This window comes from Patagioenas fasciata, chromosome 29 (genome assembly GCF_037038585.1).
Source record: "Patagioenas fasciata isolate bPatFas1 chromosome 29, bPatFas1.hap1, whole genome shotgun sequence".
Lineage (NCBI taxonomy): Eukaryota > Metazoa > Chordata > Aves > Columbiformes > Columbidae > Patagioenas > Patagioenas fasciata.
Window position 1 is genome coordinate 2,837,418 of NC_092548.1, and position 70,506 is coordinate 2,907,923.

A 70,506-nucleotide genomic window follows, 5' to 3' on the forward strand; every position below is an offset into this window, starting at 1 on the left:
GCACCTCTCTGTCCCTTCCCGCACCAAAAGTTTTCTCCATATTTCAACCTTCCATGCGAGTTTCTGGGACACAGCAAATTCTGTCCTCTGAGCCTGTTCAGAATAGAGCAGGAGGCCAACATGTTGATGGGCTCTCTGTGCACCTCAAAGCTTTCCTGACCATTTTTCTCAATGCCTCACTTGTACCCAACCTTTCTGGTCCTTAAGCTGTGGATAAGGGGATTGAGCAGGGATGTGGGGATGGTGTAGAAAAAAACCTGTGTCAAACTGTCTCAAGAGGGCTGTTCTGGGCATCCCACAGTCAAGGATGAGGGTGCTATAGAAAACAGTGGCACTGGTGAGGTGAGTGGAACTGGTGGAGAAGGCCTTCTGTCTGTCTACACTGGGATAGAGAGCAGTGATGCATTCATGCGATGCCCATGTGAACAGGGAGGGGACAAATGGCTCTAAAATACAAACGGTACATGCGAGAGTTGCAGGAAATAGTCCTAGCACGTCTGTGAGCAGAGATGGTGCCATTGTCAGTCACAAAACTGGGCAATAGCTGGGTCCGGGTGGTGGAGCTGTATCGGGTCTCCAGGGAGGTCACACTGACCTCGGTTCAAGGAAGCACATCCCAGTGCTGCATTCAGGTGGTTTCTTGGGGAAGTCACTTTCAACATGAAGTGACCTTGATACACCACCCCACAGGCCTCCATGGCCCCCACACGAATAGCTGATGGCATTTGTGCTCATTTGGGTTCATTTCTCTCCACACAGGATGTGGATGCTCACATGTCCCCTCAGTGCATACCTGGACTTCTGACCTAGTCATCTGGTGTCCTTCCATGGGGGGAAGACCAACCTCTCTGAGCTGTGTTGAGAGGACAACGATCAAAATGGTGGCTGCAAGAGGCAACAGCCCCAGGCTGGCACCTGGCAGCATGACAGACTGTTTCCAGGTCTCTCTTGCACACACACTGCATCCTGCTCTTCACCTGGGACATCCCATCTCCCACAGAACCTTTGCCCAAGGAGAGCACACCTGCACTGGCCTGGCTGCCATTCCTGCCCCCTGTCCCCACGCTCCCCACAGCCCCGAGCTGGGGGTTTTGCTCTGTAGATCAAGTGGGCGGTGGTGCCCGGGCTGTGGTGACTCTGCAGGGCCATACTGGTCAGGCTGGGAGGCAGCCCCCGCTGATGGTGGTCACTGCCACTAACAACCTCCCACACAAACTGTTGGGTGGCCATGGAGGGTGCTCAGAGGGACCCTGCCTTATTCACCATCTGTGTGGGTGCTGGCCACCAACAAGCAACACCTGAACAACCAACCTGAAGTCCCTCAAAAGCCACACTGGGACCCTGATCCCATCACACTGAGTCCACAGAGAAACAAGCAAAGCAACGAGCATCTTCAGAGTCTATTCCTTAGGCATGTTCTTTGAAACAGCTCTCAAAGATCTAAACCTTCAGGCACTGTGCTAAGGAGATCCCCTTGCTGATGGAGATGTTGTTCTGAGGCCAGCTCTGTCACAGCAGTGCCCATTGCCTGTCCTGGTCACAGCACTGACACACAGCAGGATGGTGACCAAGCCTTGGGAGCGCTCAGGCCTTGCACCAACACAAGGGCTGAGAAGGAGAGTGTGGAAGCGGAGCAAGAAGGATTCTGGAAAGAGCAAGGCTGGTGCTTCCTGGCAGAGCTGCTTTGCTGGGACTGTTTGCTCCATCTTTCGACACAGAGGAAAGATCTCAGACAAACATTTCAATGCAGGGTCATTTATTTTGATTAAATACACAGAGAGTAAGACTTCTCATTTACAAGGTCTATGACTTGAACTATAAATGTGGACAGAGAATTAGAAGTGGGATGATTAATGACATCTCTTTGTGGGCAATATTATCATAATTTAAAAAGCAAACCAATCAATCCTTGCTCCAACTCCAAACAATCATCTACAACTACAAACTATAAAAAAGACAGGTTGGATCTGTCATGAGTTTTGTCATAAGTGATATGCAGAAGATGGAATGTTTAATGTCTTTGAAAAGAATCCAGTGATCAGTTTCTTCAGGGTATCCTTGAACTCCTGGTTCCTCATGCTGTAGATGAGGGGGTTCACTGCTGGAGGCACCACCGAGTACAGAACAGACACCACCAGATCCAGGGATGGGGAGAAGATTGAGGGGGGCTTCAGGTAGGCAAATATGCCAGTGCTGACAAACAGGGAGACCACGGCCAGGTGAGGGAGGCAGGTGGAAAAGGCTTTGTGCCGTCCCTGCTCAGAGGGGATCCTCAGCACGGCCCTGAAGATCTGCACATAGGACACCACAATGAACACAAAACACATAAAAACTAAGCAGACACTGACTACAAGAAGCCCAAGTTCTCTGAGGTAGGTGCCCGAGCAGGAGAGCTTGAGGATCTGGGGGATTTCACAGAAGAACTGGCCCAGGGCATTGCCCTTGCACAGGGGCAGTGAAAATGTATTGGCCGTGTGCAGCAGAGAATAGAGAAACCCAGTGGCCCAGGCAGCTGCTGCCATGTGGACACAAGCTCTGCTGCCCAGGAGGGTCCCGTAATGCAGGGGTTTGCAGATGGCAACGTAGCGGTCGTAGGACATGATGGTGAGAAGAAAACACTCTGCTGCAATAAAAAGGAGAAATGTAAAGACTTGTGCAGCACATCCCAAAACCGAGATGGCTCTGGTATTCCAGAGGGAGTTGGCCAAGAACTTGGGGAGAATAGTAGAGATGGAGCCCAGGTCAAGGAGGGCGAGGTTGAGCAGGAAGAAGTACATGGGGGTGTGGAGGTGCTGGTCCCAGGCTATGGTGGTGATGATGAGGCCGTTGCCCAGGAGGGCAGCCAGGTAGATGCCCAGGAAGAGCCAGAAGTGCAAGAGCTGCAGCACCCGTGTGTCTGTGAACAGCAGGAGGAGGAACTGGGTGATGGAGCTGCTGTTGGACATTAGGTACCTGTGGGCATGAGGACCTGTGCAAGGAGGAAAAGACAGTGATGGTTTTGATGAGACTTCTCTGGGAAAAAGCCAAAGCCATTTCTCACAGACCCTCCCACAAAGGACCCATTTTTTTCTTTTTCCAGGAAAATGTCCTGGCTGGAGGCCTCGTGTGTGCTTGATGAGTGTGCAATGAAGAGCAGGGTCTCTGCCCAGGGGCTCTTGAGCAGTCAGCCTGACCCTGTGTGATTGGGTGGGCAGGGGCCAGTCCTGGCGTACAGCTTTGTCAGCTGGAACCGCTCCTGGTGCAGAAGGGACTGTCAGCATCTGTAGCCCCAGGCCTGAGAAACGGAGTTTGAGAGGTCTGGTGTTTCTACAGCTCCTTCTGCCCTCCCACCCTGGGGAGTGTTTTTGGGTGTCAGAAGCCCTCAGCATTTCTCCTGCACTCAGGGAGAACAGAGCGAGTCCTGCGAGACCAGAGGATGCCTGTGGGTCAGTGCAGAGTGAGGGCAGCTGGTCTGTCCCTCTGTCCTGCTCCAGCTGCCCTGGGCTGGCACTTTTCTGAGACAGAGGCTGATCACACTCCCATGTTACCCTGAAAAGCCACCAGGCACTGCTGAGAGCAGGGGCATCCACCGCAGAGAACAACATGTCCAACCTTTCCCAAGGTCTCAGCACCCCACGTTTAGCCCAAGACACACATGGCTCAGTCCCCAGCCCCACAGACTGCATTGCCCACACCCCACAGGTCAGAGCAAAGCTGGGACACGTGTTCCCATGGACACACCTGCAGGAAAGGACCCACAAGATCAGGCTGTGACTCTGCAGCTGAAACTGCCATCCCCAGAGAGCCTGACAGCAAGAACAAGATCACAACAGCAGTGACCCAGAGCAGGGGAGCAAGAAGGACGATGCGGTGAGGGTGGGTGTGAGAGAGGCCAGGGCAGAGGCAGCCGGGCACTCAGACAGCGTCACCCTTCCCCAGCGGTGCAGCCACCTCCCAGACACCAACATTGCCGGGCAGCTGCTCTCAGCCCCTGCGCTCTGCAGAGGAACTGGAGCTCTGGCTGCACAGGAGCTGCTCCATGCCTTGGAGCCCCCGGCCCTGAGGGCAGAGGCTTTGCTGGGTGGGAGAGGAGGCCAGGGGGCTGCTCACAGGAGGGATCTGCACTGCAGGGGATCACAGGGACTTTTCTCTGTGCTCCCTCCCATAGAATTCCAGGCCTAATTTCCTCTCATTTCTGATCATTCTCCCCCTGGGAGGTGTTTCCCTGTCCATGTCTCTTCCCTGTCAGTGCTCACAGACCCCATCCCACCCTCTGTGCCCTCCCCCGGCCCTACAGATCCTGCCTGTTCCCAGGGCACTGCCTGGGGGCATCTTCCTGTTTGCAGGCTGGAAAACAGGACAGGTCAGACTAGGCTGACGGGTCCAGCAAAGGTGATGCAGGTGCTGTGCAGAGACAGAGGGGTGGTGAAGGGATGTTATGAGCCTTCTGGCAGATGTGCTGATCACTCACAGTTGCAGTTCAGGAGTCTCAGTGACTTGTTTAAGCATGAGAGCTCATTTTTACTTTATCCTTTCCTGCACCCCCACCCCTTGGGATAGGAAACTGAAAAGAGAGGCTCAGGAAAGCTCCATTTCTGTCTGGTAATCCTTGCACTGATCTTGTCCTTGAGGCATCCCCTTGGAAAAATCTTGGGGTGATCTCGAGCTGTGAGCAGCCCTGACCCACAGAGCACCCTCTCCACAGCAGAAACACATTTCCTGCCCTATAGCGTTTGCTCCTTCATGTGACATCTTCTCCCCTCACTGTTGTTGGGGTCTCCCTGGGCAGGCTGAGCGCTGACCCTGGCAGGTGGCAGAGTCCCTGCCCCAGCACAGCCCTGGGGTGCAGGGACCCTGCTCTGTAGCACAGCCCTGGGCACCCCTGGGAGCTCCCCCTGCAGTCACCCTCAGCAGAAGGTGCCATGATGCCCTTTCCCATTGATGATGCCGCAGGGAAGCCCTGCTCTGGAGTGTGTTCTTCTCTACAGCAGAGATACTGTGAGAGAGACCTGACAGATCCTGTAAATTGTGGGATGTATCATCTTTAGGGTCTCTCTCCAGGAAATGCAGCAGTATTGTCCAACAGCTAGAGACTTACCATGTAAGGACTGTGAAGATTTGTCTCTCAATGAGCCCTCAGCAAGCAGCCACCTACATTGCCTTTCCCCTCTCTGTGCCTGCCTCCTGTGCCCTCGGTGCTGCAGGCAGAGCCCTCAGCCCTGCTGCGTGTGCAGAGGAGCTGCTCCTGGGCAGAGCTGTCTCTCTGCAGCGCTGCCGCTTGCCAGGAGCTCCCTCTGTCCCAGGAGCCCAGCCCAGCTCAGCAGCACAGGAGCAGCCCCTCATGTCCCTTTCTCTGTCCCCTCTGGGCTCCCTCCACATGCCTCTGGGGCTCCAGGGGCACAACTTCAAAGTTGAAGTAATCAGTGATGTTGATTCTCTCTCCTCTTCAGAGACACTGCTTTCCAGTACTGTATATTTAGTTTTAAAAAAATAAATCACTATGAGAATCATATTTTCTTGTCCCATCCTTACATAGGACACGAGGAATGCTACAGCAAATTATCTAATTTCTGCAAACTGGGGGAGAAATATCTTCAGTTGAATGAACTTAGGCATTTTGTTCTGCTTTTATACTCTTAGGTGCAAAGGGACATTCATCAATCTTTGGCCATGTCATGTCTGAGCTCTGAAGCAAAGCCTTTGCACACATGGGCTCTTGGACACTCGGTACCAGGTTTCCTGTGGCAGGTCAGAGCTGGGCTGGTGCCACAGCTGGGGTGGTCCAGCCCAGATGTGAGGCAATGGCCTCAGCCAGGGACCTGCCTGGGGGAGCTGGAGCTGCCAGTGCTGCAGACAGAGCTGTGACACGGGTGGAATGAACTGCCAGGCAGGGTGGCAGAAGTGAGTTCATCTGGTCTGCAAGGACAGCAGCCTCCAAGCACAGAACAGCCCAGATCAGAACTCAGTCTGGACCTCTAAGGCACTTCAAGGGCCCATAATGAGCTGTTACTACTGCAGGAACAGTTAAAAGAGAAACAAAGACCCTGTGTGGCCATTGATTAATTAAAGAAGGGAGAGAAGTGATATTCTCAGTGTCTCTTGTCCTCCATCTTCACCAACAAGGTCTCCCAGTTCTCTGTGACTGGAGGCAGAACAACGAGCAGTGGATGGGGATCAAGTCAAGGGTCACTGGAACTAACACAACCCTTTCCAGCCTATGGGACAGCAGGGGCAGCATCCCAGGAGCTGAGACAGCAGGACGGTGTCACAGGGAGGCCACTCTCCACCATCCTGGAAAGCTCATGGAGACTGGGGGGACTCCCTGACCACTGGCAGCTCTCACACAGTGTGTGCACTTTTCAAAATGGAAATGGGTGAGCAGGGGAACTAAGGGCTGTGCCCCAGAACATGTCCACTGGGACCCCATTTCTGGAAGAGAAGGTGATGGGGTTTACCCAGGGCGGGTTGTGCCTGTCCATCCTCTTTGCTTTCTGTGAGGAAAGGACAGGGTTGTGGGCGTGGGCAGAGCAGTGATGGTCTGTTACCTGGAAGTCAGCAAGGCATTCAGCATCATCCCCCACAATATTCTTGTGTCCAAGGTGGGATATTCTGGTCTGTGTCAGTGTGTAAATAGATGGGTAAAAAAAAATCTGGATTGTTGGGCTTGGAAAGGTGCTGTAGAAAGGGAGAAACTTTCCAGTCATGAGGACAGTCAAGCACTGGAAGCTGTTTCCCACGAGCGCACACTCAGTCTGTCTCAGAACGTGACCAGGATGTGTTTGGATAAAGCCCCGAGTAATCTGGTCTGACCCTGCTGTGAGCAGAAGATTGGTCAAGACACCTGCTGAGGTCCCTTTGAGCCTGAATGACGCTGTGCTTCGTTCCCCTTCATGTTTTCAGTTTAGAAAAAGCTCTCAGGTTCTCCCTGACCACATAAATATTTCACATAAGGTGCCAGGATGTTTTACAAGTGTCCCCGAACAGTCTTCACCACAACTTTTGCATCCCTTTTCATTTGCCCAGGGTCTTCTTGTTTGCTGTCCTAATGCCCTTCCAGGAAGAACAGCCCATGTTGTTAACCCATTCAGAGCAGGTTGTTCAAGGGGTGTCAGCATCCGTGTACAGAGTCTGCACATCAGCCAGGCAGCAAAGCCATCATTACAGAAATGGAGACGAGGCTCTTGGCCAGCTCCTTGAACCCAGATATCAAAGTGACGTGTCTGCTCAGGTTCCAGTGAACACCTAAACTGTAAGTGCAGAGCATGTGAGTCCTCGTTGGGTATCCTGGTTCATCTCCTGACCCATGTGATGCTTCAGGCTGTGAAGAGAATCAAAACCAGCCATTTGACTGGGGTAGTTCCATTTTACACGTGTCACACAGGGCAGATGAAGGGAGCTCAGAACTCCAGACTCTACTGCACAGCTGGGACTGCAGAGACTGGAAATGCAGGTGACAGTGTGTGTCAGTGCACACCACATAAAGATTCTGGTGTCCTTTGTGCCTTTGCACTGACCTGGGATCTGTTCCTTGGCCTTCTTGGTCTCAAAAAGGGACTGTTCCACTATGCCACCTCTACCTCACAGCAGGAAAAGAAAAAAAAAAGTTATGAAAGAAGGATGATTTTGGAGTAATTTCATCCAAGAGGTGTATTCTTTATATAATAAAAAAATGTTTAAAAAAGTGCATTGTTCTAAGAACTTCTTTCAAGACGCAACTACCGAGGTGTAGTAGATGCTTGGAAAAGCACGAATGACTGTTAGGACTGAAATTAAAGAGATTTAGATCATCGTGATCATCAGTGAGAATAAGGAGGTCCCTGTTACTGTTACTAGTGACAGTACCACTGTTCAAAAACATCCTTCAGAGCATCTCCTTTTTTCCTGGGCTCCAAAGCTCAGCCTGCTCAGATTTTGAAAGGATTGCTCCAAACCCCTGTGACCCAAATCCTACAACTGTCTCTCCTCAACAGCCTTTTACCCCAGGAAGGGGAAAACTGCCAATGCAGGTGCCAAACCAGTGCTCGACCTGCCTGGAGAGCCAGGACAGTTGTGCCACGGAACAGCAGCCTCTGAGGGAAGCTGGAGGTGATGGAATTGAAATGATTTTAACCCAAATCATAGAATCATGGAATCATGTAGTCTGGAAAAGACCCTTAAGAACATGGAGTCCAACCATAAATCAAACAGTGCCAGGACCACCACTAAACCATGTCCCAAAGCGCCACATCTCCGTGTCTTTAAATACCTCCAGCAATGGAAGCTCCAGCCCTGAGCTGGCAGGACACCATTGGCTGCAGTTGGACATAAGATACTGGCCATGACTGTGAGTTCAGCCCTCGCTGGCAGAATGTCTCACACCCTCACTGAGGAGGGCAGGGGGCTGGGAGATGGGAGCACGTTTCAGTTTCCAGATCCCAGGACAGAGCCCAAACCATCCTGCCCTTGAACTCTGGCATCCCAGTTCCTGAGACGCAAAGCTGGTGGCCTCCTGTGGATAATCACATTAAAAAACATCAATAATCCTTCAAGTGTTTGTGTAATTTGTCTAGGAATGTCAGTTTTTAAAGAAAAAAAAAACAAACAAACAACACATTTAACATACTTACACTTAAATATCTGTAAAATAGTACCCTGCATCTGTGGTAGCCCCTCTGGCAATGACAATTAAATAGGTATTTTCTCTATAAGGCTTCATACCTCATCCACAAGCACACACCTAAGGGGTTCAGATGAAGGGTGGTCTGGCAAACGTCACCCTTTGTGTCCCCAGGTGCAGGGACACTGCTCATGTGCCTCTGCAGAGTGGCAGGAGCTGGATCCCCTTCTGGGACAGACTCCTTCCAGGAGAGACACAGACACAGACACAGGGGGAACTCATCAGGTCTTTACGGCATTTCACTCGACATCAGTTTTGACATATTGGGTGTTTTCCTGCGACTATTTTTTCTGAACAAATGACCATAAAAAGACAACCATTTAGTAAGACATGGTCATAAAGAGGCTGTTATGGACGAGAAATGTCACCATGAACTCTGGAGAGAGCGAGGAAGTTTATAATAAGCACCATGAAGAACCAAGAAGCTCAAGGCCTCTCTTGAGCTAATCATATATGGCAGTGCCCTTTGCATGCTGTGGGCATGGCTGTGCCTGGGAGATGGGGAATGGCTGCTGCTGGGGTGGCTGTGCTCAGTCATGGCCCATGAGCTGATCCTGCTCTGCTCCTCTCTCACAATGCCCACACTTGGATGGACCTCAGGAATCATCCATGAGCCTGGTGGATGCATGAACCTCCTGGTGTGATGGGGTATGGATCCGAATAGAGGATTCAAGCAAGTTTGGGAGTGGGACATTGAGGTGATTGGTGACCATTGCCAGGTGTATGAAAGAACCTGGATGAGTTGTGAGGAACTCACAGGCATTTCCAACTCCACAGAAAACCAGAGCCTTGCAGTTAAAGCAACAGCACTTGACATAAAACCCACCTGAAAACACAAAACACTCACACTGACCACAGGAAAAGCCTTGAAAAACATTTGAGAAAAAATTACCAGGGAAGGGTTCAACCATTCTGGTGACAAACAAGCATCAAGGGCTCACATGGCATCAGAGCCACCTCCACATTTCCTTCACCACCTGTAACCAGTGTCTCCAATTCTTTCCTTCACCAGCCTCCAGGGACAGGGACCTGCACTGGTTGTTTCCTTCACAGCTGTGTCAGCGATGGCCCTTCATGGGCTCCCAAACACCCTCAGAAACTTGGGGTTTGCTTCTGCCTTTCACTTAATTAGAGGTTTGTTCATTGTTTCAGTAGCTGCAGTTCAGGATCATGGCAGCAGAGGGCTCAGTAACACCGAAAATGCTCTTACAAGACAAGGATCTGTGCACCATTTTCCTAAAGGCTTCAAGTCTGCTGTGAATGACTAGAGAGATTTCAGGAACAGCCAAACAGAGAGCATTTCCATTATAAACAGCAATAAAGGCAAATTTATTTTATGTCCTTCCCTGCTCACCCTTCTCTCCCTTTCCAGAACAGGTGGCATCAGCAGCCTTCAGTTCATATTGATGTGGAGTGTCTCCTGGTAAAGACTGAACATGTCAGAAAAGTGGGTGCCTGAATCACCATGTGAGTGAGGACATAGTCCAGGACACCTCAAGAGGAATCACACTCCTCTGGACCAAGAGGTGGTTGTATCTGAGAATTTCAGGTGCCAGAGCACAGCGATACTTGTGTTCAGGGAGCTGGTCAAATGCTCCATCTCCTGTTCTGTAATGGTGTCTGAGTTTGCTCACGTCACCCCTGACTTGAGCCCCATCCACTGCTGGGTGTTCTCCAGACTCCTGCCTTCAGGAACAAAGTCCCAGGAGACCTTGCTGGTGAAGCAAGAAGCAAAGAAGCCATGAGGAACCTCAGTCCTGTCTGATTCTACTCTTATTGTTCAGCAGCAGCCTCATGTTCCCACTGTTTTTGGCAAACGAAGCAGTGTCAGCTCATCTTGCTTCTCTCAGCCTCCCCTGCAGGTATCATCTCCAGGGGAATTTTGTCATCATCTCTATATTCCTGGACAAGGATTCTAAATTCTTCCTTTGCAGCTCCCCCTGCTTCTACCTCCTGTGTGCTACCTTTTTGCTCTGGAGCTCCAACAGTTCAAATGGGCAGCCTCACAAGATAAATGCTTCTTTTCATGGGAACTCAGAGAGATCATTCTTGTGCTTGGAGCAGGCTGTCCTGTAAGGTTGATCTTATTTCCTGAGCTCCTTCACACTTCAAACCTACTTCTATGTCACCACCTCTATTGGCAGTTGTCCCCTATTATGTGGAATTCTGGAGCCCACCAGCCTGTGCTCTGCTGCTGGCCTTCCTCTCTCCCCTCTAGTGCCTGACACCCCACTGTTTCCTGGTCACAAAAGCCAAGGTGGACATGGATTTTCACATCCCTCACCAGCTCTTCCTTGTTTGCCACTTCCAGATCCAGGTGAGAATCACCCCTGCTGCCCACCAAAAAGCCATGTTAAGAAGTTGTCTCAAGATCCTCTGGACTGTTGGCACCTGCCACTTTCCCTGGTCAGTGAATACCAGGGCAATTACAGGTCCCCATAGGAACCTGCTCATTGACTGGAGAGTTCTCCAGCTTACTGACAGAAGATATTTTCCATTTCTTCTCTATGATCAAGTAGTTTGTAACACCCAACACGTTATCACCCGATATTGGATTTACATGACACATTCTTAGAACCGGGGCTGAGTTGGCTGTGCTACAGTTGCTGCCGCTCAGGGAAGACAACAGGAGTTTGACCAATATCAGGGTTCCATTAAGCATCCGGATCTGACCTGGCCTTGAGAACTCCTTATGCACCCAGGGATGTTCAGAGACGGAGTCTGTCCCTTTTTCACACAGAGGCAGGAGCCACAGTGTCCCTCTGGCCTCCTGGTACGACACTCAAAGGATGGGAAGTATCTCATCCCTTTCGTGTGTCACCTGCTCTGTACTCATCTCAGATTCCCCACATCATGAGGAATGGACACATGGACCTTGGTTCAAGGAAGAAGATCCCAGTTCAAGGAAGCAGACCTTCATGGTACCCCCACAGAACAGCTGATGGCATTTGTGCTCACTTGGGTTCATCTCACCTCACATACATGATGTGCATGTTTACAACTCACCTGTACAGTGCAACATGGACTTCAGACCTATTCATTCAATGTATCTTCATGGAAAGAAGAACAACCTCTCTGAGCTAAGGTGGGAGCCAGGGTTAGAAACGGTAGTCCTGAGGGAGAATGCATGGTGATTGACCTGAGGCTCCTTCCAAAGGGGTGTCCAGTGCACACAGGCACCAGTCGTACCCTGCTCTGCTGGTCCTGCAGGTCTGACAGGAGGCCTGGCTGTGAGAGGACACTGCTGTGTGCCTGCCCTGCACACACACACTGATCAGCTGTACAATGGGGTTTGCATCTGTGGGCAACTTTCTTGGGCTTGTTCTTGAGAGGAACTCTGTAAAAACACATAAACATACAGGCACTGCCCTGAGGAGATCACCCTTCATTATGCACGCCAGCTCTGTCACAGCAGTGCCCATTGCCTGTCCTTGCCTGCAGTTACAGGTCTCATACACAGCAGGATGGTGACCAAGCTGCCAGAGCACTCAAGCCGTGAACCAACACAAGGGGTGGGAAGGAAACTGTGGAAGTGGAAAAAAACCAGCCCCCAAAGATCCAGAGATGGTGCTCCCCAGTGACACTGCCGTACCTGCACTTTATTTCCTTCCATACAAACACACAAACTGTCCCTGCAGCTCCAAAAATACCTTGGAGTAAGGGTTTCAGGAAATATTCCCAAATATTTGTGGTGGCCTTTGTTATGGTTAAACACATAAAAACAACTCTTTATTTAAAAATCCACTCAGACAGAAAGGCACATAAGAGAGTGAATTACAAAGGGGATGACAATATTCTAGTGACGAAAAATAAACTACAAAAAAAAAAAAAAAAGAGAGATGTAATGTAATGAATTGTTTTATAACTGCTATGCAGAAGCTGATGAGAAGACTACTGCTTCAGGAAAATATCAGTCATCAGTTTGTACAGGGCATCCTTGAGCTCCCGGTTCCTCATGCTGTAGATGAGGGGGTTCACTGCTGGAGGCACCACCGAGTACAGAACAGACACCACCAGATCCAGGGATGGGGAGGAGATGGAGGGGGGTTTCAGGTAGGTGAATATGCCAGTGCTGACATAGAGAGAGACCACGGCCAGGTGAGGGAGGCAGGTGGAAAAGGCTTTGTGCCGTCCCTGCTCAGAAGGGATCCTCAGCACGGCCCTGAAGATCTGCACATAGGAGAAAAGAATGAAAACAAAACACGAGAATGCTAAACAGGCACTGACCACAACAAGCCCAGCTTCCCTGAGGTAGGAGTGTGAGCAGGAGAGCTTGAGGATCTGGGGGATTTCACAGAAGAACTGGTCCAGGGCATTGCCCTTGCACAGTGGCAGTGAAAATGTATTGGCCGTGTGCAGCAGAGCATGGAGAAACCCAGTGGCCCAGGCAGCTGCTGCCATGTGGACACAAGCTCTGCTGCCCAGGAGGGTCCCGTAGTGCAGGGGTTTGCAGATGGCAACGTAGCGGTCATAGGACATGACAGTGAGGAGAGAATATTCTGCTGAAATGAAAAAGAAAAACAAAAAGAGTTGGGCAGCACATCCTCTGTAGGAAATGACCCTTGTGTTCCAGAGGGAACTGGCCATGGATTTGGGGACAATGGTGGAGAGGGAGCCCAGGTCGAGGAGGGCGAGGTTGAGCAGGAAGAAGTACATCGGGATGTGGAGGTGCTGGTCCCAGGCTATGGTGGTGATGATGAGGCCGTTGCCCAGGAGGGCAGCCAGGTAGATGCCCAGGAAGAGCCAGAAGTGCAAGAGCTGCAGGTCCCGTGTGTCTGTGAACGCCAGGAGGAGGAACTGGGTGATGGAGCTGCTGTTGGACATTAGGTACCTGTGGGCATGAGGACCTGTGCAAGGAGGAAAAGACAGTGACGGTTTTGATGAGACTTCTCTGGGAAAAAGCCAAAGCCATTTCTCACAGACCCTCCCACAAAGAGACCCATTTTTTTCTTTTTCCAGGAGAACGTCCTGGTTGGAGCCCTCGTGTGTGCTTGATGAGTGTGCAATGAAGAGCAGGGTCTCTGCCCAGGGGCTCTTGAGCAGTCAGCCTGACCCTGTGTGATTGGGTGGGCAGGGGCCAGTCCTGGGGTTCGGCTTTGTCAGCTGGAACCGCTCCTGGTGCAGAAGGGACTGTCAGCATCTGTACCCCCAGGCCTGAGAAACTGAGTTGGAGAGGTCTGGTGTTTCTACATCTGCTTCTGCCCTCCCACCCTGGGGAGTGTTTTTGGGTGTCAGAAGCCCTCAGCATTTCTCCTGCACTCAGGGAGAACAGAGTGAGTCCTGCGAGACCAGAGGATGCCTGTGGGTCAGTGCAGAGTGAGGGCAGCTGCTCTGTCCCTCTGTCCTGCTCCAGCTGCCCTGGGCTGGCACTTTTCTGAGACAGAGGCTGATCACACTCCCATGTTACCCTGAAAAGCCACCAGGCACTGCTGAGAGCAGGGGCATCCACCGCAGAGAACAACATGTCCAACCTTTCCCAAGGTCTCAGCACCCCACGTTTAGCCCAAGACACACATGGATCAGTCCCCAGACCCACAGACTGCATTGCCCACACCCCACAGGTCAGAGCAAAGCTGGGACACGTGTTCCCATGGACACACCTGCAGGAAAGGACCCACAAGATCAGGCTGTGACTCTGCAGCTGAAACTGCCATCCCCAGAGAGCCTGACAGCAAGAACAAGATCCCAACAGCAGTGACCCAGAGCAGGGGAGCAAGAAGGACAATGCGGTGAGGGTGGGTGTGAGAGAGGCCAGGGCAGAGGCAGCCGGGCACTCAGACAGCGTCACCCTTCCCCAGCTGTGCAGCCACCTCCCAGACACCAGCATTGCCGGGCAGCTGCTCTCAGCCCCTGTGCTCTGCAGAGGAACTGGAGCTCTGGCTGCACAGGAGCTGCTCCATGCCTTGGAGCCCCCGGCCCTGAGGGCAGAGGCTTTGCTGGGTGGGAGAGGAGGCCAGGGGGCTGCTCACAGGAGGGATCTGCACTGCAGGGGATCACAGGGACTTTTCTCTGTTCTCCCTCCCATAACAATTCCAGGTTTAGTTTCCTCTCATTTCTGATCATTTCGCTGCTGCCTGGAGATTCTCCCCCCGGGAAGTGTTTCCCTGTCCATGTCTCTTCCCTGTCAGTGCTCACAGACCCCATCCCACCCTCTGTGCCCTCCCCCTGGCCCTACAGATCCTGCCTGTTCCCAGGGCACTGCCTGGGGGCATCTTCCTGTTTGCAGGTTGGAAAACGGGACAGGTCAGACTAAGGTGGATGAGTCCAGGCTATCTGATGCTGGTGCTCATTTTCATTTTATTGTTTCCTGCACCCCCCGCCCCTTGGGATGGGAAACTGAAAAGACAGGTTCAGGAAAGCTCCTTATCTGTCTGCTAATCCTTGGATTGATCTTGTCCTTGGGCATCCCTTGATGATCAGGAGCTGTGAGCACCCTCTCCATAGCAGAAGGACCTTTATTGCCCTTATAGCGTTTGCTACTTCCCCCGCACAGCTTCTCCGCTCAGCACCGTGGGGATCTCCCTGGGCAGGCTGAGCGCTGACCCTGGCAGGCGGCAGAGTCCCTGCCCTGGCACAGCCCTGGGGTGCAGGGACCCTGCTCTGCAGGACAGCCCTGGGCACCCCTGCCTGAACATTTGCGTTTACACCCCTGCAGCCATCCGTGATCAAAGGCAGCCATCATGCCCTGTCCCTCTGAAGGTTCAGAAGACAATCCCTGCTCTGCAGCACGTCCTGCTCCTCTACATCAGAGGGTGTCTGAGAGTTGTACTCACATCTCTTGTGTTATCTGCAATGTGACAGCTTTAGAAGATCCGAACATGATTTGAAGATTCAATGCCCTGCAATCAGTTAAGATTTCATTTCCAGTGAGTTCTCAGCATCCTCCCACCCCAGACTTCATTTCCCTCTCTCTGCCTGCCTCCTCTTCCCTCGGTGCTGCAGGCAGAGCCCTCAGCCCTGCTGTGCCGTGCAGAGGAGCTGCTCCTGGGCAGAGCTGTCTCTCTGCAGCGCTGCCGCTTGCCAGGAGCTCCCTGTGTCCCAGGAGCCCAGCCCAGCTCAGCAGCACAGGAGCAGCCCATGGTGTCCCTTCCTCTGTCCCCTCTGGGCTCCCTCCAGGTGCCCCTGGGGCTCCAGGGGCACATCCTTTGAAACAACCTGAAGTGATCAGTGATGCTGATTCTCTCTCCTCGGTAGAGACACTTGTTGCCAGCATTGTATTTTTCCTATTAGAAAATGAATTGGTATGAAAATCATATTTTCTTGCCCCATCATTAGACAGGACACCGGGCATGTTACAGCAAAGGATCTACTTCCTGGAAACTGAGGGAGGAATATCTTCAGTTGAATGAATTTAGGGTTTTACACTTTTTAGTCTGGAGAGACATTCATCAATCTTTGGCCATGTCATGTCTGTGCTCTGAGGCAAAGCCTTTGCACACATGGGCTCTTGGACACTTGGTACCAGGTTTCCTGTGGCAGGTCAGAGCTGGGCTGGTGCCACAGCTGGGGTGGTCCAGCCCAGATGTGAGGCAATGGCCTCAGCCAGGGACCTGACTGGGGGAGCTGGAGCTGTCAGTGCTGCAGACAGAGCTGTGACACGGGTGGAATGAACTGCCAGGCAGGGTGGCAGAAGTGAGTTCATCTGGTCTGCAAGGACAGCAGCCTCCAAGCACAGCAACTGACCAGATCAGAGCTGAGTCCAGACCTGTAAGGCAATTCAAGGACCCATAATGAGCTGTTACTACTGCAGGAACAGTTAAAGGAGAAAGAAACACACTTTGTAGCCACTGATTAATGCAGTAAGGGAAAGTGTATTATTTGTGTCTCTTATCCTCCATCTTCATCAGCAAGATCTCTCAGGCCTCTGTGACTGGAGACAGAACAACCAGCAGTGGATGGGATCAAGTCACGGGCCACTGGATCTAACACAATCCTTTCCAGTCTATGGGACAGCAGGGGCAGCATCCCAGGAGCTGAGACAGCAGGACGGTGTCACATTGAGGCCACTCTCCACCGTCTTGGAAAGCTCATGGAGACTGGGGGGACTCCGTGACCACTGGCAGCTCTCACACAGTGTGTGCACTTTTCAGAATGGCCAATGGGTGAGCAGGGGAACTAAGGACTGTGCCCCAGAACATGTCCGCTGGGACCCCATTTCTGGGTGTCTGGAAGAGAAGGTGGTGGGGTTTACCCAGGGCAGGTTCTGCCTGTCCATCCTCTTTGTTTTCTGTGAGGAAAGGACAGGGTTGTGGACGTGGGCAGAGCAGTGGTGGTCTGTTACCTGGAAGTCAGCAAGGCATTCAGTGTCATCTCCCACAATATGTTTGTTTCTAAATTAGGATATTATGGTCTGTGTCGGTGTGCAAGTAGACGGGTAAAAGGCAATCTGGATGGTTGGGCTTAGAAGGACAGTAGATAAAGGGAAAAACTTTCCAATCCTGAGGACAGTCAAGCACTGGAAGCTGTTTTCCAGGAGTGCGCATCCACTCTACATCAGAAAGTTACCACGATGTGTTTGTATAGACCCCTGACTAATCTGGTCTGACTCTGCTTTGAGGAGGAGGTTGGTCAAGACACATCTTGAGGTGCCTTTGAGCCTGAATGATGCTGTTCTTCCTTCCTTCCTTCCTTCCTTCCTTCCTTCCTTCCTTCCTTCCTTCCTTCCTTCCTTCCTTCCTTCCTTCCTTCCTTCCTTCCTTCCTTCCTTCCTTCCTTCCTTCCTTCCTTCCTTCCTTCCTTCCTTCCTTCCTTCCTTCCTTCCTTCCTTCCTTCCTTCCTTCCTTCCTTCCTTCCTTCCTTCCTTCCTTCCTTCCTTCCTTCCTTCCTTCCTTCCTTCCTTCCTTCCTTCCTTCCTTCCCCTTCATGTTTCTGATTTGGAGAAAGCTCTCAGGTTCTCTCTGATCACAGAAATAATTCACATGAGGAGCAGGGCTGCTTTACAAATAATGGTAAACAGCCCTGATCACAACTTTTCTATCATCCTTTTTCATTTGCCCCAACCCAGCTGTTTCTTGTTTGCTGTCCATATATCCCTCCAGAAGGAACACACCACCTTGTCCATCCTTTCAGAGCAGGTTGTTCAAGAGGTGTCAGCATCCATGTACAGAGTCTGTGCATCAGCCAGGCAGCAAAGCCATCGTTACAGAAATGCAGGCGAGGCTCTTGACCAGCTCCTTGAACCCAGATATCAACGTGACACGTCTGCTGAGATTCCCAGGAACACCTGAACTTTAAGTGCAGAGCATGTGAGTGCTGGTTGGGTATCCTGGATTGTCTCCTGAGCCACGTGGTGCTTCTAGGCTGTGAAGAGAATCAAAACCAACTTTTTCACTGGGTTCATTAATTTTACAGACTGTCACACGGGGAGTTGAAGGGAGCTCAGAACTCCAGTCTCTGCTGTACTATAAGGCTTGATACCCCATCCACAGGTACATTTCTAAATGGTCCAGATAGAGGGTGATCTTGCAAAAGTCACCCTTTGTGTCCCCAGGTGCATGGACGCTGCTCATGTGCCTCTGCAGAGAGTGGCGGAGGTTGGATCCCTTTCTCAGGAGAAACTCCTTGCTGGAAAGACACAGCCGCGGGGCTGGCTCAACAAGGTTTTATTGCATTTCGCTCGGCATCAGATTTGACATATTTGGTGCTTTTCTGTGATCACTTCTTCTGCACAGATGATCACAGAAGGACAACCATTTCATAAGAGTTGGTTACAAAGGCCCTGTCATGAACAAGAAATCTCACCGTGAGATCTGGATGGAGTGAGGAAGATTATAACAAACACCAGGAAGAGCCAAGAAGCTCAAGGCCTCTTCTGTAGAGCGCGAGGCCCTAAGCAGCACTGACCGGCCATGTGTGGTGTGGGAGAGGGTCAGGGGATGTGGGGTAGAAAAGGGTGATGGCTGTTGACTTCAGCAAATCCTTACAACCATGTCTGAGCCACAAATGGAATGCAGCTGGTATCTGGGGGTTGAAGGGGAATGGTAGAATGATTGTTGTTGATTTTGGAAAGAAGGCAGGCTTTTTTGGACTAATGATATATGGCAGTGCCATTTGCATGCTCTGGGCTTGGCTGTGCCTGGGAGATGGGGAATGGCTGCTGCTGGGGTGTTTGTGCTCAGTCATGGCCCATGAGCTGATCCTGTTCTGCTCCTCTCTTACACTGCCCACACTTGGATGGACCTAAGGAATCATCCATGAACCTGGTGGATGCATGGACCTCCTGGAGTGATGGGTATGGATCCAAATAGAGGATTCAAGCAAGTTTGGGACTGGGACAGCTCAGGTAAATGGTGACCATTGCCAGGTGTATGAAAGAAGTTGAATGGGTTTGGGGGACCTCACAGGCATTGCCAAGTCCTCATAAAACCAGAGCCTTGTGGTTAAAGCAACAGCACTTGGCACCAAACCCACCCTCAAAACACAAAACACTCATAGTGACCACAGGCAGAGCCTGAGAAACATTTGACTGAAAGGGTCTCCTTTGTCTGGTCCTGGGGTCAGGGTTTGGCCATTCTGATAACAAACCAACATCAAGAGCTGACGTGGCACCAGAGCCACCTCCACATCGCCTTTACCACCTCGGACCATTGTGTCCAGGCTTTTCCTTGAGCAGCCTCCAGGGACAGGGACTGCTTGTGTCAGCAATGGCCCCTCCTGGGGTCCCAAACACCCTCAGAAACTTGGGGTTTGTTTCCGCCCTTCAGTTCATGGCAGGTTTGTTCATTCTTTCAGTACCTGCAGTTCAGGATCATGGCAGCAGAGGGCTCAGTTACATTCAAAATGCCTTTACAAGACAATGCTCTCTGCAGCACGTTCCTAAAGGTTTGAAGTCTGGTGTGGATGATTTCAGAGATTTCAGATTTGTAGCCAAACAATGAGCATTTCCATAATAAACAGTAATAAAGCCAAATATCTAATATTTCCGTCCCCCTCCCAAAACCCTCATTTCCAGAACAGCTGGTATCAACAATCTCCAATAAATATTGATCTAGAGAATCTCCTGATAACGACTGAATGTATCAGAGAAGTGGGTGCCTAAAGCATCACTTGACAGAGGAGACAGGGCAGGACACCTCAAGACGAGTCACACAACTCGGGACCAAGAGGTGGGTGTTCCTGGGAATCTCAGGTGCTGTGCACAGTGACACTTGTGTTCAGGGAGCTGGCCAAATGACCCATTTCCTGTTCTGTAACGGTGTCTGAGTTTGCTCAGGTCATCCCTGACTTGAGCCCCATCCACTGCTGGGTGTTCTCCAGACTCCTGCCTCAGGAACAAAGTCCCAGGAGACCTTGGTGGTAAAGATGGAGGCAAAGAAGCCATGAAGAACAGGCAAAGAAGCCATGAAGAACCTCAGTCCTGTCTGATTCTACTCTTACGAAGTTCAGCAGCAGTTCCACATTCACCCAGTCTGTTCTTTTACTGGAAATGAAGCAGTGTCAGCTCATCTTGCTGCCCTCAGACTCCCCTCCAGGTATCAAGTCCAGGGCAGCTTTGGCATCATCCCCACATCCATGGACAAGGTTTCTAAATTCCTCCATTACAGCTTCCTCTGCTTCCACCTCCTGTGTGCTGCCTTTGTGCCCTTGAGCTCCATCAGTTCAGAGGAGCAGCCTCACGAGATAAATGGTTCTTCTCATGGGTATGTGGAGAGATCATTCTTGTGCTTGGAGCAGGCTGTCCTGTAACCCTGATCAGATTTTCTGAGCTCCTTCACCCTTATGAACTGCTGCCCATAGCACCACCTGTATCAGACACCCAGTTATGTCAAAGTCTTCTCATCTGGAGCCCACCAGCCTGTGCTCTGCTGCTGGCCTTCCTCCCTCCCCTCTGGTGCCTGGGACCCCACTGTTTCCTGGTCACAACACCCAAGGTGGACACTGATGTTCACATCCCTGACCAGCTTTTCCTTGTATCCCAGTTCCAGATCCAGGTGAGCATCATCCTTGTTGGCCCATCAGGCAGCCGTGTTAAGCAGTTGGCCCAAGATCCTTTGGATTGTTGGCACCTGCAGCTTTGCCTGGCCACTCAATGTCAGGGCAATTACAGTTCCCCATAGGAACCTGCTCATTGACTGGAGACTTCAAAAGGTTGCTGACAGAAGATCTTTTCCATGATCCAGTAGTTTGCAAAACCCAAAGCGCTGTCACCCTGTACTGGGTTTACATGGCAAAGTCCTGGAACTGGGGGTGGCGGTGGGTGTGCTACAGTTGTCACCTCTCTGAGAAGACAACAGGAATCTAAGCAATGTCAGACAGAGCCGATTTCAGCTGGCTCCAAGATGGACCCATTCCTTGCCAAATCTGAGCCACTCGGTGATGCTGGCAGCACCTCTGGGATATTGTATTTGAGAAAGGGTAAAAAACGCTGCACAACAGCAGGTGGGAGAGAGGAGGGAGGAAATGTGAGAGAAAAGCACTGCAGACACCAGGGTCATATCCCATAGGACCCAAGCAGGTCCCTCAGCAGGCCAAAGCTTGCTCTCCCGAAATCCTGCTCTTTGCCTTGTGATCATCTCCCAGGAGCCTCAGCTCCACTTTCCCATCCCTGACTGTTCCATCCTGACCAACTCTTTGTGGTTTTAAGTGTGAAGTCCCACAGGGCACCTCACCCCACTGACTCCTCAGTCACCCGTGTCAGGAAGATGTTGTCAATGAGCTCCAACCCATCCTGGATGGCTGGTACCTTGCAGATATTGGGATATCTCAGGTCTGTCACGAGGACACCACCCTGACAACATGAGGCTTCTTTCACTTGTCTGAAAGAGGCCTCATCTCATTCCTCTTCCTCATCAATGAGTCAGTAGTGATGTCCAGTGACCACAACATTGCCCACGTTGTTCTGCCCTCTCATGCTGACTCCTCAGTGTTCAGCTGACATTGTTTCTCCCCCGGCAGAGATCCACACATTCCTGCTGCTCTCCCACATGAAGGGAAACTATCCCTTTGACTCCAGACCTCTGGCATTATGAGTATCAGACCCACAAGACCCCACTGTTTCCCCAGGAGATGATATTTATAGTGCCCTGTAATGCCTCATGTTGGGAGAGACACCTTCATCAGGATAAGCCAATTGCATGCAACATTTAGTAGCTGAGCAAATGGAACTACAGTCCAGGGAGAGTCCAGGCCTTGTGAATACCTGGTATTCACCCATCAGAAATCTCTGATTTTTGACGAAATGAAATGATGAGTTCTCAGTGACCCTGAGGAGAAGGGCCTGGGCACTCCAAGGTCCCCACACCAGCCCGTGGTGCACGCTCACCATGAACAAGGCAGCTGCACACGGGGCTGCATGAGGAGGAGCGTGGGGACCCAGACACCTGGAGTTCTCATCCCATTCGGTTCAGCACTGGTGTGACCCCACACACACGGGGGTGTGCCAGTGTGTGGCTTCCCAGTTTGGAGAAGCAGGGAGGAACTGGAGGGTGCAGGGCTCTGCCAAGGCAGGTTCAGCACCTTGTGCACATGGTGTGGGATGCTGAGGGACCTGGGCTGCTTTGGCTCAGCAGTGCTGGGGAGGCTGCAGCAGTGCAGGAGTCGCCTGAGAGTGCTTGAAGGGTGGTTTCAGAGGTGGTGGGGGTTTTCTAAATAGTGAGAAATGGTATGAGAAAGAAATAATGGCCCAAAGTGCAGCTGGGGAGGTCCAGGCTGGACATGAGCAACAAGGAATGTGACTGGAAGGGCAGTGCTGTGGTGGAGCAGGTCAGCAGAGGGAGTCTGCATCAGCCCAAGGCTTTGTGCTCCAAGGAACAGCTGGGGAGGATGCAGAGATCTCAGCAAAGGGAGGAAGATGCTCAGACAAGAGCAAGGTGGGGCAGCAGGGGGGATGTCTGCAGCCTGCAGGGAGAGAGGTGCAGGGGATGCCACAGCACAGGACAGGCTGTGGTGGAGATGATCAAGGGATGTAAAGAGGCTGAAAGCCCCCAACAGACATGAGCTCCTTCTCCCCTTGGCTATGGCTGTTGTCTGCACCTCTGATGCCTGTGAGGAGACACCTTGTCCTTCCAGCACAGGGGCCTCATGGCCTCCTTGTCCCCAGCCAGGAGCCTGGGAGCTGTGGGACCTTAGTCCTGCCCTGGGCCTTGCACAGTCCCACATCACACTGTCCCAGGAAGCGTCATGGGCAATGTGGGAGGGACAGGATCTGCCTTCCCAGGGCTGGGGGTCAGGGCTTGTCCCTTTGATTAATGAAACACATACAGGTTTACTCAGCATCTAAGAGAACTTCACCTTGCTTTTCCTGACCTGTTGTCACTGCATCCAGTTTTCTTCTCCAATCAGACCCTGGGGTCAGTTCCTCAGTAGTGTCCCTCAGTGGGACTCATTAACTTTACAAGAAACTTTGAAGTTTGCATCTGACTTACTGAGAGGTTTCATCAGCTTCCTCCAGGGCCTGAGGTTCATGGACTCAGCACCAAACCCACCAGAGGGGTCATTAAAGCGCCTTGGGCTGCTCCTGTGCTGCTGAGCTGGGCTGGGCTCCTGGGACACAGGGAGCTCCTGGCAAGCGGCAGCGCTGCAGAGAGACAGCTCTGCCCAGGAGCAGCTCCTCTGCACACGCAGCAGGGCTGAGGGCTCTGCCTGGGGATCTCAGGGAGACGAGCAAGGCCGAGAGAGATTAAAGGTGGTCAGGATTGGGAGGACGACTGAGAGCTCACTGGAGGAGAAACCTTTGCAGCCCTTGCCATGGTAAGTCTCTGGGTGAAGGGCAATGCAGCTGTAGCTCCTGGAGGCATCTCCTAAAACTGGCACAGGCACAGCTGGTGGGATCTGTAAGGACGAGGCTCTTGTCAGGCAATGTTGAACAGCTGTGAAGTCGGGTGAGCACCCAGGGGTGCCCAGGGGTGTCCTGCAGAGCAGGGTCCCTGCACCCCAGGGCTGTGCTGGGACAGGGACTCTGCCGCCTGCCAGGGTCAGCGCTCAGCCTGCCCGGGGAGATCCCATGGCAGAAACTGCTGGGGAAATGAGCGTTTGCCCATAAGGGCAGGAAAGGTGCTTCTGCTCTGGAGAGGATGCTGTGTGGGTCAGGGCTGCTCAGAGCTCCAGATCACCCCACAGACATGGCAGACGGTCCTTCTGAACCACAACATCAAGACAGGAACAGCTGCAAGGGAAGGAGTCTGTGCTTTCAGTTTTCCACTCTTGGTTGTCTGGGTGTGCAGTTGGAGATGGGGATTTATTTCTCTGCTTTGGAGAAGACACTGAGACCCCAGTTCTCGTTAGGACTTGTCTGAGCTGCTCCTGAGCCCCTGCACACGCAGAGCTGCCCCTGGGCAGTGCCAGGAGGTGTGAGCAGGACAGCGCTGAGCACACAGCGGGTGGGACGGGGTCTGTGACACGGACAGGGAGCAGACCCAGGGACAGAGACACAGCTGCAGGCAGCACAGCCATGGGCAGGAAGAGTTAACTGCTACCAGAAATGCTGGAGATGGGATTTAGGAACCTCTCTCACATCCTCTCGAGTGCAGACACATTTCCCAGTGCAACCCCCTGGTCTCCTCTCCTCCCCAGCAGAGCCTCTGCCCCAAAGCCATGGGGTCCAGGTCACGAGTCTCCACCTCAGCAGCTGGACCTCCAGGGGAAGGGTTCCTGGAACGTCTTACACAAAAAAGGTGCTAAAAGTACTTGCTCTACAGTGTCATTAAGTGAGTGGCAGCAGCACAGCCGGGTAAGGAGAAGGTTCCACAGCATGCCCGTCTGCCTTTCCGTCCCTGCTGTATTTTCTGGCAGCACTGCAGTGTCCTTCCCTGTTTCTCCACCTGTCCCTGGTGCTCTTGCTCTCTGGAGATGGGGTGGGAGTGTGGGTCAGTTTTTGTTCTGACACCAACTCAAGGGGTCTTGCCCCCAAGGTGTGTTCATGGGAAAGAGATGCCCAAGCTGCATTTTAAACTGTAATGAACAGTTTTTCTCACTTGGTAGAAAGAGAGAATGAGCAGAAACATCCCTCCATTGTGGATGGGGGTTTTCCATGAGAAACAACCTGTTTTCTTCAGAGAAGTCTCCCCTAACTTGTCACTGTCCTTTCTTCCTTGCACAGGTCCTCATGCCCACAGGCAGCAAATGGCCAACAGCAGCTCCATCACCCAGTTCCTCCTCCTGGCGTTCACAGACACACGGGAGCTGCAGCTCTTGCACTTCTGGCTCTTCCTGGGCATCTACCTGGCTGCCCTCCTGGGCAACGGCCTCATCATCACCACCATAGCCTGGGACCAGCACCTCCACACCCCCATGTACTTCTTCCTGCTCAACCTCGCCCTCCTGGACCTGGACTGCGTCACCACCACTGTCCCCAAGTCCATGGCCAATTCCCTTTGGGACACCAGGGCCATTTCTTATATGGGATGTGCTGCCCAAATGTTTTGCTTTGTCTTTTTCATTTCAGCAGAGTATTCTCTTCTCACCATCATGTCCTACGACCGCTACGTTGCCATCTGCAAACCCCTGCACTACGGGACCCTCCTGGGCAGCAGAGCTTGTGTCCACATGGCAGCAGCTGCCTGGGCCACTGGGTTTCTCTATTCTCTGCTGCACACGGCCAATACATTTTCACTGCCACTGTGCAAGGGCAATGTTGTGGACCAGTTCTTCTGTGAAATCCCCCACATCCTCAAGCTCTCCTGCTCACACTCCTACCTCAGGGAAGCTGGGTTTATTATGATTAGTGCCTGCTTAGTGTTTGGATGTTTTGTGTTCATCGTGGTGTCCTATGTGCAGATCTTCAGGGCCGTGCTGAGGATCCCCTCTGAGCAGGGACGGCACAAAGCCTTTTCCACCTGCCTCCCTCACCTGGCCGTGGTCTCCCTGTTTGTCAGCACTGGCGTGTTTGCCCACCTGAAGCCCCACTCCATCTCCTCCCCATCCCTGGACCTGGTGGTGTCTGTTCTGTACTCAGTGGTGCCTTCAGTTGTGAATCCCCTCATCTACAGCATGAGGAACCAGGAGCTCAAGGATGCCCTGTGGAAACTCATAGTTTCCTGAAGCAATAAACTGCCCATTTGCTTCTACATAGGAGCTTTAATGTAGCTAATTACAAGTCCAGCCTGTCAGCTGGATTTTCTGTTCTTATTTTTGGGTTTTTTTATTGCGTTAATGTCATCAGCCCCTTTTTAATTCACTGTCTGCTTTTGTTTTACAACCGCTGGCTGTGTGAGGAGCCATGTTCTCCTTGTCTCTAAACAAAATAAATGGTCCTGTAGTGACTTGTTTTTCACTTTATCCTTCCTGCAAGGCCTTTTTAGTGCTGCAGGGACAGTTCCTGTGCATGGGTGGAGGGGAAAAGAGTCCAGCCTGGCAGCCCTGCCAGGGAGCACCAGCGCTTGGTCTTCCAGAGGTGTTCTCAGTCCACTCCCACACTGTCCTTCTCATCCCTTGTGTTGGTGCAAGGCCTGAGTGCTCTGGCAGCGTGGTCCCCGTCCTGCTGTGTGTCAGTGCTGTGAGTGCAGGCAGGGACAGAACTGGCCCCAAAACAGCCTTTCCAGATAGAAGGGTGATCTTCTCAGGGCAGGGTGTGAAGCTTTAGGTCTTCTTCCAAAGATTCTCTAAAGAATACGCCCATGAATGTGGCCACAGATGCAAAGCCCAGGGTACAGCTGAACCGTGTGTGTGTGCAGGGCTGGCACACAGCAGTGTCCTCTCACAGCCAGGCCTCCTGCCAGAGACCTGCAGGACCAGCAGAGCAGGGGCTGGGCTGTGCCCCTGCGCACTGGACACCCCTCAAAAGCTGTCCAAGGGCATCGTCATGGAGTAGACCCTCACAACCACCATTCCCAGCCCTGACCTCTCACCCCAGCTCACAGAGGTTGTTCTTCCCTCCATGGAGAGACACTGAATGAGTTGGTCAGCAATCCATGTTTGCATTGTACAGGTGAGATGTGAGTACGCACATCATGTATGTGAGGTGAGATGAACCCAAGTGAGCACAAACAACATCAACTATTCCTGCGGGTTCCATGAAGGCCTTTGGGTCAGACAGTGTCTCAAGGTCACTTCACATTGGGTGTAACAGCCCATGGGAAACCGCCCACTGTTAAATGCTTCCTTTAACCAATGTCTCTATGTCCATTCCTCATGACGTGGGACATCTCAGATGAGCGCAGAGCAGGGTGACACACCACAGGGCTGAAGTGCCTCCTATCACTTTGGAGTAACAATAGGAAGCCAAAGAGAAACTGAGACCATGGCCTCTATGTGCAAATTGGAAAGATTCTGTCTCTTAACATCCCCGGGTGCAGAAGAAGTTCACAAGTCCCGTTCAGACATGGATGCTTGATGGAATGATGACATTTCTGTGTGTGACTTCAGGAACAAAGCTCAGTGGCCCTGTGAGATTCATCTCAGCTGCTGGGACAGGCTCATTGCAAGTGGTTACCTGTGATTCTGGATTGTGCTCTCAAATGTGACAGCAGAATCAGAGAAGTTCTGAGTTCCGCTGGAAATGAAGATGTCAAACCCATCTTCAAGAAGGGCCGGAAGGAGAATTTGAAGAGTTATGGGCTGCTCAGCCTACCTCCGTCCCTGGGAAGGAGATAGTCCATGTCTCCAGGCACCTGAAGGGCAAGGAAGGGATGGCTGAACAGAAATTAGCAGAAAACCCAATGAGTCCCAAGAAATGCTCTGAACCCATTCTAGAGCTTTAGACCCCCAGGAAAGAGCTCAGTGACAGTGCAGCACATCCAGTTGCATCTGTGTCCCTCACTGAGCAGCACAACCAGTCTGCAGTCACCCCATGGTTCTGCAGCCAACCTGTTCTGCAGAGCATCACTGCCAGTTTGAGGCCCTGTGGGGAGCACAGGGAAGGGGCCAGGAGCACCAGAGCAGATCAGAGGAGGGATGGGGGAGGTCAGACAGGAGCTGACCTGGGCTGGAAATGGCCTTGGAGAGAAAAATGCTGGTGTTCAACTGCCCCAAGATTATACCCAGAGTTCAGGGTGCAGGGCCAGAAGTCCTTGCTGTCCTGGTGCTTCACCAGGCCTGGGAAGTAGTTGGAGAAGGATTGGTGTCCCCCACTTGCCATCTCTTAGTGCATCATCCCTCATGAAAGGTGGCACGGAAAGCAAGTCTGGGACTCTGTGTCAGGACTTGCACTGAAGAAAGTATTCACCCAGAAGCCACATCATTTTGCTCTGGTACTTCAGTCCTGGTGCTCATCACATGTCCTTAAGACAAACTTATGCACCCCTCTCGTCAAACTTACCCCAAAAGTCACCCCTAGACACGGATCCTGAGCTGGGGCTGAGCAGGAGAACTGGGGTCCAGCTGTGACCAGAGGAAGGACAAGGCCTGTCCTGGGTCCTCTAAAGGGCTGTCAGCCTCTGCGATCTCCACCAGAAAAGGCAGCATGCAGGAAACTGCAGACCATCCCCATGCCTTTTGGAGGCCCCTAGGAAGTGTTCCTCTCTCTAAATATCCAGCCCAGCTTGTCACTGCGTGAACAACCATGAGAAACTGCCCCTGGACCCTCATTCCAGACCCCATTTCCTTCACCCCATACAGGCAGTGCTGTCCCCCTTGTCACTGAGGTGGTTCCAGGGACCCAAGAGACACCTGTATGAGGAGAGGTTGGGTAGGGATATGGTGTCCTTTAGTGCTCCTCATGGTACCTCCTGCTACGCTTTGTGCTACTTCTCACAACCCTCTGAGCCTGGATGTTCAGCCAGTTCTCAGTGCTGCTAAACAGGAATATGCCCATGAGCACATTGGGCTGCACTGGGAGGGTCGTGGCCACCCAGACAAGGGCAGTTATTGCCCATCTTGACTCAGCACTGGTGTGGTCACATCTGGAGCGGTGTGTCCCAGTGTGAGGTTCCCCATTCTGGAGGAACGGGGAGGAGCTGCCATGTGGCCAGAGAAAGTCTGGGTCACATGTGGAGATGTTGAGAGACCCAAATTTCTTCAGCCTGGTGAAGAGGAGGCTGAGGAAATGTGCTGTTTTTACTGAAACTGAGTTAATATTATTAATGCATTTTCCTTCACATCCAGTACAGTCTTTTGTTTAGATTTACTATGAGAATAGTGAGATAATGCTGTTTCTTCCCTGGGATAGAGTTCATTTTTCATTTTAGCAGCTTCACAGTGTTTGCCATTTGCTATGAAAGGAATGTCAGAACTCACTGATATCTTGGCTGTTGTCAGGGAAACCAAGGACTTCTTTGGCCATCCAGCTGCAGATGCAGATTGGCAGGAGGGGACACAGACAGGACAGCACCTGGACTGACATGCAGGCTTAACGATTAAATATTACCTATGATTAGCGTCATGCTCAGTCTAAAGCTGGAGCCGGCTTTTAGGGCTTGTTACATCTGTTACTCTGGGTTTTCCAGCTGGTTTGGTTGTTCCATTCTGAAGTTTCATTCTGTCAGGAGTTTGATGTCAGTTCGGCCTTTTGCGGTTCTACCATTCTGCAGTTGGCCTTTGGGCCTTTCTGTCTGTTGCCCTTTTGCTCTCTCTTGCTGGGATGGGCTGCTCAGGACCAAGGTGCTCCCTTCTGCAGGACTGGCTGTTCTGTGTGACCGAAGTTACACGGGGGATAGCACTGAGTATATTTTCTTAATTTAATTTATCTATTTCTATTTAATTTACCTGGACTATTGTCAGTGAAACCAAGGGCTTCTCTGGACTCCAGCTGCAGGTGCAAATTGGCAGGAGGGGGCACAGACAGGACAGCACCTTGACTGACATCCAGGTCAATAACGAGCTATTCTTTACCATTGGTGTCATGCTCACTATAAAGCTGGAGATGCCTTTTCCAGCCAGTTAGTTTTGGTTTGCCGGCTACTTTGGTTGGCTCTGTTTGGAAGTTCCATTCTATTGGGAGTTCAGTGTTAGTTCCGCTTTATGATGTTTTCCTGCTTTTCAGTTGGCCCTTGGGCCTCTCTGCCTTTTGCACTTGTACTTTCTCTTGCTGGGATCAGCTGTTCAGGACCAGGGTGCTCTCTTCTTTTGGGTTGTCTGTTCAGCACAACTGGAGTTACGTGGGGGATTGCACTGAGAATCATGTATTTTATTTTATGTATATTTTAGTATATTATTATTTGTAGTGTATAATTTTCACTGTTTTCTTTCTTTTTTTCTTTTTTTTTTTTTTTCTAAACCCACAAGTTTCTCCCTTCCCTTTCAGTTCTCTCCCTTATCCCACCTGGGGACTGGGAGCAGGATGTGAGCAGCTCTCATGGTCTTGCTTGGTGGTTGTGGTAAAACCATGACAAGAAAGGGTAGTAGTAGCTTCAGGAATCTTGAAAATCTCTTTACAAGACGGTAGAGGAAAACAGCATGAGAAAGGAAAACCATCAGAAACTGCAGCTCTGGAGGTCCAGAGTGGAGCTCAGGATAAAGAAATGTCATTCCGAGCACAGTGCTGTGGTCATTCAGAAGAACTCTGGATCAGCCATGACTTTGTGTTTCCAGGAACAGCTGGTGAGGATGGACAGACAGCAGCACAGGTGGGGACACACTGGGGTGAGAACAAGGTGGGGAAGCACATGGGGTGTCTGCAGCCTGTGGGGAAACAGCCACAGGCCTGGGACAGTGTAGGATGGACTGTGGTGGAGATGGCCAAGGGCATTGACAAGGCTGGATGTCCCTGAAAGAGCCAAGGTCTTTGTCCCCTTGGCTGTGGCTGATGTCCCTGCAAGAGCCAAGGTCTTTGTCCCCTTGGCTGTGACTGATGTCCCTGACAGAGAGGCCTAAGAGGAGACACATGGTTGTCATGGCCATGGCACCCCATTGCCTCCTTGCACCCCCAGGGAGTGCCACACCATTGTCCTGCACTGGGCATCGCACTCCCCACATCCCCACCAAGAGCCCTGAGCCACACGTGAGGGACAGGATCTCCCTTCCTACGGGCAGGGGCTCAAGGCTTGGCCATTGTCCTTCATCAAACAAACCAAGGGTTTTCTCAGCATCAGAGCTGCTGCACTGTGCCTTTGCCTGATGCAATCACAGCCTCCAATTATCTGCTCTAACGAGTCCCCGGGGAGGCTTTGTCAGTAACAGCCCTCAGTGGGGCCCATTAATGCTTCAAGGTACTTTGGAGTTTGCTTCTGACTTGGACTTCTTGAGCAGATTCTTCAGTCTGTGCTTCGTATCTGAGGTTCATGGACTCACCACCAAATACACCATGGGGCTCATTAAAAGACAGAAAGCCCTAACGAGCTGTGTTTCTTTCGGTAATTTCATTCAAATCTTCAAGACTTGTAGAACTAACTGGAGAGGTTTCAATGGGACACTTGCTGATGAAGATTTCAAAGATTTCATAAAGGAGGGTATTTTCTTTCCAGGGTATTTTCTGTCATTTTTCAGTTTATAGAAAAAGTGACAGCAGCATTCTACACTGGACATTGATCCAGAGGGTCTCCTGAAGACATCTGGACAGGCAGGAGAACAGTCCCTGGAGGCTGGACACTGTATGGACAACCTCGCTCCTCACCCCCACCCCCAGTCTGCCGGTTCCCTCATTGGCCACCAGAGACTGCATCACTTTTCCTCACATCAGACTTCTCCACTGAGCTCTGCAGGAGATGCTGCAGCTCCTGTGCACCAGCTCCACCTGCTCTCCTGTGCAAACACTGCACAGTTTAATAAACAGTAAAACACTTTCCTCAGCTGTGTGTGTAAGCTGGATCTGATGAGGTCCACCATCCACAAGGGACATCCACACAAGAACTGGTTTAGACAGAGAGATAGGAAAGGATAGAAATAAACACAATGAACGTGTTGATCGCCATGTTAATTAGAGCTCTGAAGAATGGGGCAAGTTTGTAACTCCCTGAAGCTCGAAGCAGAAACCAGACAGTTGAGAGAAACTGAATGACCAAAGAGCAAGTGGAGGAGAATCTTGAGAGCACTGGGAAGGGAAATGTCCAGACAGTGCTGGAAAGTTGTCCTTTGACATGGACATTTAATCAGGAGAGGTGGAAACTCCCGAATGATGAGGGAGATGAAATAATAGAGTACTGGTAATAGAAGTACAGGGGAAGACCAGTATATCTTCTCCTATCCTTAGTACACTTCCCGGTAATTCACTTTTGTGGCTTTTCTTTTTTCCTTTGTTTGTTTTAAGAAGTAAAAAAAAAACAAAACCAAACAAAATAAAACAAGACCAGAAATCACACCAAAAAAACACACACCAAAAAAACCAAAAAACCACAGCAAACACAAAAAACACACACAGAAAAACAAACAAACAAAGCCCCACAAAAAACCCACAAAACCAAAAAACAACAACAAAGAAGTGCACCTTTCCAGGCAGACATCAGTCATCTGTTGTGTCACCATGAACAGCCAGTGCCATTTTAGGGCCCCACTGTACCTGAGGTGCTGGCCTGGGATTGGCCTCTAGCACACAGGGCCTGGGGAGACCAGAGCACCTTGCAATGCAGGTGGAGCCTGGGCAGGGGTACCCAGGGCATCTACACTGGCACCAGGTGTTTGTGTCCCTGGAGCTGAAGACATTTGTGTCCTAAATCCATGCCCAGTTCTGCAAAACTCTTTCCTTTTCAAAGAACAGAACCTCCCCACAAAGAAAAATAAAGAAAAATGTGTTGACACCTTCCTTTGTTTTGGATCTTTGTCTTCAGTTCTTCTTATTTTAATTTTCATTGACATTAACTGACATCGGATGGGCCTGCAGGCATGAAGCCAAGATCATTTTGTGTCTTGCATAGCGCCCCATGCCCTCTAAACCTTCCCTGCCCAGGACTCCTCACACTTTCCCCAGAGCGAGTCACACTGAGGTGTTGGCTGGTTCCCTGGCTGAGATGTTGGTTTAGATGGTCACCTACAGCACAGGTGGATCCTGCCCCATCATCATCTGCTCTGCTCCAGTTAGAAACAGAGCCCAACATCACCATGGGATCATAGGAGACCTGAGGTTGAAGGGACCTCAGGAGTCTGCAGTCCAACCTGTCACCAACTGGGTCACACCAAGATGTTCAAGCCTTGATCCAATTAGAGCTTTAGCAGGACTAGAGGAGTGATCATCCCTTTGTACTCGGCACTGGTGAAACTGCACCTTCAATCCTGGGGTCAGTTTTAGGCCCCTCATGGCAAGGAAGACATTGAGGTGCTGGAGAGAGTTCAGAGGAGGGCGACAAGGGTGGTGAAGGGTCTGGAGCACCAGTGTTATGAGGAGCGGTTGAGGGAGCTGGGGTTGTTCAGCCTTGACAAAAGGAGGCTGAGGGGAGACCTTGTCGCTGTCCACAACTGCCTGAAAGGAGGTTTGATCATGGTGGGTGTTGGTCTCTTCTCCCAAGTAGCAAGTGATAGGACAAGAGGAAATGGCCTCAAGTTGCACATGGGGAGATTTAGATTGGATATTAGGAAAAAATTATTTCGGGAAAGGGTTTAGAAGCAACAGAACAGACTGGCCAGCAAGGTTGTGGAGTCACCATCACTGAAGATGTTTAAAAGACATATAGATGATGCACTTAGGGATATGTTTTAGTGCCAGATTTAGGTTATGGTTGGACTTAATGATCTTAAGGGCCCCTTCCAACCACAATTATTCTCTGATTCTATGATAAGTCATTTTTGGTATTTTCTTCCTCAGAGGACCATGCAACCTCCCTGAGAGCCAGGACTTTTCTGAGGTGTTGGAGAGATGTCTCACGGTCACACCAGCCAGTTCCACCAGCACCTGTCTGTTCCTTCCCAGACCAAACCTTTTCTCCATATCCCAACCTTCCAGGTGAATTTCTGGGACACAGCAAATCCTGTCCAGGTCTTCTGGGCCTGTTCAGAAGAGAGCAGCAGGCCAACATGTTGATGGGCTCTCTGTGCACCTCAAAGCCTTCCTGACCATTTTTGTCAATGCTCCACTTACACCCAACCTTTCTGGTCCTTAAGCTGTGGATGAGGGGATTGAGCAAGGATGTGGGGATGGTGTTGAAAAAAGGCTTTGTCAAACTGTCTCGGGAGGGCTGTTCTGGGCATCCCACAGTCAAGGATGAAGGTGCTGTAGAAAACAGTGGCATTGGTGAGAGGTTCAGGTGGAGAAGACCTTGTGCTTGTCCACACTGGGGTAGAGAGCAGTGATGCATTCATGGGATGCCCATATGAACAGGAAGTGAACAAATGGCTCCAGGGGGACAAAATGCCTTCCAACCAGTTCTTTACCCATCACAGATGCACCATCCAGGCCATGAGCTGCAGCTTCTCCAGGAGACGCTGTGGGATACGGTGTCAAAGGCTTTACTGCAGTCTAAGGACACAACACCCACAGCCTGTGCGGCGGATTCACTCCCCACGACAGACTTTCCCTCATCTGCTCAGCCGGTCACCTTGTCATAGAAGGAGATCAGGCTGGTCAAGCAGGACCTGCCTTTCACAAAGCCATGCTGATTGGGCCCGATTTCTCATCTGGTATGGGTGACCTCACAGTCCTTTCCCAGCCATGTTCCTGCTGTTGGCCTGTCCCCTGCAGAGGCAGAAGTGACCTCACAGTGCCCTGCACAGCCATTGGCTTCCTACTGGACCATGAGTTCCTGAGACACAAGTGACCACATGGCATCGTACCCAGCCATCACCCTCCTTGTGGTCCAGTGTGTGAGCAGATCAAACTGAGCTGCTTTCATCAAATTTATCCAATAGATTTCCTATCAAGGGTTTGAGTGGAGAAACGTTCCTCAGAGAAGCTGCTGTATTTACTCTGGGGCATTTTATATCTCTACTGCTGCCTTTTTTCCTTCTTCCTCTGTCTATTCTGTCTTGAAAGAGCTCTCCAAGGAAAAGATTCATTGAATCCTACAATAACGCAGGTTGGAAGAGACCCCTGAACACCATCTTTGTCCCACTGACATTTATGGCACCCCAAGGAATAGCTGACAGCATTTGTGCTCCCTTGGGTTCATCTCACCACATGCACACAGTGGACATGCACATGATGTGTATGGTTACAACCCATCTGTACAATGAAAACCTGGACTTTTGACCTAGTGTTTCATAGAATCATAGAATATCCTAGGTTGGAAGGGACCCACAGGATCATGGAGTCCAACTCCTGTCCCTGCACAGGACACCCCACAGTTCACACTGTGTGTCTGAGGACATTTTCCAGTCTTTTCTTGAACACTGTCAGGTTGGGGCCGTGACACCTCCCTGGGAGCCTGTTCAGTGTCCAGCACCTCGGGGTGAAGAACCTTTTCCTCATCTCCAACTGACTCTCCCCTGGCACATGTTCCTGCCATTCCCTTGGGTTCTGTCATTGGTCACCAGAGAGAAGAGATCTGTACCTACCCTTCCTTCTCCCCTTGTGAGGAAGCTGTAGCCACCATGAGGTCTCCTTTTAGTCTTCTCTTCAGCTCTGATGCTCAGAAACCCCTTGGTTTGCTTTCTGAATCAGAAAGGAGAAGCCATTACCTCCAGGCAATGGGAAGGGGGATCCTGTCCCTCACATACGGCTCAGGGCTCTTCCTGGGACCGTGGGATGTGGGTGTGCAAGGCCAAGGGAAGGACAACACTGGGACAACAACTTCCAGCTCCCCATGGGGCTGCAAGGAGGCAATGAGGCCCCAGTGCCATGAGGACAACATGGCTTCTCCTAGGCCTCAGTGGCAGAGACAACTGCCATGGCCAAGGGGACAGACCCGTGGGTTCTGTGGGTCCCTTCCAGCCCTGCCAGCACCCTTTGCCATCTCCACCACAGGTTGTTCTACATAGTCCTACACCTCCCTCTCTTTCCCTGCAGGCTGCAGACACCCATCTCGCTTCCGCACCATGTTCAAATTTGTCAAATATATTTCCTATTAACAATGTGAGTGAAAACCACTCCTCTCTGGAACTGCTGTTTTCATGTTAACAACTTCTATATCTCCTCTTCTGCCTTTTATTTTTTTACTATTCTTCCACCTATTCCTTATTCAGAAACCTCTTCAAACAAAAATTTTGTCACATCAGACAAAAACTGAGGTTTGAAGAGAGGCCTTGTCTCACTCATCTTCTCTTGCTCTCATGCAGGGTGAACCAGGTGAGGTTGCTCAAGGCCTCCACCCAGGTTTGCATCATCCTCAAGGCACTTAAAGTGCTCTCTGTTATATCATAGAAGAGGAGAATAGAGATGTTCAATAGTGTTGACCAAGTGCTGGTGACTGAGAGATGACACCAGTAACTGGCTGCATGGAGGACTTTGTATCACTGATGATATGTGGGCTTGATGGTTCAGCCAGCTTCCCACCCAGCATCCACTTCTTGAGCCCCATCAGCACCACTCTGGCCAGAAGGAGACCATGGCTGAGGCCTTGCAAACGCCCTGTACACAACATGCCTTTCTTTCCCCTGTCCATTTGGGTTCCTTCCATGTCCTTCATATGCCTGGAAATGGCTGCAGGAGGATGCGTCCCATCCCCTTCCCAGGATGGAAGGAAGGGCAGCCAGTCTGTACTTATCCCGGTTCTTGTTTGTGCTTTTCTTGAAGATGGGTTTGACATCTGCATTTTCTAAGGACCCCAGAACCATTCTGGTTTCTATGGCACCTTTGAGAGCACAGTCCGTAATCACGGGCAAGGGTGACAGAGCAGACTGGAGCACTTGCAATGAGCCTGACCAAGGCAGTTGAGATGAATCTCACTGAGCCAGTGGGGTTTGTTCCTGGAGTCACACACAGAAATGTCAGGTTCTGTCAGGTGTCCACATCTGAGGTGACCTCATGGACTCCTTATGCTCCCAGGGATGCTCAGAGGCAGAGTCTGTCCCTTTTACACACAGAGGCAGGAATCACAGTGTATTTCTGGCTTCCTGTTGCCAATCCCAAAAGATGGGAGACACCTCAGCCCAGTGGTGTGTCACCTGCTCTGCACTCATCTGGGATGTCCCACGTCATGAGGAATGGACACGGGGACCTCATTTCAAAGAAGAAGATCCCAGTGGGTGTTTTCCCATGGGCTGTTGCTCCCAATATTAAGTGACCTCAGGCCCATGTCTGTGCCACAGGCCTTCATGGAACCCCCAGGAATAGCTGACGGTGTTTGTGCTCACTCGTGTTCATCTCACCTCACATACATGATGTGCATGCTCACATCTCATCTGTACAAAGGAAACATTGGACTGCTGAACTACTCATTCATTGTCCATCCATGGAGGGAAGAACAACCTCTGTGGGTGAGAGGCCAGGGCTGGAAATGGAGGTTGTGAGGGGCCAGTGCATGGTGATTGCCCTGAGGCTCCTTCTGAGGGGTGTCCAGTGCGCAGGGGCTCAGCCCAACCCCTGCTCTGCTGGTCCTGCAGGTCTCTGGCAGGAGGCCTGGCTGTGAGAGGACACTGCTGTACCAGCCCTGCACACACACACTGTTCAGATGTACAATGGGGTTTGAATCTATGAGCCAGTTTCTTGGGCATGTTCTTGAGAGAATCTCTGTAAGAAGACCTAAATCTTCCCATCCTGCCCATAGGAGATCACCTTTCAATCTGGAAAGGCTGTTTTGAGGCCAGCTCTGTCACAGCAGTGCCCATTGCCGGTCCCTGCCTGCGCTCACAGCACTGACACACAGCAGGACGGGGACCAAGCTGCCAGAGCACTCAGGCCTTGCACCAACACAAGGGATGAGAAGGAGAGTGTGGGACTGGAACCAGAACAGCTCTGGAAGACCAAGCGCTGGTGCTCCCTGGCAGGGCTGCCAGGCTGGACTCTTTTCCCCTCCACCCATGCACACAGAACTGTCCCTGCAGCTCCGAAAGGCCTTGCAGGAAGGATATAGTGAAAAACAAGTCACTAAAGAGCCCTTTAGTTTGTTCAAAGACAAGGAGAGCACTGCTTCTCATTTACACAGCCAGTGGTTATAAAAGAAAAGCAGACAGTGGATTAGACAACATTATCAAAATAAAAAAAAAAAAACTACCAACAACAACAGAAAATCCAGATGACAGGTTGAGCCTTTAATTAGCTAAATTAAAACTCTGTAGAAGCAGATGGGTAGTTTATTGCTTCAGAAAACACTAAGATATGAATTTCCACAGGGCATCCTTGAGGTCCTGGTTCCTCACGCTGTAGATGAGGGGGTTCACTGCTGGAGGCACCACCGAGTACAGAACAGACACCACCAGATCCAACCATGGAGAAGAAATGGAGGGGGGCTTCAGGTAGGCAAACATGCAAGTGCTAACAAACAGGGAGAGCATGGCCAGATGAGGGAGGCAGGTGGAAAAGGCTTTGTGCCGTCCCTGCTCAGAGGGGATCCTCAGCACAGCCCTGAAGATCTGCACGTAGGACACCACAATGAACACAAAACATCCAAACACTAAGCAGGCACTAATCATGATAAACCCAGCTTCCCTGAGGTAGGAGTGTGAGCAGGAGAGCTTGAGGATCTGGGGGATTTCACAGAAGAACTGGTCCACAGCATTGCCCTTGCATAGTGGCAGTGAAAATGTATTGGCCGTGTGCAGCAGAGAATAGAGAAACCCAGTGGCCCAGGCAGCTGCTGCCATGTGGACACAAGCTCTGCTGCCCAGGAGGGTCCTGTAGTGCAGGGGTTTGCAGATGGCAACGTAGCGGTCGTAGGACATGATGGTGAGAAGAAAAAACTCTGCTGCTATCAAAAAGACAAAGAAAAAGAGCTGGGCAGTGCATCCTGTGTAGGAGATAGACCTGGTGTCCCACAGGGAGTTTGCCATGGATTTAGGCACAGTGGTGGAGATGGAGCCCAGGTCAAGGAGGGCGAGGTTGAGCAGGAAGAAGTACATGGGGGTGTGGAGGTGCTGGTCCCAGGCTATGGTGGTGATGATGAGGCCGTTGCCCAGGAGGGCAGCCAGGTAGATGCCCAGGAAGAGCCAGAAGTGCAAGAGCTGCAGCTCCCGTGTGTCTGTGAATGCCAGGAGGAGGAACTGGGTGATGGAGCTGCTGTTGGACATTTGCTGCCTCTGGGCATGAGGACCTGTGCAAGGAGAAAATGACAGTGACAAGTTAGGGGAGACTTCTCTGAGGCAAATAAACAGGCTGTTTCTCATGGAAAACCCCCTCCCTGATGGAGGGATGTGAGCAGCCCGGACCCACACAACACCCTCCAACCGCACAAGCTCCCTGCCTGCCCTGCCAGGGGTTGCTTCTTCCCCCCACAGCTGCTGCCATGGGATCTCCCCGGGCAGGCTGAGCGCTGACCCTGGCAGGCGGCAGAGTCCCTGCCCCAGCACAGCCCTGGGGTGCAGGGACCCTGCTCTGCAGGACAGCCCTGGGCACCCCTGGGTGTACAACTTGCTTCTCAGATTTTCAAAGCTGCTGAAAAAGATCCCTGCCCTGACAGATCCCACCAGCTGTGCCTGTGCCAGTTTTAGGAGATGCCTCCAGGAGCTACAGCTGCATTGCCCTGCACCCAGAGACTTACCATGGCAAGGGCTGCAAAGGTTTCTCCTCCAGTGAGCTCTCAGTCATCCTCCCAATCCTGACCACCTTTAATCTCTCTCTGCCTTGCTCGTCTCCCTGAGATCCCCAGGCAGAGCCCTCAGCCCTGCTGCGTGTGCAGAGGAGCTGCTCCTGGGCAGAGCTGTCTCTCTGCAGCGCTGCCGCTTGCCAGGAGCTCCCTGTGTCCCAGGAGCCCAGCCCAGCTCAGCAGCACAGGAGCAGCCCAAGGCGCTTTAATGACCCCTCTGGTGGGTTTGGTGCTGAGCCCATGAACTTTAGACCCTGAGGAGAAGCTGAAGAAACTTCTCAAGAAGTCAAAGTCAAATTCAAACTCCAAAGTTTCTTGTAAAGCTAATGGATCCCATTGGGGAACACTACTGAGGAACTGTCCCCAGGGTCGGTTAGAGCAGAAAACTGGAGGCAGAGATGACAGGTCAGGTAGAGCAAAGCAAAGGTCTGTTGGAAAGTAAAATGTGGGAAAGCAAGATGTGCGGTTCCAACCACCTGGATGATAAAGGAAGATCAATACTAACATGATCATCCAGATGGTCGAAGACATAATAGTAACATAGTAAAATATAAAGGTCCTTGGACAGATTACTTTGAAGTACGTTTCTCGTAACTGTAAAAAGTTATAGCCCAGACTCGTGAGAATGGGATCTCGGGCCCGATAACCACCCCCAAGTGCATGGGATGTGTGAATGTCCTTGGGTCTGGTCTGTGAATGAGTGGAAAAACAAGTGAGACAAATATCACTTGAGTTTAGTGTGTTCTTAATAACAATTAGTGGAAAAACACCTTTTTGTAAACATCTTAGTCCATGCCTGTATCTGTAAATCCTATAAATTGTCAATGGTGAATAAAGCAAGCAGCCTAATCCTAGGCCTAGGTCAGCTCTCTGCTTGGCCAGGCTCTGCGCTCCTTCCTGAACAAGACCTCTGCCTCTGCATGAATTTCTGTCTGCGTCCCGGTATGTGTCGATCCTAATTGCCGCAAAGGTCTCTCTGATGCTGAGTAAACCTGGATGTGTTTCATTAACCAAGGAGCCAAGCCCAGACCTCCAGCCCCTGGGAAGTCAGATCTGTCCCTCACATGTTGCCCAGGGCCCTTCCTGGGACAGTGTGATGTGGGGCTGTGCAAGGCCAAGGGCAGGACTACGGTCCCACACCTCCCAGGTTCCTGGTTGGGGACAAGGAGGCCATGAGGCCCCTGTGCTGGAAGGACAAGGTGTCTCCTCACAGGCATCAGAGGTGCAGACAACAGCCATAGCCAAGGGGAGAAGGAGCTCATGTCTGTTGGGGCTTTCAGCCTCTTTACGTCCCTTGATCATCTCCACCACAGCCTGTCCTGTGCTGTGGCATCCCCTGCACCTCTTTCCCTGCAGGCTGCAGACATCCCCCCTGCTGCCCCACCTTGCTCTTGTCTGAGCATCTTCCTTCCTTTGCTGAGCTCTCTGCATCCTCCCCAGCTGTTCCTTGGGCTGATGCAGACTCCCTCTGCTGACCTGCTCCACCACAGCACTGCCCTTCCAGTCACATTCCTTTCTGCTCATGTCCAACCTGGACCTCCCCAGCTGCAATCTGTGCCATTATTTCTTTCTCATGCTTTCCCACTATGAAGAAAACCTCCACCATGTCTGAAACCACCCTTCAAGCACTCTCAGGCTACTCCTGCACTCCTGCAGCCTCCCCAGCGCTGCTGGGCCAAAGCAGCCCAGGTCCCTCAGCATCCCACACCATGTGCACAAGGTCCTGAACCTGCCTTGGCAGAGCCCTGCACTCTCCAGTTCCTCCCTGCTTCTCCAAACTGGGAAGCCGCACACTGGCACACCCCCGTGTGTGTGGGGTCACACCAGTGCTGAACCGAATGGGATGAGAACTCCAGGTGTCTGGGTCCCCACGCTCCTCCTCATGCAGCCCCGTGTGCAGCTGCCTTGTTCATGGTGAGCGTGCACCACGGGCTGGTGTGGGGACCTTGGAGTGCCCAGCCCCTTCTCCTCCGAGTCACTGCTCAGTGCATCAGGTCCTGATCTGTCCTGATGGATGAGGTTGTTCTCCTGCCCTGATACAGAACTGGTCACTTCCCCTTATCAAACCTTAACCTGGATGAAGCCCAGATTTCCGCAAAATTGCTCTTCTCCCTGGACTGAAGCTCCATTTGCTCAGCTGTTAATGTTTGCAAACAGAGAGCTTATCCTGATGAGTGTGTCTCTCCCGAGATAACAGCATGAGGAGTTACAGGACACTACAAATAGCCCCTCCTGGAGAAACTGTGGGGCCTCGGGTATCTGGTACTCATAATGCCGGAGGTCTGGAGTTAGAGGGGAAGTTTCCCTTCATATGGTAGAGCAGCAGGAATGTGTGGAGCTCCGCCTGGGGACAGACAATGTCAGCTGAAGGTTGAGGAGTCAGCATGAGAGGGCAGAACAACATGGGCAGTGTTGTGGTGACTGAACATCAGCTACTGACTCATTGATGAGGAAGAGGAATGAGATGAGGCCTCCTTCAGACAAATGAAAGAAGCCTCATGTTTCCAGGGCCGTGTCCTCCTGGCAGACCTGAGATATCCCAATATCTGAAAGGTACCATCATCCAGGAGGGGTTGGAGCTCATTGACAACATCTTCCTGACACGGGTGACTGAGGAGTCAGTGGGGTGAGGTGCCCCGTGGGACTTCACACTTACAAACCACAAAGAGTTGGTCAGGATGGAACAGTCAGGGATTGGAAAGTGGAGCTGAGGCTCCTGGAAGATGATAACAAGGCAAAGAGCAGGATTTCAGGAGAGCAAGCTTTGGCCTGCTGAGGGACCTGCTTGGGTCCTATGGGATATGACCTTGGTGTCTGCAGTGCTTTTCTCTCACATTTCCTCCCTCCTCTGTCCCGCCTGCTCTTCTGCAGCATTTTTTACCCTTTCTCAAATACAATATCCTAGAGGTACTGCCAGCATCACTGAGTGGCTCAGATTTGGCAAGGAGTGGGTCCATCTTGGAGCAACTGTAATCGGCTCTGTCTGACATTGGTCAAACTCCTGTTGTCCTCTCAGAGAGGTGACAACTGTAGTACACTCACACTCATCCCCAGTTCCAGGACTATGTAAATCCCGTACAGGGTGACAACGTGTTGGGTGTTACAAACTACTTGATCATGGAGAAGAAATGGAACAGATCTTCAGTCAGCAACCTGAGGATGTCGCCAGTCAAAGAGCAGGTGCCCATGGGGAACTGTAATTGCCCTGACATTCACTGGCCAGGCAAAGCAGTGGGTGCCCACAGTCCAGGATGCTGAGTTATCTTCTTGACATAGCTGGCTGGGCTAACCAGGACACAGTGGGATCTGGTGAGTGACTGGACTGTCATGACTGGACACAGTGTGGGCTTGGTGCCAAGCGCTGTTGCTTTAACGACAAGGCTCTGGTTTTCTGAGGATTTGGCAATGCCTGTGACATCCCCCTAAACCCATTCAGCTTCTTTCATAGACCTGGCAATGGTCACCAATCACCTAAGCTACCCAGTCTCAAATTTGCTCGAATCCTCAATTTGGATCCATGCCCTAGCACTGAAATGCACATATTCCTTCTTCTACTGCCCTAAAATGAAAAAGAAAAATCAGTCTATTCCACATTAGCATGACCAGCTCATGCTCTTCAGGGCTTCTTCTTGCCTTTAACACAGTTACTGCTACACACAGACCACTCTCTTCCTGCACTCCCATGTGCCTCACAAACCTTTCGCTCTTGTTGTTCTGTAATGGGCCAACACTCCAGGAGGTTCCTGCTTCCTCCAGGCTCATGGATGATTCCTGAGAACCATCCAAGTGTGGGTGGAGATTGGCCTCAATCCATGGGCAGAGAAGGAGTTAAGCGCTATTGCTAAGTACAAAAGATGGTTCCTGGCTGAATATCGTAGAGATCTCTCCACCAAAGGATCACAGATCATGACAGAGGACCAGCAGGATGCTGTTCGGGACCTGGGACAATAGGGACGCCTTTGGACCTGTGGTGGTAGCTAATCCTCTTTCCTCCTTATTTTTTTTCTCTTTCGCTTTTCTTGACTTTCTCTATCACTTGCCTCTTTATGGGCAGAATAATAAAGTTACATTGTTTGATTGAATTATACCCCCTTGGCATTTTGGTCGCCTTAATTTTGCGTTTCAAGGTAAACGAACCAACACGAGTCCATCACAAAATGGACCATGACAATATGGCATGCTGATTCCTGCATTCAAGGAGTTGATCAAGAGCCTCATCTCCATTGCTGTAATGGTGGCTTTCAGGTCTGGCTGATGTGCAGGTCCTGTACATGGATGCTGACAACTGTTGAACAACCTGCTCTGAAAGGATTAACAAGGTGGGCAGTTCCTTCTGGAAGGGTATTAGAACAGCAAAAAAGAAGAACCTCACTTGGGACAAATGAAAAGGGATGCAAAGGTTGTGGTTAGGACTGTTCACGGTTACTTGTAAAGCAGCCCTGCACCTCATGTGAATTATTTCTGTGATCAGAGAGAACCTGAGAGATTTCTCTACATTGAAAACATGAAGCGGATGAAAGGACAGTGTCATTCAGGCTCAAAGGGACCTCAGGAGGTGTCTTGACCAACTTCCTGCTCAATGTGGGGTCAGATCAGATTACTCAGGGTTTTATCCTCCCTTGGATAAAAAATATTGCAGGGAATGATGCTGGATTCCTTGCTGACTTCCAGGCAACAGACCATCAATGTTGTCCCCACATCAATCCTGTTGTTTCCTCACAGAAAGCAAAGAGGATAGGCAGGCACAATGTACCCTGGGTAAACACTGATCTTCAGGGTCTTTTCCAACTTAAATGATTCTCTGATTCTATGATTTCAGTCGGAACCATTTCAATTCCCATCACCTCCAGCTTCCCTCAAGGGCGGTTGTTGTGTGGCACAACTGTCCTGGCTCTCCAGGCAGGTTGGGCATGGGTTTGGTACCTGCATTGGCAGTTTTCCCCTTCTTGGGGTAAAAGGCCTTTGATGGGAGATGGTTGTAGAGATCTGGGGGGCAGAAGTCTGAAGTTGTCCTTTCAAAATATGAGCAGGCTGGGCTTTGGAGCTGAGAGACAACAGAGATGCTCTCAAAGATGTTTTTCAATAGTGATACTATCACCAGTAACAGTCACATGGAGCTCCTTATTCTCAGTGATGATGATAATGATGAACCAAACATTTTAATTTCATTCTCAACAGTCATTCTTGCTTCTCAAAAGAGCTGCTACATTTCAGCAGCTGACCTTCTGCATGAAGTTCTTAGACCAGTGCTTTTTCTCTCTCTTCTACCTTTTTTATCCTTGAAAGAGTACACATCTTGGGCAGAATTGCCCCCAAATCCTCCTTCTTCCATACCTGTTCTCCTTTTTCTGGTGTGAGGCAGAGGTGGCATAGGGAAGTTGTTTCTTTTTTAGCCAAAGAAACTCAAGGAACAGAGAACAGGTCAGTTCAAAGGCACAAATGAAGACAGAAGGTGTCTTGACCAGCCTCCTGCTCAAAGCAGCCTCAGACCACATTACTCAGAGCTTTATCCAAACACATCTTGAACACTTTCTGGGGTCAAGTGGATGTGCACTCCTGGGAAACAACTTCCAGATTGTTTTTACCCATCTAATTGCACACTGACAGAGACTATAATATCCTGCCTTGGACACAAGAATATTGTGGGGGATGATGCTGAATGCCTTGTAGACTTCCAGGTCACAGACCACCACTACTCTCCCCACGTCCACAACACTGTCCTTTCCTCACAGAAAGCAAAGAGGATGGACAGGTACAACCCACCCTGGGTAAACCCCACCACCTTCTCTTCCAGACACCCAGAAATGGGGTCCCAGTGGACATGCTCTGGGCAGAGCTCTTAGTTCCCCTGTTCACCCATTGGCCATTCTGAAAAGTGCACACACTGTGTGAGAGCTGCCAGTGGTCAGGGAGTCCCCCCAGTCTCCATGATCTTTCCAGGATGGTGCAGAGTGGCCTCCCTGTGACACCGTCCTGCTGTCTCAGCTCCTGGGATGCTGCCCCTGCTGTCCCATAGACTGGAAAGGATTGTGTTACTTCCAGTGACCCTGACTTGATCCCCATCCACTGCTGGTTGTTCTCCTCCAAATTCCTGTCTCAAGTCACAGTGGTCTGGGAGAACTTAGTGGTGAAGATGGAGGACAAGAGATACCGAGAATATAACTTTTTTCCCTGATAAAATTCATCAGTGGCCACACAGTGTATTTCTTTCTCCTTTAGGTGTTCCTGAAGCAGTAACAGCTCATTATGGGCCCTTAAATTGCCTTACAGGTCTAGACTGAGTTTTGATCTGGACTGTTGCTGTGCTTGGAGGCTGCTGTCCTTGCAGACCAGATGAACTCACTTCTGCCACCCTGCCTGGCAGTTCATTCCACCCGTGTCACAGCTCTGTCTGCAGCACTGGCAGCTCCAGCTCCCCCAGGCAGGTCCCTGGCTGAGGCCATTGCCTCACATCTGGGCTGAACCACCCCAGCTGTGGCACCAGCCCAGCTCTGACCTGCCACAAGAAACCTGGTACAAGTGTCCAAGAGCCCATGTGTGCAAAGGCTTTGCTTCAGAGCACAGACATGACATGGCCAAAGATTGATGAACTCTAGACCTGGCAGTATAAAACAAGAATAAAATTGCTAAATTCCTTCAACTGAAGATATTCCTCCCCCAGCTTGGAGAAATTATATCCTTTGCTTTAACATTCCTGATGTCCAGTCTAATGATGGGACAAGAAAATATTACGTAATAGAAAGAACACAATTCTGGCAAGAAGTGTCTGTGCAGAGGAGAGAGAATCAACATCACTTATTACTTGTGGTTGTTTCAAAGGATATGCCCCTGGAGCCCCAAGGACACGTGGAGGGAGCCCAGAGGGGACAGAGAAAGGGACATCATGGGCTGCTCCTGTGCTGCTGAGCTGGGCTGGGCTCCTGGGGCACAGGGAGCTCCTGGCAAGTGGCAGCGCTGCAGAGAGACAGCTCTGCCCAGGAGCAGCTCCTCTGCACACGCAGCAGGGCTGAGGGCTCTGCCTGCAGCACCGAGGGCACAGGAGCCAGGCAGAGAGAGGGAAATGCAAACTGGGGTGGGAGGATGCTGAGAACTCACTGGAAATGAAATCTTAACTGATTGCAGGGCATTGAATCTTCAAATCATGTTCGGATCTTCTAAAGCTGTCACATTGCAGATAACACAAGAGATGTGAGTACAACTCTCAGACACCCTCTGATGTACAGGAGTAGGACATGCTGCAGAGCAGGGATTGCCTTCTGAACCTTCAGAGGGACAGGGCATGATGGCTGCCTTTGATCACGGATGGCTGCAGGGGTGTAAACGCAAATGTTCAGGCAGGGGTGCCCAGGGCTGTCCTGCAGAGCAGGGTCCCTGCACCCCAGGGCTGTGCCAGGACAGGGACTCTGCCGCCTGCCAGGGTCAGCGCTCAGCCTGCCCGGGGAGATCCCCACGGTGCTGAGCGGAGAAGCTGTGCGGGGAAGTAGCAAACGCTATAAGGGCAATAAAGGTCCTTCTGCTATGGAGAGGGTGCTCACAGCTCCTGATCATCAAGGGATGCACAAGGACAAGATCAATCCAAGGATTGCCAGACAGATAAGGAGCTTTCCTGAGCCTGTCTTTTCAGTTTCCCATCCCAAGGGGCGGGGGGTGCAGGAAACAATAAAATGAAAATGAGCACCAGCATCAGATAGCCTGGACTCATCCACCTTAGTCTGACCTGTCCTGTTTTCCAACCTGCAAACAGGAAGATGCCCCCAGGCAGTGCCCTTTGAACAGGCAGGATCTGCAGGGCCAGGGGGAGGGCACAGAGGGTGGGATGGGGTCTGTGAGCACTGACAGGGAAGAGACATGGACAGGGAAACACCTCCCAGGGGGAGAATCTCCAGGCAGCAGCGAAATGATCAGAAATGAGAGGAAACTAAACCCGGAATTGTTATGGGAGGGAGAACAGAGAAAAGTCCCTGTGATCCCCTGCAGTGCAGATCCCTCCTGTGAGCAGCCCCCTGGCCTCCTGTCCCACCCAGCAAAGCCTCTGCCCTCAGGGCCGGGGGCTCCAAGGCATGAAGCAGCTCCTGCGCAGCCAGAGCTCCAGTTCCTCTGCAGAGCACAGGGGCTGAGAGCAGCTGCCCGGCAATGCTGGTGTCTGGGAGGTGGCTGCACAGCTGGGGAAGGGTGACGCTGTCTGAGTGCCCGGCTGCCTCTGCCCTGGCCTCTCTCACACCCACCCTCACCGCATTGTCCTTCTTGCTCCCCTGCTCTGGGTCACTGCTGTTGGGATCTTGTTCTTGCTGTCAGGCTCTCTGGGGACGGCAGTTTCAGCTGCAGAGTCACAGCCTGATCTTGTGGGTCCTTTCCTGCAGGTGTGTCCATGGGAACATGTGTCCCAGCTTTGCTCTGACCTGTGGGGCTATGGGCAATGCAGTCTGTGGGGCTGGGAGTGAGCTCAGTCTCCCTGAATCAAATGCCATCATTAGGACCCTTGATTGTCTCGTTAAGGTTTCCTTCCAAGCTGTGAGCATCCATCCAGGATGCCAACCTGTCCAACAGCATCTGTGTGTTATCTGAATCCCAATGTAGAAGCACAGAAATGAAGCAACAGACAAAATGCTGTTTGGTTGGTGAAACAAAATCGTGTGTGTCCTGGGCTAAACGTGGGGTGCTGAGACCTTAGGAAAAGGTGAGACATGTCATGGTGTGAGATGGATCCCTCTGCTCTAAGCAGTGCCTGTTGGCTTTTCAGGGTAACGTGGGAGTGTGATCAGGCTCCATCTCAGAAAGGTGCCAGCCCGGGGCAGCTGGAGCAGGACAGAAGGACAGACCAGCTGCCCTTACTCTGCACTGACCCACAGGCATCCTCTGGTCTCGCAGGACTCGCTCTGTTCTCCCTGAGTGCAGCAGAAATGCTGAGGGTTTCTGACACCCAACAACACTCCCCAGGGTGGGAGCGGGGAAGGAGCTGCAGAAACACCAAACCTCTCCAACTCAGTTTCTCAGGCCTGGGGTGCAGATGCTGACAGCCCCTTCTGCACCAGGAGCGGTTCCAGCTGACAAAGCTGAACCCCAGGACTGGCCCCTGCCCACCCAATCACACAGGGTCAGGCTGACTGATCAAGAGCCCCTGGGCAGAGACCCTGCTCTTCATTGCACACTCATCAAGCACTGACGTGGGCTCCAGCCAGGACGTTTTCCTGAAAAAAGAAAAGTGTCTCTTTGTGGGAGGGTCTGTGGGAAATGCCTTTGGTTTGTCCCAGAGAAGTCTCCCCTAACTTGTCACTGTCCTTTCCTCCTTGCACACGTCCTCATGCCCACAGGCAGCGAATGTCCAACAGCAGCTCCATCACCCAGTTCCTCCTCCTGGCGTTCACAGACACACGGGAGCTGCAGCTCTTGCACTTCTGGCTCTTCCTGGGCATCTACCTGGCTGCCCTCCTGGGCAACGGCCTCATCATCACCACCATAGCCTGGGACCAGCACCTCCACACCCCCATGTACTTCTTCCTGCTCAACCTCTCTGTCCTTGACCTGGGCACCATCTCCGCCATTGTCCCTAAATCCATGGCAAATTCCCTTTGGGACACCAGGGTCATTTCCTATGCAGGATGTGCTACCCAACTCTTTTTGTTTTTATTTTTCATTTCAGCAGAGTATTCTCTCCTCACCATCATGTCCTACGACCGCTACGTTGCCATCTGCAAACCCCTGCACTACGGGACCCTCCTGGGCAGCAGAGCTTGTGTCCACATGGCAGCAGCTGCCTGGGCCACTGGGTTTCTCAATGCTCTGCTGCACACGGCCAATACATTTTCACTGCCCCTGTGCAAGGGCAATGCTGTGGACCAGTTCTTCTGTGAAATCCCCCAGATCCTCAAGCTCTTCTGCTCACACCCCTACCTCAGGGAACTTGGGCTTCTTGTGGTCGGTGCCTGTTTAGCATTTTCGTGTTTTGTGTTCATTGTGGTGTCCTATGTGCAGATCTTCAGGGCCGTGCTGAGGATCCCCTCTGAGCAGGGACGGCACAAAGCCTTTTCTACCTGCCTCCCTCACCTGGCCGTGGTCTCTCTCTATGTCAGCACTGGCATATTCACCTACCTGAAGCCCCCCTCTATCTTTTCCCCATCCCTGGATCTGGTGGTGTCTGTTCTGTACTCGATGGTGCCTCCAGCAGTGAACCCCCTCATCTACAGCATGAGGAACCAGGAGATCAAGGATGCCCTGTGCAAACTGATGACTGATATTTTCCTGAAGCAGTAGTCTTCTTGTCACCTTCTGCATAGCAGTTATAAAACAATTCATTGCATTACATCTTCTTTTTTTGTGTGGTTTGTTTGTTTCTTTGTGGTTTGTTTTTCTTCTTTAATTTTTCCTTTTTTTTTTTTTTTTTTTGTGGTGGTTTATTTTTCGTCACTAGAATATTGTCATCCCCTTTGTAATTCACTCTCTTATGTGCCTTTCTGTCTGAGTGGATTTTTAAATAAAGAGTTGTTTTTATGTGTTTAACCATAACAAAGGCCACCACAAATATTTGGGAATATTTCCTGAAACCCTTACTCCAAGGTATTTTTGGAGCTGCAGGGACAGTTTGTGTGTTTGTATGGAAGGAAATAAAGGTCAGGTACGGCAGTGTCACTGGGGAGCACCGTCTCTGGATCTTTGGGGGCTGTTTTTTTTCCACTTCCAGAGTTTCCTTCCCACCCCTGGTGTTGGTTCAAGGCTTGAGTGCTCTGGCAGCTTGGTCACCATCCTGCTGTGTGTGAGACCTGTAACCGCAGGCAAGGACAGGCAATGGGCACTGCTGTGACAGAGCTGGCATGCATAATGAAGGGTGATCTCCTCAGGACAGTGCCTGTATGTTTATGTGTTTTTACAGAGTTTCTCTCAAGAACAAGCCCAAGAAAGTTGCCCACGGATGCAAACACCATTGTACAGCTGAGCAGTGTGTGTGTGCAGGGCTGGCACACAGCAGTGTCCCCTCACAGCCAGGCCTCCTGCCAGAGACCTGCAGGACCAGCAGAGCAGGGTACGACTGGTGCCCGTGTGCACTGGACACCCCTTTGGAAGGAGCCTCAGGTCAATCATCATGCATTGGCCCCTCAGGACTACCATTTCTAACCCTGGCCTCCCACCTTAGCTCAGAGAGGTTGTTCTTCTTTCCATGAAGATACATTGAATGAATGGGTCTGAAGTCCACGTTGCACTGTACAGGTGAGTTGTAAACATGCACATCATGTATGTGAGGTGAGATTAACCCAAGCGAGCACAAATGCCATCAGCTGTTCCGTGGGGGTACCATGAAGGCCTGCTTCCTTGAACTGGGATCTTCTTCCTTGAACCAAGGTCCATGTGTCCATTCCTCATGATGTGGGAAATCTGAGATGAGTACAGAGCAGGTGACACACCAAAGGGATGGGATACTTCCCATCCTTTGAGTGTCGTACCAGGAGGCCAGAGGGACACTGTGACTCCTGCCTCTGTGTGAAAAAGGGACAGACTCTGTCTCTGAACATCCCTGGGTGCATAAGGAGTTCTCAAGGCCAGGTCAGATCCGGATGCTTGATGGAACCCTGATATTGGTCAAACTCCTGTTGTCTTCCCTGAGCAGCAGCAACTGTAGCACAGCCAACTCAGCCCCGGTTCTAAGAATGTGTCATGTAAATCCAATATCGGGTGATAACGTGTTGGGTGTTACAAACTACTTGATCATAGAGAAGAAATGGAAAATATCTTCTGTCAGTAAGCTGGAGAACTCTCCAGTCAATGAGCAGGTTCCTATGGGGACCTGTAATTGCCCTGGTATTCACTGACCAGGGAAAGTGGCAGGTGCCAACAGTCCAGAGGATCTTGGGACAACTTCTTAACATGGCTTTTTGGTGGGCAGCAGGGGTGATTCTCGCCTGGATCTGGAAGTGGCAAACAAGGAAGAGTTGGTGAGGGATGTGAAAATCCATGTCCACCTTGGCTTTTGTGACCAGGAAACAGTGGGGTGTCAGGCACTAGAGGGGAGAGAGGAAGGCCAGCAGCAGAGCACAGGCTGGTGGGCTCCAGAATTCCACATAATAGGGGACAACTGCCAATAGAGGTGGTGACATAGAAGTAGGTTTGAAGTGTGAAGGAGCTCAGGAAATAAGATCAGCCTTACAGGACAGCCTGCTCCAAGCACAAGAATGATCTCTCTGAGTTCCCATGAAAAGAAGCATTTATCTTGTGAGGCTGCCCATTCGAACTCTTGGAGCTCCAGAGCAAAAAGGTAGTACACAGGAGGTAGAAGCAGGGGGAGCTGCAAAGGAAAAATTTAGAATCCTTGTCCAGGAATATAGAGATGATGACAAAATTCCCCTGGAGATGATACCTGCAGGGGAGGCTGAGAGAAGCAAGATGAGCTGACACTGCTTCCTTTGCCAAAAACAGTGGGAACATGAGGCTGCTGCTGAACAATAAGAGTAGAATCAGACAGGACTGAGGTTCTTCATGGCTTCTTTGCTTCTTGCTTCACCAGCAAGGTCTCCTGGGACTTTGTTCCTGAAGGCAGGAGTCTGGAGAACACCCAGTAGTGGATGGGGCTCAAGTCAGGGGTGACCTGAGCAAACTCAGACACCATTACAGAAAAGGAGATGGAGCATTTGACCAGCTCCCTGAACACAAGTATCGCTGTGCTCTGGCACCTGAAATTCTCAGATACAACCACCTCTTGGTCTGGAGGAGTGTGATTCCTCTTGAGGTGTCCCGGACTATGTCCTCACTCACATGGTGATTCAGGCACCCACTTTTCTGACATGTTCAGTCTTTACCAGGAGACACTCCACATCAATATGAACTGAAGGCTGCTGATGCCACCTGTTCTGGAAAGGGAGAGAAGGGCGAGCAGGGAAGGACATAAAATAAATTTGACTTTATTGCTGTTTATAATGGAAATGCTCTCTGTTTGGCTGTTCCTGAAATCTCTCTAGTCATTCACAGCAGACTTGAAGACTTTAGGAAAATGGTGCACAGATCCTTGTCTTGTAAGAGCATTTTCGGTGTTAATGAGCCCTCTGCTGCCATGATCCTGAACTGCAGCTACTGAAACAATGAACAAACCTCTAATTAAGTGAAAGGCAGAAGCAAACCCCAAGTTTCTGAGGGTGTGTGGGACCCCATGAAGGGCCATCACTGACACAGCTGTGAAGGAAACAACCAGTGCAGGGCCCTGTCCCTGGAGGCTGGTGAAGGAAAGACTTGGAGACACTGGTTACAGGTGGTGAAGGAAATGTGGAGGTGGCTCTGATGCCATGTCAACCCTTGATGCTTGTTTGTCACCAGAATGGTTGAACCCTTCCCTGGTAATTTTTTCTCAAATGTTTTTCAAGGCTTTTCCTGTGGTCAGTGTGAGTGTTTTGTGTTTTCAGGTGGGTTTTATGTCAAGTGCTGTTGCTTTAACTGCAAGGCTCTGGTTTTCTGTGGAGTTGGAAATGCCTGTGAGTTCCTCACAACTCATCCAGGTTCTTTCATACACCTGACAATGGTCACCAATCACCTCAATGTCCCACTCCCAAACTTGCTTGAATCCTCTATTCGGATCCATACCCCATCACACCAGGAGGTTCATGCATCCACCAGGCTCATGGATGATTCCTGAGGTCCATCCAAGTGTGGGCAGTGTAAGAGAGGAGCAGAGCAGGGTCAGCTCATGGGCCATGACTGAGCACAGCCACCCCAGCAGCAGCCATTCCCCATCTCCCAGGCACAGCCATGCCCGCAGCATGCAAATGGCACTGCCATATATGATTAGCTCAAGAGAGGCCTTGAGCTTCTTGGTTCTTCATGGTGCTTATTATAAACTTCCTCGCTCTCTCCAGAGTTCATGGTGACATTTCTCGTCCATAACAGCCTCTTTATGACCATGTCTTACTAAATGGTTGTCTTTTTATGGTCATTTGTTCAGAAAAAATAGTTGCAGGAAAACACCCTATATGTCAAAACTGATGTCGAGTGAAATGCCGTAAAGACCTGATGAGTTCCCCCTGTGTCTGTGTCTCTCCTGGAAGGAGTCTGTCCCAGAAGGGGATCCAGCTCCTGCCACTCTGCAGAGGCACATGAGCAGTGTCCGTGCACCTGGGGACACAAAGGGTGACGTTTGCCAGACCACCCTTCATCTGAACCCCTTAGGTGTGTGCTTGTGGATGAGGTATGAAGCCTTATAGAGAAAATACCTATTTAATTGTCATTGCCAGAGGGGCTACCACAGATGCAGGGTACTATTTTACAGATATTTAAGTGTAAGTATGTTAAATGTGTTTTTTTGTTTTTTTTTTTTTTTCTTTAAAAACTGACATTCCTAGACAAATTACACACACACTTGAAGGATTATTGATGTTTTTTAATGTGATTATCCACAGGAGGCCACCAGCTTTGCGTCTCAGGAACTGGGATGCCAGAGTTCAAGGGCAGGATGGTTTGGGCTCTCTCCTGGGATCTGGAAACTGAAACGTGCTCCCATCTCCCAACCCCCTGTCCTCCTCAGTGAGGGTGTGAGACATTCTGCCAGCGAGGGCTGAACTCACAGTCATGGCCAGTATCTTATGGCCAACTGCAGCCAATGGTGTCCTGCCAGCTCAGGATTGGAGCTTCCATTGCTGGAGGTATTTAAAGACATGGAGATGTGGCGCTTTGGGACATGGTTTAGTGGTGGTCCTGGCACTGTTTGATTTATGGTTGGACTCCATGTTCTTAAGGGTCTTTTCCAGACTACATGATTCCATGATTCTATGATTTGGGTTAAAACCATTTCAATTCCATCACCTCCAGCTTCCCTCAGAGGCTGCTGTTGTGTGGCACAACTGTCCTGGCTCTCCAGGCAGGTCGAGCACTGGTTTGGTGCCTGCATTGGCAGTTTTCCCCTTCCTGGGGTAAAAGGCTGTTGAGGAGAGACAGTTGTAGGATTTGGGTCACAGGGGTTTGAAGCAATCCTTTCAAAATCTGAGCAGGATGAGCTTTGGAGCCCAGGAAAAAAGGAGATGCTCTGAAGGATGTTTTTGAACAGTGGTACTGTCACTAGTAACAGTAACATGGACCTCCTTATTCTCACTGATGATCACGATGATCTAAATCTCTTTAATTTCAGTCCTAACAGTCATTCATGCTTTTCCAAGCATCTACTACACCTCGGTAGTTGCGTCTTGAAAGAAGTTCTTAGAACAATGCACTTTTTTAAACATTTTTTTATTATATAAAGAATACACCTCTTGGATGAAATTACTCCAAAATCATCCTTCTTTCATAACTTTTTTTTTTCTTTTCCTGCTGTGAGGTAGAGGTGGCATAGTGGAACAGTCCCTTTTTGAGACCAAGAAGGCCAAGGAACAGATCCCAGGTCAGTGCAAAGGCACAAAGGACACCAGAATCTTTATGTGGTGTGCACTGACACACACTGTCACCTGCATTTCCTATCTCTGCAGTCCCAGCTGTGCAGTAGAGTCTGGAGTTCTGAGCTCCCTTCATCTGCCCTGTGTGACACCTGTAAAATGGAACTACCCCAGTCAAATGGCTGGTTTTGATTCTCTTCACAGCCTGAAGCATCACATGGGTCAGGAGATGAACCAGGATACCCAACGAGGACTCACATGCTCTGCACTTACAGTTTAGGTGTTCACTGGAATCTCAACAGACACGTCACTTTGATATCTGGGTTCAAGGAGCTGGCCAAGAGCCTCGTCTCCATTTCTGTAATGATGGCTTTGCTGCCTGGCTGATGTGCAGACTCTGTACACGGATGCTGACACCTCTTGAACAACCTGCTCTGAATGGGTTAACAACATGGGCTGTTCTTCCTGGAAGGGCATTAGGACAGCAAACAAGAAGACCCTGGGCAAATGAAAAGGGATGCAAAAGTTGTGGTGAAGACCGTTCGGGGACACTTGTAAAACATCCTGGCACCTTATGTGAATTATTTATGTGGTCAGGGAGAACCTGAGAGCTTTTTCTAAACTGAAAACATGAAGGGGAACGAAGCACAGTGTCATTCAGGCTCAAAGGGACCTCAGCAGGTGTCTTGACCAACCTTCTGCTCACAGCAGGGTCAGACCAGATTACTCGGGGCTTTATCCAAACACATCCTGGTCACGTTCTGAGACAGACTGAGTGTGCGCTCGTGGGAAACAGCTTCCAGTGCTTGACTGTCCTCATGACTGGAAAGTTTCTCCCTTTCTACAGCACCTTTCCAAGCCCAACAATCCAGATTTTTTTTTACCCATCTATTTACACACTGAGACAGACCATAGTATCCCACCTTGGACACAAGAATATTGTGGGGGATGATGCTGAATGCCTTGCTGACTTCCAGGTAACAGACCGCCACGGCTCTGCCCACATCCACAACCCTGTCCTTTCCTCACAGAAAACAAAGAGGATGGACAGGCACAACCCGCCCTGGGTAAACCCCATCACCTTCTCTTCCAGAAATGGGGTCCCAGCGGACATTCTCTGGGGCACAGCCCTTAGTTCCCCTGCTCACCCATTGGCCATTTTGAAAAGTGCACACACTGTGTGAGAGCTGCCAGTGGTCAGGGAGTCCCCCCAGTCTCCATGAGCTTTCCAAGATGGTGGGGAGTGGCCTCCCTGTGACACCGTCCTGCTGTCTCAGCTCCTGGGATGCTGCCCCTGCTGTCCCATAGACTGGAAAGGGTTGTGTTAGTTCCAGTGACCCCTGACTTGATCCCCATCCACTGCTCGTTGTTCTGCCTCCAGTCACAGAGAACTGGGAGACCTTGTTGGTGAAGATGGAGGACAAGACACACTGAGAATATCACTTCTCTCCCTTCTTTAATTAATCAATGGCCACACAGGGTCTTTGTTTCTCTTTTAACTGTTCCTGCAGTAGTAACAGCTCATTATGGGCCCTTGAAGTGCCTTAGAGGTCCAGACTGAGTTCTGATCTGGGCTGTTCTGTGCTTGGAGGCTGCTGTCCTTGCAGACCAGATGAACTCACTTCTGCCACCCTGCCTGGCAGTTCATTCCACCCGTGTCACAGCTCTGTCTGCAGCACTGACAGCTCCAGCTCCCCAGTCAGGTCCCTGGCTGAGGCCATTGCCTCACATGTGGGCTGAACCACCCCAGCTGTGGCACCAGCCCAGCTCTGACCTGCCACAGGAAACCTGGTACCAAGTGTCCAAGAGCCCATGTGTGCAAAGGCTTTGCTTCAGAGCACAGACATGACATGGCCAAAGACTGATGAATGTCCCTTTGCACCTAAGAGTATAAAAGCAGAACAAAATGCCTAAGTTCATTCAACTGAAGATATTTCTCCCCCAGTTTGCAGAAATTAGATAATTTGCTGTAGCATTCCTCGTGTCCTATGTAAGGATGGGACAAGAAAATATGATTCTCATAGTGCTTTATTTTTTTAAACTAAATATACAGTGCTGGAAAGAAGTGTCTCTGAAGAGGAGAGAGAATCAACATCACTGATTACTTCAACTTTGAAGTTGTGCCCCTGGAGCCCCAGAGGCATGTGGAGGGAGCCCAGAGGGGACAGAGAAAGGGACATGAGGGGCTGCTCCTGTGCTGCTGAGCTGGGCTGGGCTCCTGGGACAGAGGGAGCTCCTGGCAAGCGGCAGCGCTGCAGAGAGACAGCTCTGCCCAGGAGCAGCTCCTCTGCACACGCAGCAGGGCTGAGGGCTCTGCCTGCAGCACCGAGGGCACAGGAGGCAGGCACAGAGAGGGGAAAGGCAATGTAGGTGGCTGCTTGCTGAGGGCTCATTGAGAGACAAATCTTCACAGTCCTTACATGGTAAGTCTCTAGCTGTTGGACAATACTGCTGCATTTCCTGGAGAGAGACCCTAAAGATGATACATCCCACAATTTACAGGATCTGTCAGGTCTCTCTCACAGTATCTCTGCTGTAGAGAAGAACACACTCCAGAGCAGGGCTTCCCTGCGGCATCATCAATGGGAAAGGGCATCATGGCACCTTCTGCTGAGGGTGACTGTAGGGGGAGCTCCCAGGGGTGCCCAGGGCTGTCCTGCAGAGCAGGGTCCCTGCACCCCAGGGCTGTGCCGGGGCAGGGACTCTGCCGCCTGCCAGGGTCAGCGCTCAGCCTGCCTGGGGAGAGCCCAACAATACTGAGGGGAGAAGATGTCACATGAAGGAGCAAACGCTATAGGGCAGGAAATGTGTTTCTGCTGTGGAGAGGGTGCTCTGTGGGTCAGGGCTGCTCACAGATCCAGATCACCCCAAGATTTTTCCAAGGGGATGCCTCAAGGACAAGATCAGTGCAAGGATTACCAGACAGAAATGGAGCTTTCCTGAGCCTCTCTTTTCAGTTTCCTATCCCAAGGGGTGGGGGTGCAGGAAAGGATAAAGTAAAAATGAGCTCTCATGCTTAAACAAGTCACTGAGACTCCTGAACTGCAACTGTGAGTGATCAGTACATCTGCCAGAAGGCTCATAACATCCCTTCACCACCCCTCTGCCTCTGCACAGCACCTGCATCGCCTTTGCTGGACCCGTGATCCTTAGTCTGACCTGTCCTGTTTTCCAGCCTGCAAACAGGAAGATGCCCCCAGGCAGTGCCCTGTGAACAGGCAGGATCTGTAGGGCCGGGGGAGGGCACAGAGGGTGGGATGGGGTCTGTGAGCACTGACAGGGAAGAGACATGGACAGGGAAACACCTCCCAGGGGGAGAATCTCCAGGCAGCAGGGAAATGATCAGAAATGAGAGGAAACTAAACCCGGAATTGTTATGAGAGGGAGAACAGAGAAAAGTGCCTGTGATCCCCTGCAGTGCAGATCCCTCCTGTGAGCAGCCCCCTGGCCTCCTGTCCCACCCAGCAAAGCCTCTGCCCTCAGGGCCGGGGGCTCCAAGGCATGAAGCAGCTCCTGTGCAGCCAGAGCTCCAGTTCCTCTGCAGAGCACAGGGGCTGAGAGCAGCTGCCCGGCAATGTTGGTGTCTGGGAGGTGGCTGCACCGCTGGGGAAGGGTGACGCTGTCTGAGTGCCCGGCTGCCTCTGCCCTGGCCTCTCTCACACCCACCCTCACCGCATTGTCCTTCTTGCTCCCCTGCTCTGGGTCACTGCTGTTGGGATCTTGTTCTTGCTGTCAGGCTCTCTGGGGATGGCAGTTTCAGCTGCAGAGTCACAGCCTGACCTTGTGGGTCCTTTCCTGCAGGTGTGTCCATGGGAACACGTGTCCCAGCTTTGCTCTGACCTGTGGGGTGTGGGCAATGCAGTCTGTGGGGCTGGGGAATGAGGTGAGTCTCCCTGAATCAAATGCCATCCTTAGAATTCTTGACTGTCTCGTTGAGATTTCCTTCCTAGCTGTGAGGTTTCCTCCTAGAATGCAAACCTGTCCTACAGCATCCTTGTGTTATCTGAAAGCCCCATGGAAATGCACAGAGATGCTACAACAGCAAAAATGTTGTTGAGTTTGTGAAATGAGCCATGTGTCCAGGGCTAAATGTGGAGTGCCGAGACGTTGGGAAAGGGTGAGCCATGTCATGGTCTGAGTTGGCTCCCTCTGCTCTCAGCAGTGCCTGGTGGCTTTTCAGGGTAACATGGGAGTGTGATCAGGCTCCATCTCAGAAAGGTGCCAGCCCAGGGCAGCTGGAGCAAGACAGAGGGACAGAGCAGCTGCCCTCACTCTGCACTGACCCACAGGCATCCTCTGGTCTCACAGGACTCGCTCTGTTCTCCCTGAGTGCAGCAGAAATGCTGAGGGTTTCTGACACCCAACAACACTCCCCAGGGTGGGAGGGCAGAAGGAGCTGTAGAAACACCAAACCTCTCCAACTCAGTTTCTCCGGCCTGGGGGTACAGATGCTGACAGTCCCTTCTGCACCAGGAGAGGTTCCAGCTGACAAAGCTGAACCCCAGGACTGGCCCCTGCCCACCCAATCACACAGGGTCAGGCTGACTGCTCAAGAGCCCCTGGACAGAGACCCTGCTCTTCATTGCACACTCATCAAGCACCAACGAGGGCTCCAGTCAGGACGTTCTCCTGGAAAAGAAAAGTGTCTCTGTATGTAATGGGGTAGGGGGGTCTATAGGAAATGGCTTTGGTTTTTCTCAGAGAATTCTCCTCTAACTTGTCACAATCTTTTGCTCCTTGCACAGGTCCTCATGCCCACAGGCAGCAAATGTCCAACAGCAGCTCCATCACCCAGTTCCTCCTCCTGGCGTTCGCAGACACACGGGAGCTGCAGCTCTTGCACTTCTGGCTCTTCCTGGGCATCTACCTGGCTGCCCTGCTGGGCAACGGCCTCATCATCACCACCATAGCCTGGGACCAGCACCTCCACACCCCCATGTACTTCTTCCTGCTCAACCTCGCCCTCCTCGACCTGGGCTCCATCTCCACCATTGTCCCTAAATCCATGGCAAATTCCCTTTGGGACACCAGGGTTATTTCCTACAGAGGATGTGCTGCCCAACTCTTTTTGTTTTTCTTTTTCATTTCAGCAGAATTTTTTCTTCTCACCATCATGTCCTACGACCGCTACGTTGCCATCTGCAAACCCCTGCACTACGGGACCCTCCTGGGCAGCAGAGCTTGTGTCCACATGGCAGCAGCTGCCTGGGCCACTGGGTTTCTCAATGCTCTGCTGCACACGGCCAATACATTTTCACTGCCCCTGTGCAAGGGCAATGCCCTGGACCAGTTCTTCTGTGAAATCCCCCACATCCTCAAGCTCTCCTGCTCACACTCCTACCTCAGGGAACTTGGGCTTCTTGTGGTCAGTGCCTGTTTAGCATTTTCATGTTTTGTTTTCATTCTTTTCTCCTATGTGCAGATCTTCAGGGCCGTGCTGAGGATCCCCTCTGAGCAGGGACGGCACAAAGCCTTTTCCACCTGCCTCCCTCACCTGGCCGTGGTCTCCCTGTTGGTCAGCACTGCCATGTTTGCCTACCTGAAACCCCCCTCCATCTCTTCCTCATCCCTGGATCTGGTGGTGTCTGTTCTGTACTCGGTGGTGCCTCCAGCAGTGAACCCCCTCATCTACAGCATGAGGAACAAGGAGCTCAAGGATGCCCTGTGCAAACTGATGACTGACATTTTCCTGAAGCAGTAGTCTTCTTGTCACCTTCTGCATAGCAGTTATAAAACAATTCATTGCATTACATCTTCTTTTTTTGTGTGGTTTGTTTGTTTCTTTGTGGTTTGTTTTTCTTCTTTAATTTTTCCTTTTTTTTTTTTTTGTGGTGGTTTATTTTTCGTCACTAGAATATTGTCATCCCCTTTGTAATTCACTCTGTTATGTGCCTTTCTGTCTGAGTGGATTTTTAAATAAAGAGTTGTTTTTATGTGTTTAACCATAACAAAGGTCACCACAAATATTTGGGAATATTTCCTGAAACCCTTACTCCAAGGTATTTTTGGAGCTGCAGGGACAGTTTGTGTGTTTGTATGGAAGGAAATGAAGTCCAGGTATGGCAGTGTCACTGGGGAGCACCATCTCTGGATCTTTGGGGGCTGTTTTTTTTCCACTTCCAGAGTTTCCTTCCCACCTCTTGTGTTGGTTCAAGGCTTGAGTGCTCTGGCAGCTTGGTCACCATCCTGCTGTGTGTGAGACCTGTAACCGCAGGCAAGGACAGGCAATGGGCACTGCTGTGACAGAGCTGCCATGCATAATGAAGGGTGATCTCCTCAGGGCAGTGCCTGTATGTTTATGTGTTTTTACAGAGTTCCTCTCAAGAACAAGCCCAAGAAAGTTGCCCACAGATGCAAACCCCATTGTACAGCTGAGCAGTGTGTGTGTGCAGGGCTGGCACACAGCAGTGTCCCCTCACAGCCAGGCCTCCTGCCAGAGACCTGCAGGACCAGCAGAGCAGGGTACGACTGGTGCCCGTGTGCACTGGACACCGCTTTGGAAGGAGCCTCAGGTCAATCATCATGCATTGTCCCTCAGGACTACCATTTCTAACCCTGGCCTCTCACCTTAGCTCAGAGAGGTTGTTCTTCTTTCCATGAAGATACATTGAATGAATAGGTCTGAAGTCCATGTTGCACTGTACAGGTGAGTTGTAAACATGCACATCATGTATGTGAGGTGAGATGAACCCAAGCGAGCACAAATGCCATCAGCTGTTCTGTGGGGGTACCATGAAGGTCTGCTTCCTTGAACTGGGATCTTCTTCCTTGAACCAAGGTCCATGTGTCCATTCCTCATGATGTGGGAAATCTGAGATGAGTACAGAGCAGGTGACACACCAAAGGGATGAGATACTTCCCATCCTTTGAGTGTCGTACCAGGAGGCCAGAGGGACACTGTGACTCCTGCCTCTGTGTGAAAAAGGGACAGACTCCGTCTCTGAACATCCCTGGGTGCATAATGAGTTCTCAAGGCCAGGTCAGATCCGGATGCTTGATGGAACCCTGATATTGGTCAAACTCCTGTTGTCTTCCCTGAGCAGCAGCAACTGTAGCACAGCCAATTCAGCCCCGGTTCTAAGAATGTGTCATGTAAATCCAATATCGGGTGATAACGTGTTGGGTGTTACAAACTACTTGATCATAGAGAAGAAATTGAAAATATCTTCTGTCAGTAAGCTGGAGAACTCTCCAGTCAATGAGCAGGTTCCTATGGGGACCTGTAATTGCCCTGGTATTCACTGACCAGGGAAAGTGGCAGGTGCCAACAGTCCAGAGGATCTTGGGACAACTTCTTAACATGGCTTTTTGGTGGGCAGCAGGGGTGATTCTCGCCTGGATCTGGAAGTGGCAAACAAGGAAGAGTTGGTGAGGGATGTGAAAATCCATGTCCACCTTGGCTTTTGTGACCAGGAAACAGTGGGGTGTCAGGCACTAGAGGGGAGAGAGGAAGGCCAGCAGCAGAGCACAGGCTGGTGGGCTCCAGAATCCCACATAATAGGGGACAACTGCCAATAGAGGTGGTGACATAGAAGTAGGTTTGAAGTGTGAAGGAGCTCAGGAAATAAGATCAGCCTTACAGGACAGCCTGCTCCAAGCACAAGAATGATCTCTCTGAGTTCCCATGAAAAGAAGCATTTATCTTGTGAGACTGCCCATTCGAACTCTTGGAGCTCCAGAGCAAAAAGGTAGCACACAGGAGGTAGAAGCAGGGGGAGCTGCAAAGGAAAAATTTAGAATCCTTGTCCAGGAATATAGAGATGATGACAAAATTCCCCTGGAGATGATAGCTGCAGGGGAGGCTGAGAGAAGCAAGATGAGCTGACACTGCTTCCTTTGCCAAAAACAGTGGGAACATGAGGCTGCTGCTGAACAATAAGAGTAGAATCAGACAGGACTGAGGTTCTTCATGGCTTCTTTGCTTCTTGCTTCACCAGCAAGGTCTCCTGGGACTTTGTTCCTGAAGGCAGGAGTCTGGAGAACACCCAGCAGTGGATGGGGCTCAAGTCAGGGGTGACCTGAGCAAACTCAGACACCATTACAGAAAAGGAGATGGAGCATTTGACCAGCTCCCTGAACACAAGTATCGCTGTGCTCTGGCACCTGAAATTCTCAGATACAACCACCTCTTGGTCCAGAGGAGTGTGATTCCTCTTGAGGTGTCCCGGACTATGTCCTCACTCACATGGTGATTCAGGCACCCACTTTTCTGACATGTTCAGTCTTTACCAGGAGACACTCCACATCAATATGAACTGAAGGCTGCTGATGCCACCTGTTCTGGAAAGGGAGAGAAGGGCGAGCAGGGAAGGACATAAAATAAATTTGCCTTTATTGCTGTTTATAATGGAAATGCTCTCTGTTTGGCTGTTCCTGAAATCTCTCTAGTCATTCACAGCAGACTTGAAGACTTTAGGAAAATGGTGCACAGATCCTTGTCTTGTAAGAGCATTTTCGGTGTTAATGAGCCCTCTGCTGCCATGATCCTGAACTGCAGCTACTGAAACAATGAACAAACCTCTAATTAAGTGAAAGGCAGAAGCAAACCCCAAGTTTCTGAGGGTGTTTGGGAGCCCATGAAGGGCCATCACTGACACAGCTGTGAAGGAAACAACCAGTGCAGGTCCCTGTCCCTGGAGGCTGGTGAAGGAAAGACTTGGAGACACTGGTTACAGGTGGTGAAGGAAATGTGGAGGTGGCTCTGATGCCATGTCAACCCTTGATGCTTGTTTGTCACCAGAATGGTTGAACCCTTCCCTGGTAATTTTTTCTCAAATGTTTTTCAAGGCTTTTCCTGTGGTCAGTGTGAGTGTTTTGTGTTTTCAGGTGGGTTTTATGTCAAGTGCTGTTGCTTTAACTGCAAGGCTCTGGTTTTCTGTGGAGTTGGAAATGCCTGTGAGTTCCTCACAACTCATCCAGGTTCTTTCATACACCTGACAATGGTCACCAATCACCTCAATGTCCCACTCCCAAACTTGCTTGAATCCTCTATTCGGATCCATACCCCATCACACCAGGAGGTTCATGCATCCACCAGGCTCATGGATGATTCCTGAGGTCCATCCAAGTGTGGGCAGTGTAAGAGAGGAGCAGAGCAGGGTCAGCTCATGGGCCATGACTGAGCACAGCCACCCCAGCAGCAGCCATTCCCCATCTCCCAGGCACAGCCATGCCCGCAGCATGCAAATGGCACTGCCATATATGATTAGCTCAAGAGAGGCCTTGAGCTTCTTGGTTCTTCATGGTGCTTATTATAAACTTCCTCGCTCTCTCCAGAGTTCATGGTGACATTTCTCGTCCATAACAGCCTCTTTATGACCATGTCTTACTAAATGGTTGTCTTTTTATGGTCATTTGTTCAGAAAAAATAGTTGCAGGAAAACACCCTATATGTCAAAACTGATGTCGAGTGAAATGCCGTAAAGACCTGATGAGTTCCCCCTGTGTCTGTGTCTCTCCTGGAAGGAGTCTGTCCCAGAAGGGGATCCAGCTCCTGCCACTCTGCAGAGGCACATGAGCAGTGTCCGTGCACCTGGGGACACAAAGGGTGACGTTTGCCAGACCACCCTTCATCTGAACCCCTTAGGTGTGTGCTTGTGGATGAGGTATGAAGCCTTATAGAGAAAATACCTATTTAATTGTCATTGCCAGAGGGGCTACCACAGATGCAGGGTACTATTTTACAGATATTTAAGTGTAAGTATGTTAAATGTGTTTTTTTGTTTTTTTTTTTTTTTCTTTAAAAACTGACATTCCTAGACAAATTACACACACACTTGAAGGATTATTGATGTTTTTTAATGTGATTATCCACAGGAGGCCACCAGCTTTGCGTCTCAGGAACTGGGATGCCAGAGTTCAAGGGCAGGATGGTTTGGGCTCTCTCCTGGGATCTGGAAACTGAAACGTGCTCCCATCTCCCAACCCCCTGTCCTCCTCAGTGAGGGTGTGAGACATTCTGCCAGCGAGGGCTGAACTCACAGTCATGGCCAGTATCTTATGGCCAACTGCAGCCAATGGTGTCCTGCCAGCTCAGGATTGGAGCTTCCATTGCTGGAGGTATTTAAAGACATGGAGATGTGGCGCTTTGGGACATGGTTTAGTGGTGGTCCTGGCACTGTTTGATTTATGGTTGGACTCCATGTTCTTAAGGGTCTTTTCCAGACTACATGATTCCATGATTCTATGATTTGGGTTAAAACCATTTCAATTCCATCACCTCCAGCTTCCCTCAGAGGCTGCTGTTGTGTGGCACAACTGTCCTGGCTCTCCAGGCAGGTCGAGCACTGGTTTGGTGCCTGCATTGGCAGTTTTCCCCTTCCTGGGGTAAAAGGCTGTTGAGGAGAGACAGTTGTAGGATTTGGGTCACAGGGGTTTGGAGCAATCCTTTCAAAATCTGAGCAGAATGAACTTTGGAGCCCAGGAAAAAAGGAGATGCTCTGAAGGATGTTTTTGAACAGTGGTACTGTCACTAGTAACAGTAACAGGGACCTCCTTATTCTCACTGATGATCACGATGATCTAAATCTCTTTAATTTCAGTCCTAACAGTCATTCGTGCTTTTCCAAGCATCTACTACACCTCGGTAGTTGCGTCTTGAAAGAAGTTCTTAGAACAATGCACTTTTTTAAACATTTTTTTATTATATAAAGAATACACCTCTTGGATGAAATTACTCCAAAATCATCCTTCTTTCATAACTTTTTTTTTTCTTTTCCTGCTGTGAGGTAGAGGTGGCATAGTGGAACAGTCCCTTTTTGAGACCAAGAAGGCCAAGGAACAGATCCCAGGTCAGTGCAAAGGCACAAAGGACACCAGAATCTTTATGTGGTGTGCACTGACACACACTGTCACCTGCATTTCCAGTCTCTGCAGTCCCAGCTGTGCAGTAGAGTCTGGAGTTCTGAGCTCCCTTCATCTGCCCTGTGTGACACCTGTAAAATGGAACTACCCCAGTCAAATGGCTGGTTTTGATTCTCTTCACAGCCTGAAGCATCACATGGGTCAGGAGATGAACCAGGATACCCAACGAGGACTCACATGCTCTGCACTTACAGTTTAGGTGTTCACTGGAACCTCAGCAGACACGTCACTTTGATATCTGGGTTCAAGGAGCTGGCCAAGAGCCTCGTCTCCATTTCTGTAATGATGGCTTTGCTGCCTGGCTGATGTGCAGACTCTGTACACGGATGCTGACACCTCTTGAACAACCTGCTCTGAATGGGTTAACAACATGGGCTGTTCTTCCTGGAAGGGCATTAGGACAGCAAACAAGAAGACCCTGGGCAAATGAAAAGGGATGCAAAAGTTGTGGTGAAGACTGTTCGGGGACACTTGTAAAACATCCTGGCACCTTATGTGAATTATTTACGTGGTCAGGGAGAACCTGAGAGCTTTTTCTAAACTGAAAACATGAAGGGGAACGAAGCACAGTGTCATTCAGGCTCAAAGGGACCTCAGCAGGTGTCTTGACCAACCTTCTGCTCACAGCAGGGTCAGACCAGATTACTCAGTGCTTTATCCAAACACATCCAGGCCACTTTCTGGAACAGAGTGAGTGCGCACTCCTGGGACACAGCTTCCAGTGCTTGACTGTCCTCGTGACTGGAAAGTTTCTCCCTTTCTACAGCACCTTTCCAAGCCCAACAATCCAGATTGTTTTTTTACCCATCTACTTACACACTGACACAGACCAGAATATCCCACCTTGGACACAAGAATATTGTGGGGGATGATGCTGAATGCCTTGCTGACTTCCAGGTCACAGACCACCACTGCTCTGCCCACGTCCACAACACTGTCCTTTCCTCACAGAAAGCAAAGAGGATGGACAGGCACAACCCGCCCTGGGTAAACCCCATCACCTTCTCTTCCAGAAATGGGGTCCCAGTGGACATGTTCTGGGGCACAGCCCTTAGTTCCCCTGCTCACCCATTGGCCATTTTGAAAAGTGCACACACTGTGTGAGAGCTGCCAGTGGTCAGGGAGTCCCCCCAGTCTCCATGAGCTTTCCAAGATGGTGGGGAGTGGCCTCCCTGTGACATGGTCCTGCTGTCTCAGCTCCTGGGATGCTGCCCCTGCTGTCCCATAGACTGGAAAGGGTTGTGTTAGTTCCAGTGACCCCTGATTTGATCCCCATCCACTGCTGGTTGTTCTGCCTCCAGTCACAGAGAACTGGGAGACCTTGGTGGTGAAGAGGGAGGACAAGACACACTGAGAATATCACTTCTCTCCCTTCTTTAATTAATCAATGGCCACACAGGGTCTTTGTTTCTCTTTTAACTGTTCCTGCAGTAGTAACAGCTCATTATGGGCCCTTGAAGTGCCTTAGAGGTCCAGACTGAGTTCTGATCTGGGCTGTTCTGTGCTTGGAGGCTGCTGTCCTTGCAGACCAGATGAACTCACTTCTGCCACCCTGCCTGGCAGTTCATTCCACCCGTGTCACAGCTCTGTCTGCAGCACTGGCAGCTCCAGCTCCCCCAGGCAGGTCCCTGGCTGAGGCCATTGCCTCACATCTGGGCTGAACCACCCCAGCTGTGGCACCAGCCCAGCTCTGACCTGCCACAAGAAACCTGGTACCAAGTGTCCAAGAGCCCATGTGTGCAAAGGCTTTGCTTCAGAGCACAGACATGACATGGCCAAAGACTGATGAATGTCCCTTTACACCTAAGAGTATAAAAGCAGAACAAAATGCCTAAGTTCATTCAACTGAAGATATTTCTCCCCCAGTTTGCAGAAATTAGATAATTTGCTGTAGCATTCCTCGTGTCCTATGTAAGGATGGGACAAGAAAATATGATTCTCATAGTGATTTATTTTTTTAAAACTAAATATACAGTACTGGAAAGAAGTGTCTCTGAAGAGAAGAGAGTATCAACATCACTGATTACTTCAACTTTGAAGTTGTGCCCCTGGAGCCCCAGAGGCATGTGGAGGGAGCCCAGAGGGGACAGAGAAAGGGACATCATGGGCTGCTCCTGTGCTGCTGGGCTGGGCTGGGCTCCTGGGACAGAGGGAGCTCATGGCAAGCGGCAGCGCTGCAGAGAGACGGCTCTGCCCAGGAGCAGCTCCTCTGCACACGCAGCAGGGCTGAGGGCTCTGCCTGCAGCACTGAGGGCACAGGAGGCAGGCACAGAGAGGGGAAAGGCAATGTAGGTGGCTGCTTGCTGAGGGCTCATTGAGAGACAAATCTTCACAGTCCTTACATGGTAAGTCTCTAGCTGTTGGACAATACTGCTGCATTTCCTGGAGAGAGACCCTAAAGATGATACATCCTACAATTTACAGGATCTGTCAGGTCTCTCTCACAGTATCTCTGCTGTAGAGAAGAACACACTCCAGAGCGGGGCTTCCCTGCGGCATCATCAATGGGAAAGGGCATCATGGCACCTTCTGCTGAGGGTGACTGCAGGGGGAGCTCCCAGGGGTGCCCAGGGCTGTCCTGCAGAGCAGGGTCCCTGCACCCCAGGGCTGTGCCGGGACAGGGACTCTGCCACCTGCCAGGGTCAGCGCTCAGCCTGCCCAGGGAGACCCCAACAACAGTGAGGGGAGAAGATGTCACATGAAGGAGCAAACGCTATAGGGCAGGAAATGTGTTTCTGCTGTGGAGAGGGTGCTGTGTGGGTCAGGGCTGCTCACAGCTCGAGATCACCCCAAGATTTTTCCAAGGGGATGCCTCAAGGACAAGATCAGTGCAAGGATTACCAGACAAATGGAGCTTTCCCGAGCCTCTCTTTTCAGTTTCCTATCCCAAGGGGTGGGGGTGCAGGAAAGGATAAAGTAAAAATGAGCTCTCATGCTTAAACAAGTCACTGAGACTCCTGAACTGCAACTCTGAGTGATCAGTACATCTGCCAGAAGGCTCATAACCTCCCTTCACCACCCCTCTGCCTCTGCACAGCACCTGCATCACCTTTGCTGGACCCGTCAGCCTAGTCTGACCTGTCCTGTTTTCCAGCCTGCAAACAGGAAGATGCCCCCAGGCAGTGCCCTGGGAACAGGCAGGATCTGTAGGGCCGGGGGAGGGCACAGAGGGTGGGATGGGGTCTGTGAGCACTGACAGGGAAGAGACATGGACAGGGAAACACCTCCCAGGGGGAGAATGATCAGAAATGAGAGGAAATTAGGCCTGGAATTCTATGGGAGGGAGAACAGAGAAAAGTCCCTGTGATCCCCTGCAGTGCAGATCCCTCCTGTGAGCAGCCCCCTGGCCTCCTCTCCCACCCAGCAAAGCCTCTGCCCTCAGGGCCGGGGGCTCCAAGGCATGGAGCAGCTCCTGTGCAGCCAGAGCTCCAGTTCCTCTGCAGAGCACAGGGGCTGAGAGCAGCTGCCCGGCAATGTTGGTGTCTGGGAGGTGGCTGCACAGCTGGGGAAGGGTGACGCTGTCTGAGTGCCCGGCTGCCTCTGCCCTGGCCTCTCTCACACCCACCCTCACCGCATCGTCCTTCTTGCTCCCCTGCTCTGGGTCACTGCTGTTGGGATCTTGTTCTTGCTGCCAGGCTCTCTGGGGATGGGAGTTTCAGCTTCAGAGTCACAGCCTGATCTTGTGGGTCCTTTCCTGCAGGTGTGTCCATGGGAAGATGTGTCCCAGCTTTGCTTTGACCTGTGGGGTGTGGGCAATGCAGTCTGTGGGGCTGGGGAATGAGGTGAGTCTCCCTGAATCAAATGCCATCCTTAGAATTCTTGACTGTCTCGTTGAGATTTCATTCCTAGCTGTGAGGTTTCCTCCTAGAATGCAAACCTGTCCTACAGCATCCTTGTGTTATCTGAAAGCCCCATGTAAATGCACAGAGATGCTACAACAGCAAAAATGTTGTTGAGTTTGTGAAATGAGCCGTGTGTCCAGGGCTAAATGTGAAGTGCCGAGACCTTGGGAAAGGGTGAGCCATGTCATGGTCTGAGTTGGCTCCCTCTGCTCTCAGCAGTTCCTGGTGGCTTTTCAGGGTAACATGGGAGTGTGATCAGGCTCCATCTCAGAAAGGTGCCAGCCCAGGGCAGCTGGAGCAGGACAGAGGGACAGAGCAGCTGCCCTCACTCTGCACTGACCCACAGGCATCCTCTGGTCTCTCAGGACTTGCTCTGTTCTCCCTGAGTGCACCAGAAATGCTGAGGGTTTCTGACACCCAAGAACACTGCCCAGGGTGGGAGGGCAGAAGGAGCTGTAGAAACCCCAAACCTCTCCAACTCAGTTTCTCAGGCCTGGGGATACAGATGCTGACAGTTCCTTTGCACCAGGAGTGCTTCCATCTGACACAGCTGAACCCCAGGACTGGCCCCTGCCCACCCAATCACACAGGGTCAGGCTGACTGCTCAAGAGCCCCTGGGCAGAGACCCTGCTCTTCATTGCACACTCATCAAGCACCGACAGGGGCTCCAGCCAGGACATTTTCCTGAAAAAAGAAAAGTGTCTCTTTGTGGGAGGGTCTGTGGGAAATGCCTTTGGTTTGTCCCAGAGTAGTTTCATCTAAACCATCACTATATTTTCCTCCTTGCACAGGTCCTCATGCCCACAGGCAGCAAATGTCCAACAGCAGCTCCATCACCCAGTTCCTCCTCCTGGCGTTCACAGACACTCGGGAGCTGCAGCTCTTGCACTTCTGGCTCTTCCTGGGCATCTACCTGGCTGCCCTGCTGGGCAACGGCCTCATCATCACCACCATAGCCTGGGACCAGCACCTCCACACCCCCATGTACTTCTTCCTCCTCAACCTCGCCCTCCTTGACCTGGGCTCCATCTCCACCAGTCTCCCCAAGTCCATGGCCAATTCCCTCTGGGACACCAGGGCCATTTCTTATATGGGATGTGCTGCCCAACTGTTTTGCTTTGTCTTTTTCATTTCAGCAGAGTTGTATCTTCTCACCATCATGTCCTACGACCGCTACGTTGCCATCTGCAAACCCCTGCACTACGGGACCCTCCTGGGCAGCAGAGCTTGTGTCCACATGGCAGCAGCTGCCTGGGCCACTGGGTTTCTCAATGCTCTGCTGCACACGGCCAATACATTTTCACTGCCCCTGTGCAAGGGCAATGCCCTGGGCCAGTTCTTCTGTGAAGTCCCCCAGATCCTCAAGCTCTCATGCTCCAACACCTACATCAAGGAACTTGGGCTTATTGTGGTTAGTCTTTTAGTAGCATTTGGGTGTTTTGTGTTCATTGTGGTGTCCTATGTGCAGATCTTC

The 70,506-nt window shown here is 51.1% G+C and overlaps 4 protein-coding genes across 4 annotated transcripts; 2 read left to right on the forward strand and 2 right to left on the reverse strand.

The window, feature by feature from the left end:
* Positions 1-12,526: 12,526 nt before the first annotated feature.
* On the reverse strand, positions 12,527-13,459 carry LOC136113885 (olfactory receptor 14J1-like). Its single transcript, XM_065859124.2, has one exon. The coding sequence runs from the start codon at positions 13,457-13,459 to the stop codon at positions 12,527-12,529; it is 933 nt and encodes a 310-aa protein (XP_065715196.2).
* An 11,235-nt stretch (positions 13,460-24,694) lies between these two features.
* LOC136113841 (olfactory receptor 14I1-like) lies at positions 24,695-25,612 on the forward strand. Its single transcript, XM_065859074.1, has one exon. It carries the CDS (start codon positions 24,695-24,697, stop codon positions 25,610-25,612), a length of 918 nt encoding a protein of 305 aa, XP_065715146.1.
* Positions 25,613-37,558: 11,946 nt separating this feature from the next.
* On the reverse strand, positions 37,559-38,473 carry LOC139825857 (olfactory receptor 14J1-like). The gene has a single exon (XM_071800234.1). It carries the CDS (start codon positions 38,471-38,473, stop codon positions 37,559-37,561), a length of 915 nt encoding a protein of 304 aa, XP_071656335.1.
* A 20,789-nt stretch (positions 38,474-59,262) lies between these two features.
* On the forward strand, positions 59,263-60,027 carry LOC136113853 (olfactory receptor 14J1-like). The gene has a single exon (XM_065859087.2). It carries the CDS (start codon positions 59,263-59,265, stop codon positions 60,025-60,027), a length of 765 nt encoding a protein of 254 aa, XP_065715159.2.
* Positions 60,028-70,506: the final 10,479 nt, after the last annotated feature.

Coding starts and splice junctions, on each gene's coding strand:
- LOC136113885 (XM_065859124.2), bottom strand. CDS start 13,459: ATGTCCAACAGCAGCTCCATCACCCAGTTCCTCCTCCTGGCGTTCACA.
- LOC136113841 (XM_065859074.1), top strand. CDS start 24,695: ATGGCCAACAGCAGCTCCATCACCCAGTTCCTCCTCCTGGCGTTCACA.
- LOC139825857 (XM_071800234.1), bottom strand. CDS start 38,473: ATGTCCAACAGCAGCTCCATCACCCAGTTCCTCCTCCTGGCATTCACA.
- LOC136113853 (XM_065859087.2), top strand. CDS start 59,263: ATGTACTTCTTCCTGCTCAACCTCGCCCTCCTCGACCTGGGCTCCATC.